Raw genomic sequence first — 72,089 nt, 5'->3', positions numbered from 1 at the left:
TGGATGGTGGAATAGCGATAAACTTCAAAATTTGCTGCTGGTTCCAAACTTGGAGGTGCAGTGGTGGAACAGACCTAGAGATATTATCACTAGACTATTAATCCAGAGAAAGTGAGGACTGCAGATGCTGGAGATTAGAGTCTAGAGTGTGGTGCAGGAAAGCACAGCAAGTCAGGCAGCATCCAAGGAGCAGGAGAATCAAGGTTTCAGGCAAAAGCTTGATGAAAGGCATTTGCCCAAAATGTCGATTCTCCTGCTCCTCAGATGCTGCCTGACCTGCTGTGCTTTTCCAGCACCACATTGTCAACTATTAATCCAGAGACCCAGGTATTTTTTTTGGGTTAATTCCCACTATAGCAGATATTAGAATTTGAATCCAATAAAAATTCCCAATCCTTTGATCGACCACTAGTTTTTTTGAATCTGCATACTTTAGATTTTTATTGGATACTCTCCTTGACAGCCTTTGTTAACCACAGTTAGTTTATCCTTTTCATTGAGTCCTTTTTGACCAGGTTAAACTTTTATTGGACATTTTGATTTATCTGCTTGAATGTCTTCCCCTGCTCAACCACTAACCTTCCCTTCAGTCTAGTTTCCTAGCTGTTTAAGATAACTCTTAATTTATACCTCTCTAATTGCCCTTATTTAAGTTGAGGACACGGGTTGAGACTTGAGTTGTACTCCTTCAAACTGACTTGGAAATTCTATCATGCTGTGATTGCTACACCTCCAAGAGAGTCCTTAAATATGAGATCTCTTTTTCATCCTAACTAATTCGACATTACTAGATCTAAGATGGCCTGTTCCTGGGTATGTACTGCAATGTACTGCTCTAAGAAACAATCCCTGATGTACTTTATGAATTTGTCTTCTATATTTTCCATACCCATCTGATTTTTCCAGTCAGTATGTAGATTAAAATCACTCATCACAGTTGTAGGGCCCTTTTAACCTGCTTCTATTATTTCCCATTTTATACTTTGTCCTGTAGTGAAGTGAACCTTCATGATCCTGGAGATAACTCCTAGCTGGGACCTCTTTCTCTGCCATTCCTTACTTCCAGCTGAACTAATTCCACATCGCAACCTACTAAAATTGATGTTGTTCTTTACCACCACCCTTATATCTTCCTTGATTAGCATAGCTATCCCACCTCCTTTCCATTTTGCCTATGCTTCTGGTACATCAAAAACCCTTGAATATTGAATTCCCAGTCTTGGTCACCCTGTACCTACATCTTCAAGATACCTATCAAAGCATTTTTGTTTATTTCTATTTGCATCATCAACTCATTTATCTTATTCCAAATGCAGTTTACATTCAGATAAAGAGCCTGAAGCTTTCTGAGATTTTGCTATAATTGCTTACTCTAGGTTTAATTTCCGCTGCACTTACATTGTGTACATTGCCTGCCCCTTCCTGTCACTCTTTGACTCATCTCCACTACTCTGCACCCTTTTGTTTTAATGATCCCTTGCACCACCAACTTCCATCCCTATCCCCCATTAATTAAAGCTTCATATGCAATTCAGCTGATCACTGGTCTTTTCTCCCACACCAATCTTTAAGCCACCTATTGCCCTATCTATTTGCCCTACATTAATTTGCACATGGCTCAGGTAATAAACAGGAAATTGTTACTTTTGTGGTCTTGCTTTTTAATTTAGTCCCTGTTGCTCCTGATCCCTCAGCAGAATCTCTTTCCTCATTCTATCTATATCATTGGTACCGGTATGGATCACAACAGCTAGATCCTTCCCTCACATTCTGAGTTCCCTTTCAGACTATCATAGATATCATGAGACACCTTGGCAGATGGGTAACACAGGCTTTGGAATACTCTGTCTTTGCTACGGGGAGCGTAGCTATTTTCCTAATCATGTCACTGCTATTACTACTGCATTTCTCTTATTCACCCCAGTCGAATGGCACTCTGTACCACGGTGTCTGTGCAGTCTTGCACATGTCAACACAGGGAGAAAGAAACTTGACTCTATTGGACAAGATTGGGTGAAGCTAAAGCTAAAGTCTGGATCCTCACATGTAACCTCACTCACAGTCATACATCTCTTATACCTAACAATGGACCAAATTTGATGTAATTAATCTCAGGGATGTGACTACTTCCTGAAAGAGTGTTCAGGAATCTCTCCCACTCCCTGATGTATCATACTGCCTTCAACTCAGACTCTAGCTCATCAACTCAGTGCACAAGTTCCTTCAGCAGCCAAAACCTGCGGCAAATTGGCCAACATGAATTACGTCAGTGTCCTTCAAGTTCCACATAGTGCAGCTGCAACACATTGCCTGCCCAGCTATCAATTTTATTTAATTAACTAGATCATGTAAATGTTACGTATTTTATGAGTGAATTTCTTTACTGTACTCTCCTATTGTAATAACATCTCCTGATTTAAACTATAGTATCTATTGAATCAGATACAGAAGTAGTACCACCAATCGCCTACCTGTTGTCTTGTGATATCACATTTGGTTCTCACAGGTAGAAACAGGTTTAAAGGGCTCTCTACCACCAGCTTTTAATTCCATCCAATACTGTACCTCTCACACAGGTCAGTTCTCTTCATAGAGCTGTTGTGACCCTGTGTGCACTCTCTCTCAGTTTTAGGTGCTGTTTTCCCCTCCTTCCTTTTGGCACTGTTTTAAGAAGCAATGGATGGCCAATAAATACTTTCCCACTCTATGATTCCCACATTCTGTGAATGAATATAAGATAAGTTAATGCCTTCACACCTCTTGGCCATCCTTTTGACATTAAACTGGATAATCCTTTCATTCTTCTACAGAAATTGAGGAACCCTTTACAACTCAATACATTAATAACATAAACATTATGTGGTGCTACGCTCATCAATATTACATGTTTTCCTATATAGCATATAGAAGCTCATCAACCATGACAGATTGTAACTTGACTTCACGTTTTATGGTTAACCCTTCAGAAAACTGTATTACTAAAACCTGTCACTAAATTTTGCAGGGAGAAAGTAAGGATTGTAGATGCTGGGGGTCAGAGTCGAGAATGTGGTGCTGGAAAAACACAGCAGGTCAAGCAGCATCTGAGGAGTAAGGAAATCAACATTTCAAGCAAAAGCCCCTTGCATCACAGTCACGCGATGCCTCTCACTTATACCAATCTTGCTAAAGGCTAATTAGATTGAGAAGTATTTCCATAAGCATTTAATTCAAAATTGCTATGAAGCTGTTTTGTGGTCATTTGTTTTAATAGATGCCATTGCTGAACACATAAAGGTTGCAAAACAATGAATGAGACAAATGTTGCCATTTTATGAAAAATTGATTCCAAATTAATTTGCCATGTAAGACAATAAGACATTTTCTTCAAAACATATGAAGATGAAAATTGATTCAAAGCTTACTTGAAGAATGATGCTCCCTGTGTTGTCCTGCTCGACAACTCACAGAACTGAGAGAGTTAAGGACAGTATCACTATCCCAGGATGGAGAGAATGCTTATAAAATTTGTCAGCCTCAATCCTATGAACAAATTGATTGACCCTTTGGTGTCATAACTACACTGTAACTTATTTTGATAACCAGTGTTGCATATTTGCCTACTTTTGAATCATCCACATGGTTCCAGTACTTTGGCCTTTGAATCACGCATGATGAGTTGAGATATAGCTGCAAGGAGGAGGTAAGAAACTTGTAAGTAAGTTTCATTTTTGTGGAGCATAAGAATCCAAATGCAAACAAGTAATATTCAAGTAATATCGAAATGCAAACAAGCAATTTACATCTTCCTCTTCAGAGCTGTCCTAAGAGGTTAACATACCTTATAATGGTTAGAGAACTAATGGACACCATTCAGTCTGTCATGTCAGTTTGACTCTCTGTAGGACTAGCTCCCTTAGCCCCATTCCCCTGTCTATTTCTCAGAAGCCTGTAAATATTTCTCTTCAGATTTTCTTTTCTTGCAATATGGGTGCCACTGCCAATGTCAGCGTTTAAAGAGTTACAGTTTTCTTTAAATCCCTATGGTGTGGAAACAGACTGTTCAGCCCAACAAGTCCACACCAAGAGTATCCCACCCAGACCCATTCCCCTACATTTATCCCTGACTCACGCATCCAACCTACACATCCTTGAACACTATGGACAATTTAGCATGGCCAATTCACTTACCTGCACATCTTTGGAATGTGGGAGGGAACCCACGCAGACATGGGGAGAATGTGCAAACTCCATACTGACAGTCGCCTGAGGTTAGAATCAAACCTGGGAGCCTTGTGCTGTGAGGCAGCAGAGCTAGCCACTGAGCCACTGTGCCACTCCAGCAGTAACCCACCCAGACCCATTCCCCTACCCTATTTCTACCCCTGACTAATGCACCTAACACTATGGGCAATTTAGCATGGCCAATTCACCTAACTTGCAATCTTTGGATTGCGATAGGGAACCAGAACACCCAGAGGAAGCCCACGCAGACACCCACCCTGGAATCAAACACGGGACCCTAGAGCTGTGAGGCAGCTGTGCTAACCACTGAGCAACTGTGCAGTTATACAACACAAAACAGACCCTTTGGTCCAACTCATCTATGCTGACCACCATCCTAATTTGACCTAATCCCATTTGCCAGTATTTGACCCATGTCCCTCTAAACCTTTCCTATTCATATAACCATCCAGATGTATGTTAAATGTTGTAATTGAACCGCCTAAATCACTTCCTCTGTTTGCTTGTTCCATACACACACCACCCTCTGTGTGAAAAGGTAAGCCCTCAGGTCCTTTTTAAATCTTTGCCCTGTCACTGTAAACCTCCGCCCACTAGTTTTGAACTCCCACACCCCAGGAAAAAAAAAACCTTGTCTATTTACCCTATCCATGCCCCTCATGACTTTACAAACCTATATAAGGTCACCAATCAGCCACTGATGCTCCAGGGAAATTGCTGTCCACCTCGAATTGCCTGTGAACTGAGTGGCATTCTGGGCCATATCGGAGGATATTTGAGATTCAACCATATTACTGTTGGCCTGGAATCACATGTAGGCATGATCAGATAAAGATGGCAGATTTCCTTCCCCAAAAACAATTAGTGATCAGATGAGTTTCTATGATTACCAGTGGTCGTTTTGTGGTCATCATTACTGAGATTACCTTTCAATTTCAGGTTTAATTAATTGAATTTAAGTTCCATCATCATATTAGGATTTAAATTAATATTCCAAGTAAATTAGCCTTGGCCTCTGGAAAGCTTGTCTAGTAACACCATCATAATTGAATAATTACCCAATTTTCATATGAAAGCATCATTGAATTTGTCTCTGCCACACTCTCATACAGTGCACAGCAGAGCTTAGCCAGTCATCAGACAAAAACTTTTCTTTACCTTTTTTTGCCAATCACTTTAAATTGGTGTCTTTCGATTCTCAGTCTTTCTTTCTGTCCCCTCTGTTCAGATCCTTCATGATTTTGAACACCTCTATCAAAACTCTTCTTAATCATCACCTTTTCCAGGACAACCAACTTTGCCAATCTATCCATATATAATTCTCAACCCTAAAATCATAATGGTCAACCATTTCCACACATTCTCTCATGCTTTTATATTTTGGCCAAAGTGTGGTACCCAGAAATGGATGTCATACTCCAGATCAGTCCTGTTTTACACAGACTTGTTGTAACTTGATTTCTTTTACTCTCTGCCTCTATTTTTAAAGCTGTATTTACTCCTCCCTCAACATTTTCTGCATCTTGAACAATTTTTGTAAATATGTCTTCTGCACCTGAATCTCTTTGCAAATATATCTTTTATTTTACATCGTCTCTCCTTGTTCTTAGAAAATGAATTTGCCTCACAATACTCTGCAAAAATATTAATTTGTTGTTTATCCTCCCATTCCACCAGAACATATCAAGAAATTACAGAGAGTTGCGAATGCAGTCCCGTCCATCACACAAACCAGCCTTCCATCCATTGATTCTTTCTATACTTCCTGATGCCTCGGGAAAGCAGCCAACAAATCAAAGACCTCTCCCACCCAGGTTATACTCTCTTCCACCTGTTTCCATTGGGTAGAAGACACAAAAATGTGAAACCGCGTACCAACAGATTCAAGAACAGTTTCTTCCCCACTGTTACCAAACTTTTGAATAGATTTCTCATATGTTAGAGTTGATCTTCCTTTGCCCCTTCTCTGTAGGAGTAACACTATATTCTGCATTCTGTTCAATTACCCTGATGTACTTATGCAAGGTATGATTGTCTGGTTAGTACACGAAAGAATATTTTTCACTGTATCTCAGCACATGTAACAACATCAAATCAAGTCAAATAAATGTCTTCACTTCCCTACTCACAGTTACAAAAATTGCATAATCTGCAGCTTTGGAAATTGTTCCCTGTGCACGAGAGTCTAGGGCATTTAATATAGACCAAGAGAAAACTATCCCATAGCTGACCTTAGAAGAACACCACTGTTTACTTCCTCCAGTGCGAAAAAGAGCCAATCACCATAGTAATTCACCTGTTATTAAAAAAACTTCATATCTATGCTTCCACTCCCCCTTTCGTTCAATGGATTACAATTTTGCTGACAAACACACGTGACACAAGGTATGTGGCACTTTATCAATGTCTTTTGGAAGTCCTCATTTATTACTGTATTGCTCTCATCAACCTTCACTGTTACTTGTTCAAATAAATTCAAACAAGTTAGGTGAATGTAATTTACAATCAACAAATCCATGTTGGCTTTTGGATTCCCATGTACGTTATTACCAGTCTCCTCTCATAATCTCTCTTTGTTTCTCTTCTTTATTAAACCCAATTCTAAATTATATTATCCACCTGATATCTGTTATATGCAGACTTTGTTCAGTTTCATCTTATTTTCTATTTCTTATATCATCCAGGGAGTTCTGCATTTGTTTTCCTTACCTTTGCCTTTTCTGTGAATGAATCCTAACTATACACATAACTATACCCATTTCAGAATAAAATATAGCATGAAGATATCAGAATCTAGGAGATAATTTTTTAACATGTCACCCAAGTTTAAAGGCAATGTTGTGGTTCATCCACTCATTACATAAACTGAAATCAATACAAATTAATTTTCTATGACAAGTAGGCAGAGGTGAGTACTGCAGATGCTGGAGATTAGAGTCAAGATGAGAGTGGTGCTGGAAAAGCACAGCAGGTCAGACAGCATCCAGGGAGCAGGAAACTCCAAGATCGAATAGCCTTGTAAAAGACAAAGTAGTCATGACACCAACTATGGAAAGAGACAGAAATAACATTTCAGGTCAACGATCTTTCATTAGATGTTAAATCACGGATCTGCTACAAGATTCATGGTGATTGGGGTGCCACAGTGAATGAGCTGGAGAAGATCCTGGGAATTATAGTTAACGATGATCAGGTATCCCTTCTTTTGGAATTGCTGAATCTGCCCTCTCTCCGTAAGCAGGGGAAGAGGTTATTTAACATTCTTACACACTGTATGAGGAAGAAATTCTAATGAATTGGATATTAGAAAAACCTCCAGATCTTGTGGGGTGGCACAGACTTGTGATGGAGCACGTTCCCCAACATTATCTGATAAGTATGGTGCACCATGGAACAGAGCAATTTTATAAGACATGGCAGCCATTTCTAAATTACATAGACATGGACCTATTGGCAGTACTGATTAGGGCCTTTATATAGCCACAAGGGCCATATATGATGGTCCTGGGACTGTGGGGGTGGGGGGGAGGATGCCGAGTAAATATGGATACAATATTCTTGCTCCCTTGGATGGGAGCTTCAGTGGAGGTCCGGCGAGTGGAGTAATATAATGTAGTGTGATGTAAGGTAATTTAATTTTATTGGATTGTAATTTAATTTAATACTATCTCATTTCATTTGAGTTTATTTTAATTTGGGTTAAGTAAATATGAAACAACTGTATCTCGAAGAGTATTGGTAGTTTATTTTTAACATTATCGTAATATAATAATGTATTATTTCTACTTTTCTGTATTTTTTGTACTTTTATAACTTTTTGTTTCTTTTGTAAAAGAGTAAAAATGTTTCAATAAATATATATAAAAGAAAAATCACTGGTCTGACTGCCGTCTCAAGTGATTGTCAAAGGACCATTACCATGAGTCAAGTAAAACCAACAGGTTCCCAGCAGTGCCTTGTCCAAAATGCATGTATTTCTCAACAAATGCCTCCAAAACATCTTCTGCTCATCAACACATTGCTTTTTGTGGGAACTGGCTGTGCATAAATTGAATGTCATATTTTGTATGTTCTATCATTAACTATATTCCTGAATGCTTCATTGAATTTGACACAAATGACATTATGGAAATTCCAAAACAAATGCAAATCTTTCTTTTGAAACAAAAATAGCATTGTACTTGAAAGCCTATGGATGAAAATGTATTTGAAACTTTTATACTTTTTATTGAACAGCAAGTAGACTAATTGCTTAAGGAGTTATTTTAAAGGCATCATTGACAAAAATGCAATGGAAAACTTATCTGAATGCCATTCTTTTACTGTAAGGTAATGAAACATTCAATCAGTTCCAGCTTGTTTCAAGATATGACACTATACTAAAAGAAATTTAGTTGTGATTTAATGAAAGGTATATTTTGCAGAAATGCAGGTAGAATGACAGGTGTATATGTTTTCATAAATTCCTAGCAAGATACAAAGGCAAACTTGTCATAATAAAACTGGCACAAAACAGCTGTTGGCACCTTGGATTGACAGATGTGAAAAGCTGTAGTTTAATACCACCGCAAAACCCATTTTAACAAAAACATACCCACATGTAAAAACTATGTTCTTAATTGGGGTTTTATATTCATGGAATGAATATTTAATTTCCAGCATGTTTGGGTGATCACAATTTTGAGATACATTGTTCTTTTGAATTTTGTATCCATATAATTTTGGTTTTGGTGCAACTTGTAATATGTTGCAAAATATTGTTTGTATTTTGCATTAAGTGTTGATTTAACTTCAATGCATACACAAACATTTGCTAATCCAAAAATTCATGCTATTCTGCCACCAATTATCCAATACTTCAAATATCCCAATTCCTTGTCCATGATTTCTGATTCCCCATTTACATTTTGTGATATTCGCTGGCCATATTTACACTGTCTTCCTGATTCGGGTTGATGGATTCCTGCTTGCTTGCCACACTTCATTAATAAAAGTGAAATCATTTGGGAGTAAGCTTTAGAATTCTACCCCAAAATCGGGTTGGCTCACTTCTTCCCTAAAAACTACCATACTTTCAATCTCCCCAGCTCTCTTTATTTCGGTGCCTTTGCTTTTCATGCCGCATATCCAAATCTTTGCCTTGTGGAATTGTGCTTTTTGGCACATAGAGTGTCATATAAATGCAAATTGAAGTCAATGAGATGAGCTTTTTCCTTCATACACAGCTGATGAGTGTGATAAAATGAATTCTCTATAGTTTGCTTTTGAAGAGCATGTAGCATGAACAATTCCTTCTCCAAGCAGATTGTGAAATGTTGGTGAAATTGAAAGTATGAAGGAACTTTTATACAGGCAGCATGTGACCTCTGAACATTCTAAAGTATTTGACATCAAAGTAAGGTAACTTTAAAAGTAATCATTCTGATGTAAAAAAAAGTAGCTAGTTTGCAAAAAAAATTATATTCATGTAACACCTTTCATTAACTTTGATGTCCAAAACTCTATTACTGTCAATTATCTGATGCCAAACCAAACTGTTCACAACCTTTGTCTCAGATTTAGCTCCAAAACAGCTTCCGACCACATCATTCATACCATCATCAAAATCACAAAATCCCACCTCACTAGCATCACCTCGATCAGTGCCTGCCTTACTGTATCCACTGCTGAAATCCTCATCCGTGCTTTCCTACCTCATGAAAACTCGAATTTATGCCTTCCTATCCTCCCATCATCCATACTCCATTTATCTAAGCTCATTGCAGACTGTGCTGTTCAAACCTTTACTCATTCCAAGACCTTTCACATATCATCTCATATTCACTGAACTCCATTGACTTCCAATTGAGCAACACCTTGTTTTCAAAATTCTCAGCTCTGACTTCAAATTCCTCCATAACTCTGTCCTTCTCTATTGATGGAAGCTTCTCCAGTTTTAAACTCACCTCTGATTCTGGTTCTTGCAGAACACTGAATTTAATCACTCACACATTAGCATTTCCGCTTTCAATTGCCAAGGGCTTCAGCACAGTAATTCTATCAAATCTGTTATCTGGATAAGTTGAAAGCTGAAAAAATTAGAACTTGAAGTTGAGTAACATACAGGAAGAAACTCAATCTGATTGCACTTCTTATTGCCAGACAAGGTAATATTAAGCTGTATAGTGTTTGCGTAAAGGGTACAAGTTGTGGTGGTCCCACCTCTGGGTTTAAGACCCACCTTCCACAGAGATGTGTCAAAATATATCCAAACAGTCAATTAAAAAGAACTTTTAAATATTTTAATATTCATGAAAATATATGGAGCCAGACTTTCCTGGCCCTAATGAAACAGGACTGTCGAAGAAATAATGACCTATGAATGGAGCTGGCATTCTATCCTTGTTTCCAATTTTTAGCACAGGCTGTGGAATTGGTTGGCCCCATCAATGAAGCATCTAGCATTGTTGTGTGCTCATTCTGTACTCACCCCATCCCCATTTCTGTCCGTCCGTTTTTCTCTCTCTCTCTCTGTCGCCCTATCCTATTGCTGTTTCAGAATCTGTGAAGTTTTCAAGAGACTTGCATTGTTCCAATGGTGGCATCCTCACAACTGCACTCAAGTGATGTTTCCAACTAATGAAGACAACAGCAGGACTAAGACTGCAAGCCAAGACAACCGGATAATGCACGTGCACAAAGCATGTGTGTGAACACCACATCTCACAAAATGCAAGCAACAGTGCTCTGCAGCTAGATTGCTAATTTCAGAAGATTCCTACCCAAAGCAGGACAATTGGAGACCCTAGTCCTTGGATGTTTTGAACCAGAGCCTTCTCAGAGGTAAAGGTAATAACATTAAGCTGCACTAACCAATTGCAGTATGCCAGGTTTTCTTTCTCTCTTGCTATGCAAAAGTATCCATTCTCAGTGAATATTCTCAAAAGATCTTATATTGAGATTTGAAGTATAAACAGAGATAAATGATTTTTCCCATCAACCTAAAAGCTCCTTTCCTTCATTTCTGAAATAATCATATCTGTCTTGATAATACTGAATCTATTACAGTGCTTTTATGATGAGAATTCTGTATGTTAGCTAAAACAAAATTGTTCCTTTGTGAAAATAAACAATGTTTTCAGCAGGAAAAGAGCTACACTTGATACATACATGATAGTACATCTAGAAAATACATCAGTCCTGTAAATTTATGAAAGGATGTAGCACCAGTAAAATATAAAATAATTTTATAGTGTCATCACTATTAGAGTTTTATTCAGCATAACACTTGAAATTAAATGCCGAGGGTGCAATTCATTCTTTTTTCCAATTTCCTATAATTTAATATTTGAGCTAACTTTATATATTTATTGTACTCAAACATTAGTTTTAGTTTGATAGATTCAATTATTTGTTTCTGAGCTATACTAACAGTGCTTCATATTGCAATCAAGTAACAGTTGCAAGATTGACAAGTTACATAGAAAAAGCTTTCTGTCAACAAACAGACTAAAAGCCATTATTGTAAAGTGTACATTGTGTCCCAGGCCTGGTAAACACATCTTCATTGATCACACAGAACGATAGAAAGATCTTCTCTTGTATAGCTCAATCAAGAACCTTTTACAAAGGCGAAGTGCAAACAATACTGAAAACAAAATGAGACTGACATTACATCAAACACTAAATAATAGTTTGGTTTAGCCAAGCCATCTGTAACCTTTTAAAATGGTGCCAAAAAAGATTAAATGCAAAAACCTGACTATTACAACCTTCTGAAAGATCGAAGAGTGACACTGCATTGTAAGATTTATTGGGACTGGTGAAAGCAGGAGCTTTTAAGCAGAGAATTGCCAATGGAAAATAGTATTTTTCAAAGACTATTAAACAGCCGCAACAAATATTCAGGGGGAAAACACTGATAAATACTTTACAGGTTGCTTCTTTGAGAGCCATGTAATTCTAATTAAAACTGTAAGTAATACGCACATGAAGACATAGTCAATTATGCTGACAAAGACAGGAATAATCTAAAGTTACTATTACCTTGTATATAAATGAACCGTTGACTAGATTTCATTTTTGTTAATTGCGGCTTTCTTTGCTTGCATTTTTTTTTCAATTTAATGTGTGATTTTTGCCTTCTGATTTGGAACATGATCATCTCAAATGACAGGGTAAAAATGGCCAAAATTGAGATAGTGTAGTTTGTTCTAATCAGAGTCAATTTGAGGGAAAATCGATATGTTCAATTTCTGTACAGGTGAGACTGCGTACTTTGCCAAGGTTAGTTTTTCTGTCTCATCCTCCTAGCTAGAGGAGACAACAATCTCTGGATCCGCTTACGTATTACATAATCCTATAGCCTGAATAATCCCACATAAGCAACATTTTGTATGGCATTACCCCATCAGCATAACTCAGTGTTTAAACACATGCCTGCTTTCTCCTTGGTGACATGGAAGAATTATATCAGACAACAGAACACATTAATAAAGTAATTCCTTTTAATTATTAAATTGTTTGAGATTTTTCATAATTAGGATTTTTGTAGATACAATACAGAGGTAAAGGATACTATTTAGAGGTGTTGAAATTCAAAGGATATTTTATTAATTTTTTGGTAATGAAAGATATTGCATGATTGTGCATGTCACTATATTCTAATGAACTTTAACTTAAAATTGTGTCATTCCATTCATGTATTTTAATAATGGCACTGCAGATCAGTACCTTGTATTATCTGATTTTAATATGCAATCTCATGGACTAAAAATGATTTTTGAAAATGACAAATAATGAGGTAAAATGCCTGCTGAAATCATCTGACCATTATTTGAGGTGATTCTATGGAACTGATATGGAACAAATGAAATTGGATACATCAATATTACCATGCTATCTTAAAACTGAAAGCAGACAATTGAGTTAGGGTCAAGAAAATCCACATCCCTTGGTTAATTCATACTGGAATAATAAAGTGCATACATGAGCACCAAACTTGCAACTTTCAACAAGGAAGAACAATAGAATGACTTATGAATACACAAATGTACTTGCATCAATAGCTGCATTGAGCATCAAAAGGCAAAGAGGATAAAAAATATTAACTGCCAACAGCAAAGAGACTGCACTTCTTTGTCCCTGTCCTCCTCAACCTTGAATTCAGTGCCCAATAAAAAGACAATTTGGGACAACCATTCATCAAGTACTCAAGATCTACAATCTTCGCTGCTGAAGGATGAGTCAACAAATATACAGTAGTTCAGGTTTAAAATCTAACTCCTCTAAGATTCTAAAGACTTTGTTTTAAAACTGCATAGCCTATCCTTCCTGTCCATTACAGATGCATTGTCCTTTCATAAATGTTTTTACTTGCGTTTGTATCTGTGTTTGATATTGTATTGTTTATTATCTTTACAGGGTACTTGGTAATAAAGTTTCTTTTATTTCACTCAAGAAAACCTTACAATTGGATTTCTTAATTTTGATCTGGATAATCCTGTTTTTACTGGAGTGTAATAAATGTGTGCCAACAAAAAAAAATGTTTGTTTTGACCACTTGAGAGTGGTTAATAAGAGAGAGGTTGATACCCACTTCTTAGCTGGTTGCAAAAATAGTCAGATAAATTTATGATTTGGAGACACCGGTGTTGGACTGAGGTGTACAAAGTTAAAACTCACACAGCACCCAATTATAGTCCAACAGTTTTATTTGGAAGCACTAACTTTCGGAGCAGTGCTCCAAAAACTAGTGCTTCCAAATAAACCTGTTGGACTATAATCTGGTGTTGTGTGATTTTTAATCAGATAATGTTGGTAATGGAGTAGCATCAGGCATCCTCATCTTGTAAGTACTGGAAGATCAACAAGTTGTGTGGCATACTGAGAAGATACAATGTCAAGTTGACTACTCTTGAAGTGGCGATAAACAGATTTCAACTGCATCTACATTGGGAGACAACAAGCAGATATCAGGCAAGGGCTATCTTATACACAGTTCTTACTGGCTAATTAACATTAACATATAGGATTCTAGGATGGATGTGAGAAATCTCTGAGGCTAAGGATATATTGACTGTATGTTTTCTGTGTGATTACTGGAATAATCTTGTATAGCTTCCAGGACTAAGGAACAAGGCAGATGGGGGAAAGTCAGTTACTCAAAAGGCCAAAAGTCATTTGCCATTGGTAAGATGAAAGTTTGTAATTAAGTTTTCTGAACTTTAAAAATAGGTCAAGCTTCCCAACAGCTGGCATGAGGAACACCTTTGCATGTAACCCTCATCTCCAACTTAAACAGCATAATCCTTATTTTTCAATTGAATCCCTTATCTCTAGGCTGTCCTACAATTGGAAATATCCTTTCAGCATCCACCTTTTCAAGTATTCTCAGGATTTTTTATGACTCAATAATATTTTCCTATTCTTCTAAACTCCAATGGATACTGGCTCTGGCCTGTCTCATCTTTCCTTATAAGATGTCTGCCCTGTCCTGTGAATCTGTCAAGTGAACCTCTCAGCACTCTTCTAACATATTTAAATAAGGGAACTAAAACTGTGCACAGTATTTAACATGTGGTCTCCCCAATACCTGTACACCTGTAGGAAAACATCCCTGCCTTTATGTTCTATTCCTTTTGACAATTATCAACAGCATTTCATTTGTCTTTTTGGGTCAGAGGAGGTCCGGGTGTACTTAGCAGGAAGACAAGAGAGACTTTGATAAATATCAATGAACTGGATGGGACCTATGTTCAGGTATGTTCTACCTTCTCCATATAATCAATCTCTGAAGACAGTAGCATTGATCCCTGACTCAGGGATCTCATGTCAACAAAATCCCAGCAAGGTCGGGAGTTGGAATAAATTAGGCACAAAAGGCCAGCTCCTGTTTGTCTGAAGCAGGGAGGGAGTTAGGAACATGACAGCTCCATGAGCCTGGTGTGTTGGTAGTGGTGGTGGGTTTTGTCTGAGGAAGGATATTTGACCATCTAGGATATGTACAGTATGACCAAGATTCTGAGACTCATGGTCAACAATTGGAGCGTCAAGGGATGATGGCTGTCCACTTCTGGCAAAAGGAGCTGGGCACCAAAGTGCTCCATTGGAACCTTGAGGCTCACAGATTGCTGGTCATGGCTGATAAAGGGCAGGTGGAAAGCTACTGAGAACGGGGGAACAGTCACTTTAATGCATCTCCAATGTGATAGAAGGAAACTCGGTCCTGAACAAGGAGGGTTTACACATCTTGTCTTCCATCTCTCAAGTTGATGCTCCAATCTTTATGACTATATGAACAAGAACAACACCAGATGACAACAATACCATGCACGTAGGTAGAGACAAGACTTTACTAGGTGCAATACTTCCCATTGACGCAAACACCCTGGGCACCACAAAGAGGTGCTGAGGTATGCTGAGCAGATCAACCCCTGAAATTTGTTCACATCATTTCATGTGGAAGCATGGTGTTCCTGGTTTGCAGATAATGAACATCTGCCTGGTGACCTTTATGTAAAGCTGACCCACTCTTCAAGCAAGTAACACTCACTTACATGGCTGCTACCCAACCACTGTCCAAAACAATGGATTCCATTCAATTGTTGTGCTGGGGCTGAGGTAAGGAAAATAGCAATGTAAAATATTTAAAAGCTGTCAATCTTGAAAACCACAGTAACAATCTATTGCAAATCTATCATCATATGGGTTAAAGCATGTTCATCCTGCCTTATGCAATTCGTAAGATCCTGTTTCTAAGAGACCTCAGAGAAATGTGAGCTCTCCTCACAAACTAACAATGTTGTGATGATTAGAATGCTGAGCCCAGACTTGTGAAGGCAGAGTTGGCTAAAGTAGACAGTGAAAACAGATCAAAAGATAGAGAAACAGCGGGAAATGTTTAAGGAGATATTTCATAACTTTCAAAGATATAATTCGATTGAGCAAGAATGGCTCTAAAAGGCATTCCCTCTGCAGCTAATCACGGATGTTAAAGATAATTTGAAGTTTTTTAAAAAACTATATTGTGAAAATTAGTGGTAGACTAGAAGGTTGGGAACTTGAAAAGTCTGATTGAAAGAAAACAGAAAAAAAATCATCTGAGATTAAATTGACAAAATAAAAGACAGTAAAGATTCTATAATATATATGAAAGAGTTGATAAAATAAGTATGGTCTCTTTACAGAATGAGACTGATGAATTATCAAAGGGAAACAAAGGGAATGATATAGATTTGCTAAAGCATTTTGTATCTGTTTTCATGCTAGAAGGTACTGAATGCATCCCATAAATAGCAGAAAGTAGAGGAGCAAATGGGAGGGAGAAACTGGAGAAAAGGTTTTCGGAAAACCAATGGGACTAAAGGCTGACATGTCTCTGTATCCTCAGATCATAAAAGCCTAAAGAGATCATGGTGCATTGGTTGTTATATTCCAAAAATCTGACGGTTCTAAAAAAGGCTCTGACAGATTGAAAAAACCACAAAAGTATTGCCCCTCCTGAAGAATGGAGAGTGACAAATACCAGAAAAATGCATATCATTTAGTTTAACAATTTATCATTAGAAAATTGTTGGAATTAATTCAGGAACAAATAGTAGGAATTTGGAGTCCACATGGTTTAATGAAAGGGGAATTGTATTTGCGAACTTACTGGACAGCTTTGAGCTTGAACTGAGCAAAATGGATGTAGGGGGATCGCCAAAAAGTATGACATAAAAAGTTACCTCAATGATGTCCTGTGCAGTAATATGCTAACACGGAGAAAGGATTGGCTAACAGAAAACAGCCGGGATAAATATTTCATTTCCAGGTTGACAAAATACAATTTACTGGGGTGCCATTGGGGTCAGTGTTGAAATGGGAACTATTTACCAGCGAAATTAATGACTTGAATTAAAGGATTGAATGTATTGAAGTCACATTTTTGATGCTACAAAGTCATTTGGGAAATAAATTTTTACAGAGGATGCAACAAACAGCAAGAGTTTGCCTCTGGGGGTGGGAAATAGAAGTTGGGACTGATTCTGGGACCTGAACTCACACATGTGTGAAAGCAGTCATTGACCCAGAATTTCACAGAATGGGATGAGATGTCCCTTAGTTGAGATAGGTTTGGCAGTCACCTAATGATCATGGGTACAGGAAGAGAGAGAGAGGGGACTGTTCCCTGTGTTGGGTGGATTTAAATAGATCGTGGCACCTCTTACTGCAGCTGTTGTCAGTGGTCTGTCTTCAGATTGGAAGACATTCAATTGAGAGGAGATCTCCAGGGAGCTGGAGGCCAAAGGTAATACACCCCGCAATTCATTGGTTTAGACCTAAAGAATCCCCTGGAATAGTGGAGGGAGCTGCTCCCCCTAATGGTGACAGAAGGACTTGAGTGCGACAGCTGACCTTAGCAGGAGTAGAAAAGCAGGCTGCGACAGGAATACAAGCAATTTACAGAAAGCTATTGATAGTTTAAGTAAGTGGGGAAAACTTTGGAAAATTAAGTATAATGAGGAAAATGTAAAGTTTGTCATTTTGAAAGAGAGGGCAAAAGAACAGATTTTTTTTATTTGAAAAAAATCTGTAAAAAACAGCAACACAAAGGGACTTGAGGATACTTTTAGAGTCATAGAGATGTACAGCATGGAAACAAACCCTTCGGTCCAACCCATCCATGTCGACCAGATATCCTAACCCAATCTAGTCCCACCTGCTAGTACCCGGCCTATATCCCTCCAAACCCTTCCTATTCATATACACATCCAAATGCCTCTTAAATGTTGCAATTGTACCAGCCTCCACCACATCCTCTGGTAGCTCATTCCATACACGTACTACCCTCTCCGTGAAAAAGTTGCCCCTTAGGTCTCTTTTATAACTTTCCCCTCTCACCCTAAACCTATGCCCTCTAATTGTGTACTCCCCGACCCCAGGGAAAAGTCTATTTATCCTATCCATGCCCCTCATAATTTTGTAAACCTCTATACGGTCACCCCTCAGCCTCTGACACTCCAGGGAAAACAGCCACAGCCTGTTCAGCCTCTCCCTGGAGCTCAGATCCTCCAACCCTGGCAACATTCTTGTGAATCTTTTCTGAACCCTTTCAAGTTTCACAATATCTTTCCGATAGGAAGGAGGCAAGAAATGCACGCAATATCCCAACAGTGGTCTAACCAATGTCCTGTACAGCCGCAACATGACCTCCCAACTCCTGTACTCAATACTCTGACCAATAAAAGAAAGCATACCAAATGCTTTCTTCACTATCCTATCAACCTTCGACTCTACTTTCAAGGAGCTATGAACCTGCATTCCAAGGTCTCTTTGTTCAGCAACACTCCCTAGGACCTTACCATTAAGTGTATAAGTCCTGCTAAAATTTGCTTTCCCAAAATGCAGCACCTCGCATTTATCTGAATTAAACTCCATCTGTCACTTCTCAGCCCATTGGCCCATCTGGTCCAGATCTTGTTGTAATCTGAGGTAACCCTCTTCGCTGTCCACTACACCTCCAATTTTGGTGTCATGTGCAAACTTACTAAGTGTACCTCTTGTGCTCCCATCCAAATAATTTATGTAAATGACAAAAAGTAGAGGGCCTAGCACCGATCCTAGTGGCACTCCACAGGTCACAGGCCTCCAGACTGAAAAACAACCCTCCACCACCACTCTCTGTCTTCTACCTTCGAGCCAGTTCTGTATCCAAATGGCTAGTTCTCCCTGTATTCTAACCTTGCTAATCAGTCTCCCATGGGGAATTTTGTCGGACACCTTACTGAAATCCATGTAGATCACATCTACTGCTCTGCCCTCATCAATATTCTTTGTTACTTCTTCAAAACAACTCAATCAAGTTTGTGAGACATGGTTTCCCATGCACAAAGCCATGTTGACTATCCGGAATCAGTCCTTGCCTTTCCAAATACATGTACATCCTGACCCTCAGGATTCCCTCCCAACTTGCCCACCACTGATATCAGGCTCACCGGTCCATAGTTCGCTGGCCTGTCTTTACCACCCTTCTTAAACAGTGGCACCACGTTCGCCAACCTCCAGTCTTCCGGCATGTCACCTGTGACTATCGATGATACAAATATCTCAGCAAGAGGCCCATCAATCACTTCTCTAGCTTCCTACAGAGTTCTCAGGTACACCTGATCAGGTCCTGGGGATTTATCCACTTTTAACCATTTCAAGACATCCAGCACTTCCTCCTCTGTAATCTGGACATTTTGCAAGATGTCACCATCTATTTCCCTACAGTCTATATCTTTCATATCCTTTTTCACAGTAAATACTGATGCAAAATATTCATTTAGTATCTCCCCCATTTTCTGTGGCTCCACACAAAGGCCGCCTTGCTGATCTTTGAAGGGCCCTATTCTCTTCCTACTTACCCTTTTGTCGTTAATATATTTATAAAAACCCTTTGGATTCTCCTTAATTCTATTTGCCAAAGCTATCTCATGTCCCCATTTTGCCCTCCTGATTTCCTTCTTAAGTATACTCCTACTTTCTTTATACTCTTCTAAGGATTCATTCATTCTATCCTGTCTATACCTGACATATGCTTCTTTCTTTTTCTTAACCAAACCCTCAATTTCTTTAGTCATCCAGCATTCCCTATACCTACCAGCCTTCCCTTTCATCTGACAGGAATATACTTTCTCTGGATTCTTGTTATCTCATTTCTGAAGGCTTCCCATTTTCCAGCCATCCCTTTACCGGCGAACATCTGCCCCCATCAGCTTTCGCGGGATCTTGCCTAATACCGTCAAAATTGGCCTTTCTCCAATTTAGAACTTCAACTTTTAGATCTGGTCTATCCTTTTCCATCACTATTTTAAAACGAATAGAGTTATAGTCACTGGCCCCAAAGGGCTCCCCCACTGACACCTCAGTCACCTGCCCTGCCTTATTTCTCAAGAGTAGGTCAAGTTTTGCACCTTCTCTAGTAGGTACATCCACTTACTGAATCTTGTGCATGAAACATAGAAAGCTAGCATACAGGTTCAGCAGATAATCAGGAAGGCTGATGGAATTGTCGAGAATATCAAAGAAGTTCCAGTAGGATGATCCCTGATATTGAGGTTATTTTTATTTGCTTGTGAGATGCGGGTGTTGCTGGCTTGCCAGCATTTATTGCCCATCCCCAGCTGCCCTTGAGAAGGTGGTGGTGAGCTGCCTTCTTGAACTGCTGCAGTCCATGTGCTGCAGGAAGGGAATTCAAGGATTTTGACCTTGCAACAGTGCAGGAACGGCAATCTATTTCCAAGTCAGAATGGTGAGTGGTTTGGAGGGCAACATGCAAGTGTTGGTGTTCCATGTATCTACTGTCCTTGTCCTTTTAGATGGAAGTGGTTTTGCATTTGGAAGGTGTTGTCTAAGGATCACTGGTGAATTTCTGCTGCACATCTTGTAGACAGTGCACACTACTGTGCATTGGTAATGAAGTGAATGGATGACTATGGTGATGCCAATCAAGCAGGTTGCTTTGATCGTGTCAAGCTTCTTGAGTGTTGTTGAACCTGCGCCTACCTAGGCAAGTGGGAAACATTCCATCACACTTCTGACATGCACCTTGTAGATAGTGGTCAGGCTTTGGCGGTCAGGAGGTGAGTTACTCACTGTAGTATTCGTAGCTTCTGTCTTACGAGAAAGGTTCAACAGGTGACACCCTACTCACTGGAATTTAGAATAAGAAGTGATCTCTTTTAAGCATATAAGACTCTTCAGGGGCTTGACAGGGTAAATGCTGAGAGGATGTTTCCCCTCATGGGAGAGTCTAGGGTGAGAGGGCATAATCTCAGAATAAAGGGGTACCAACTTTGGACTGAGGTAAGGAGGCATTTATTCTCTTAAAAGAAACTCTGGAGCTCCTTGTCAAACAGAGCTGTGAGGCCAAGAGTCCTTGTGTATATGGAAGGCTGAGATTTACAAGAAACAGGCAGGAAAATGAACAATGTCTGATCAGCCATGATCCTATTGAATGGCCGAGCAGGCTCAAGGTGCCAAATGGCCTATTCCTGTTCCTATTGCTCAAGGTCTCATGGAGTATAGTTCATATTATTTGGATAAAGTTTTGGAAGAGATTTAACTACTTGTTCTATTCGGATAAGCATGACTGCTACCACTGACCCTCAGGATAGGACTATGGGCATTCGGCTTCCAGCAGACACTTCTGCTCTGGAACATATGAAGGTTCTATGCCCAGGCCACTAATGAGACCTCAAAATGATACAGAGCAATCATGCTACCAAGAAGCAACAGCGCCAAAATATGCAATTTACAATGGTGGAGCAGCTGCCGTTGGAGATAGAGGATAGCAGAGTTTTATTGCAATCAGTTACTATCTGCAATAAGTTCTGGAAAGAACTGTCTCTGCTTGAGACCGTAGTGGAGGCAGGCATGCCTGACACAATAAAAGTATCTTTAAGTGCAAAATGAAGGGCTCTTATGGTGTGGTGGTAGTGTCCCTACCGTAGGGACAGAAGGCTTGTGTTCAAGTTCCACCTGCTCCTGAGGTGTGTCATAACATGTTTGAACAGGCTAATTAAAACATCTATAAATGAAAAATGTCCCCTATTGTGGATACTTTTCTTTATGATCCTCATTTGCTGAGGAAAGAATAGTTTAGCAACATGGTTGGTTGCCTGCATTTCTTAAACTTGGAAACAGAACAATGTGAGAATGACGTTACTCACCAAAACCAAAGGCTAGCCTTATTTCCTTTGCTGTTAACTTTATTTGCATAAAAAACATGGTAGCTCAGTGGTTAGCACTGCTGCCTCACGGCACCAAGGACCTGAGTTAAATTCCATCTCTAGGCAAATGTCTGTGTCAAGTTTGCACATTCTCTCCATGTCTGTGTGGGTTTCCTTTGGGTGCTCCAGAGTCTAAAGATGTGCAGATTATTTGGATTGGCCATGATAACATTCTCCCCATGTCTGTGTGGGTTTCCTCTGGGTGCTCCACAGTCTAAAGATGTGCAGATTATTTGGATTGGCCATGATAAATTGCCCATAGTGTCCTGGGTTGTACAGATTATGTGGATTAGCCATGGAAAAATGCAGGGTTACAGGGATGGAGGTGAGATGCTCTTTAGAGGGGCAGTGTGGACTTGATGGGCTGAATGGCCTGTTCCACACTGTAGGGGTTCTCTGAAAATTGGAGCTCTCCTGGCAAACCAGGAGCTATATCTTTATCCAGGAGGTTTGGCTGCAATTTTGCAGCTGTCTTAGCACAAAATAAATGAATGGCAAAATGTGCTTAGGTTTTAAACAGAAGGACATAGGCTGTTTTTATTGGCATGGTTTTATCATAGTCACTCGCAGAGGGGAAAGGTAAGTAAAAACACTAATTAGAGATGTGAACGTCTCAATAACTGATAAGTGTCCTTGTGTTTTTTCTCTCTGGGCAATGGATGCAATTTCTTCCCAATGTTTGATATGGTTAGTAATGTTGATTTGTCCAGCCAAATCTCCAGCATGGGATTTATTAGTTGCTTTGTCCAAAGCTTTTGCTCTGTTTTCCAATGCAGTAAATGCATAGGTATTAGTGAATAAAAATAAACTCCAGATTATATCACCAAGTGAATAGACATCATCTTTGAATCAATGGACAGCTGAAAATATATCTTCTAACAATAGTTTCCATCTTAAGGTATTTTAAACTATCTGTTGTACTGTACATTTCTAACCCAAATTTTAATGGTTTCTTTTAAATATGGTATACACTTATAATTAAGATTGGGAACTGTTTTGGAAAAGTTGTTGAACATTGCCTCAAGCCATTGACCAATGTGACTGTATCAATGAAGGCAACATTTGGTTACTTTTGAATGTTGATAATAGTCAAAGATCCTCTAAACAGTTGAGCCAGACAAGGCACTTCATCATTCATGATACAGGCGCAAAATTTAAAATCAACGACACTAGAAAAATAAGAACCAATAAGGTGGCAAATATAAAATAGGCGAACATGCATACACATAACACAGTGCCATAATTACTGAAAAGCTTCCTGTAATGCTTTAATAAAATCAAACCTTTTAGTAGTTCTACATACCATGCTTATAAGGAAAGGAAAGTAACATTTGTTGTATATCTCACATAAATAGATAACTAAGTGGTCTTTTTCTCACAAAAGAATTTTCAGCTGCTCTGTGATGACTGGTTCTAAAGCAAAAACCATATAATTGGTAACAGCTGAGATGAGCTTCATTTAGATGCAGCTGAAAGATCTGTTGCAGGTTGTACAGGAGTGTGAATTACTATTCTGACAATGTCAAGCAGTTCATTCAGTATGTTTTTTTTTACATATGTGAAGATTTTAGAGAATTTTGGGGGTTTCTTGTTCTATTATTTAATTTCAACCATAGTTGTAAGTCATTTTCATCTCTGAATGGGTGGTAACAACAAGCCCAGCAGGTAATTCACACCACATTAAAAACTGTTGGTGCAATAAGAAGATTAATCATGGTAAGCTTCTAGTGACAAATTACCAACTGCAAATTAAAGCTGTTCCGACTGTCGATAGTAATGATGTGGTTATGTAATACAATGTTCATAATGAAGTAATTTTAAAATTTTAAAGTCACAAGACCCCATGTTTCTAAGACACAGGAGCACAAGTAGGATTTATTGTACAGCGACTGGTGCTTGCTCCTGGGATAAGTGCAAAGATGTTGGTATCCAAGCAGAATTTTTACTCACTTTATCCATCTTCCCTGTTTGCTTTGCCAGTGGGAAATGAGTATTGCTCCTGTAGAACTAAAGTGTGCACTGGTTAAGGGTTGAAATGTTGCATTATCCAACTCTTAAATGATGGTCCTGATGCAATTTAATCTGTGAACTGTGAGGAAAAGAGAGGTGAAGGGATACGAAGGCAGTTTCTATAACAAATGAGAACATTCAGTAGTTTAGTAAATTTGTAAAACAGAATTTTTTCTTAAATTACTTCTACAATTACATCATAGTTGAGCATCATTACTTTATGTATCCTGACACTTCAAAGGTTTGTAGGAAAACATTTAGTGTAATTAGGTCACACACTGTCCACTGTCTTGTCATGAACTACTCACTGGTTTGATTTTTCAATCCCTGTTTTTTCCATGCTGATCAAATAATGTTCACATTTAATCTCCTACTTTGGCCTACATTCATTTTTAAACACAGTTTTTTTTTCATGAATACAGGCACTAATATTTCTTTTGTCTCTTAAATTGTTTGTTATTCATTTGTGGAACGTGGACATTGCTGACTGGCCAGTGTTTATTGGCCGTCCATAGCCAGCACTTGAGCTGCCTTCTGAATCGCTGTCCTCTAACTGCTGGAAATTATTGTAAATCAAGTAGAAGAACTGTTGTTTTAATTCAATCCATTGTATAAGTAGCAAAATCCAGTAAAGAGGATTTGGAAACCTATGAGTATTTTAATCATGTAAATAATACATAAATTGCCATTAAACCAACTCTTGGTAGAGATGCACTGAAGTCAGCTCTTCAATATTTTGCTTTAAATTCAGTATTTTTGAGATATATTCTATTAATTGATTTGTAGTTCATGTTGACTATTCAGAAACAAATTTGTCTTTCTTTAGCACCTTATGCCTTAGTCAGGTTCACAAATTGTATTGTTTACTCTAAGAAGGCTTTCTTCTTTAAATTGATGGCCATATCAAAATGTTTGGATACCTATAATGAAAGACACTGCAGAAATGTCAATTGATTATTACATAGTGATATTTTTAAGCACCAAAGCTTTGAAGTTTTATTTTCGCTGTTGCACTGAGTTCAAAACAAGTGTCTTGCATACTCATCAAAAAGAAAATTCAATCAAAATGAGTGACGTGGAAAGAATAGTTCAGAGGCTGATAGGTTGCAGTAATGTGTCACTAGACAATGACAGGGTGTTTTCTTCCAAAAAGAATGAAATGCTTGAATTAGGTTTTCTTTGAAAATGCTGGAATTCAAATTTTGGTGGAATATTTTATTTATTTAAGTCAGCATTAATTATTTTTTATTTGTTTCTGTGTGTATATATTAGCCATATACATATAAATTAGATATAAATCATCCTGTAAAATTTTGTATATTGAAGTTATTTATATTACATTTGCAAACCTGCATTCCAGTTTCAAGATCATTATTATAAATCAGTCAGGACTTTTCAAAATTAAGTTGCAAATCCATTCTCACATGCATCTAAAGGCATCAATTTAATTGTCTTTTAGGATATAGAGGGAAAATAGCTATGCAGTAGGAAGGGAGAATGCTCGACATCAAACCTCAAAATGATGTATTAGATGTTTAGAATGGCTAAAATCCACAGTGTGAATATTGATGCTTATGGGACTCATATAACTGAATTACTTGGCACATGATCGCAAGGTCCTTCCATAAGATGACGCTCAGACTGACATCCTGAAACAGTATATAATAGAGGTGATTTTATGATATGCTTTTCCTGAAATGAAGAAATGCTTACAGTGAGCACATCTTGGAAAATTGCAGTGATGTATCTTGTGATTTTCCACCTATTAGTCACAATGGATGAAAATGTGCAGTAGTACACCTGTGTTTTTTTTAACCTGACGCAAGGTTTTACAAACATCCTGATGCAAGCCCCTGTGTGTTTTTTGTGAAGTAACATCTGTGCTTCATACTAAAGATGCTGCGTCATGGAATCACTCCCACTGTTCCTATAGATATTTGTGTCTCAGGAGTATGCAGAGCTGGGAAAGGTCTAACAATCCACCTGAATGCTTTCCAACTGCTCACTCTCTAAGATGCCTATCTGATTGGGAAAATGTTGCCACATGATCTGCCTTTTCTCCAGGTCACATGTTACAAATGATCAGAGGTGGCATCATGGTGCTACTATCACTGGTCTAGTAATTCAGAGGAGAAAGTGAAGACTGCAGATACTAGAGATCACAGTTGAGAGTGTGGCTCTGGAAAGGCACAGAAGGTCAGGCAGCATCCGAGGAGCAGGAGAATCAACATTTCGGGCACAAACCCTTCCTGATGAAGGGAATACAGGTTAAAACCCTACCATATGAGCTCATGAATTTTAAGTTTAATTTGCAAATCTGGAACAAAAAGTTAATCTTATATCAGTGACTATGAAACTCTCAGTTGTAGTAAATCCTGTCTAGTTCACCAATGTACTTTAGGGAAGGAACCCTACTGTCTTTCCTAGTCTGGCCTACATGTGACTCTCAAGCCAGAGCAATGTAGTTTAATCATAAATACCCACTTAAATGCCCAAGAAGCCTGCTTGGTTATGTCCAACCACATTAGGAAAGTCTGAAAGAAATAGAACTGGATGCATCATCTGGCATCAACTCAACACTGAAGATGGCAAAGATATATGGAACCTGCAAAGTCCTCCTCACTCACGTCTTTTAGTTTGTGCTAAAATTAGGAGAGCATTCCCACTGATTAGTTCAGATGTCCCAGGCACCCCCACCATCCCTGGGTATGTCCTTCCCATAAACAGGAATGGCCCACCAATGAAGACAGCGTTGCAGAGAGATAGTTGTCCTCACAGCCTTAACATTGACTCTGACTCTGCACTGCAATAAATTTCATGGTGCTAAGTCAAACGTAGGTAAAGAAACCTCCTACTGATTACCATGTGGCACCCTGCTCTTGCCCATCCCCAGTGATGTATCTGTACTCCTTCACTTTGAATACTACCTGGAAAAAGTGCTGAGGGTGGCAGAGGAACAGTATGTACTCTGGATGGGGAATTTCAATATCTGTTGTCAAATGTGACTACATAGCACCACTACTGGTGGATTTGACTGTGCGATGGGCCTGCTGGGGGTGGTGAGGAAAACATCTATTTGACATTGTCCTCCCTAAGCTACCAATCACAAATTCACCAGTCTAATTTTAGCAGGAATGACCACAGCATGATGCTTGTGGAGATTAAGTTCCAGCTTCACATTAAGAATAGCTTCCATTATGTTATGTGGCACTCCCTCCTTGCTAAATGGGATAAATTTCAATTACGTTACCTATCCTGGTTGCTTCCTTGGTCCAATGAATCTTAGATGCCAGTCTTCAGTCAGGTTGATTCAGTCCTTAGACCTCAGAGGAGGCTGGTTTGAACCCTTTACTTGGCCAAAAATGGTTAAATATGTTTCAGATGGATGTAGTTGTCAGGGATCAATTGTCTAAGTGCCAAAATATTTTTGCTGAGGTTCCACAATATTGTATTCTTGGCTCACCCATCGTCACCAATTCATCAATGAACATCCCTCCGGCACAAGGTGCAGAATTCGAAATGTTTACTAATCTTTACAATGCTCAGCAGAAATTGCAACTGTTCAGACACTGAAGATGTTCATATTTATATGCATGAAGTCCTGAAAAACAAGCAGCCTTGTTGATAAGTGCCACATAACATTTAATGACACAAATACGAGGCAATGGCCATCTCTAACGAGAGAGAATTCAACCATCTCCCCTTGACTTGCAATGACATTACTGACACTGAAATTCCAACTATCAACATGCTAGGTTAATCATTAATCATAAACCAAATTGGACCAGCCACACAAATGTTTTGGCTCCAAGAGCAAGTCAGAGCTGGGAATTCTGCAACAAGTACTTTATCTTCTGATTTCCCCAAATCCTGTCCAACATCCACAAGACCAGTCGGGAGTGTGATGGAATTGTCTCCATCTGCCTGGATGAGTGCATCTCCAACAAAGAAAAGTTCTGTACCATACAGAAATAAAAACCCTACATGTTTGGAATCCCATTCACTGCTATTTGCAATCAACATGTTAATTCATTAAATTTACTTGCAAAGTAATTTAACACTGATGTGCTCAGTAAACTTTAGAAATGAATACTTGACAAAGTGTTCCTGAAGATGAATCTGAATTCATCGCACTTGAAGTCTCAATGGACATGGCTATGGGCCTAGTGTGGGAAAATGGGAAGAGTACAGATAGTAGAATGTATTTGGTGGTACAGACCCGATGGGCCAAAGGGTCTCTTCCCTACTCTGTGATTCTCTGATTTGTTGGAACCGCTTATAGATACAGATAGACAATCCTTTATCCGTAACCCTCGGGACCAGCTGTCTTTCAGATTTTGGAATTTTTTTGGATAAAGGATTAAACGATATTTTCATAATAGTGTACAAAAAAATTACCAAACAGCAGACCCGCTGTAATTACTACGAGCACTAAGACAAAATTGACACCTGCCGGTGTTGGGCCAAGCCGCTATCTCACATCCGAGTGAAGTGGGTCGAGTGGGTGTGGAATTGTGTTAATTGTTTGCACGTCAAAGAACTTTGTTCATGAGAAAAAAACTTCAGATTTCGGAGCTTTTCAGATTTTGGAATTTCGGATAAAGGATTATCTACCTGTATTTCATTTGACTCATTTACATTTGCTGAAAAGGATTAATGATTTCAGAGCTTTGCTTAATCCAGACGCAAATTTTAAATCTCAGATGGAATTTTAACACAATTAACTTGTTGGACGTATACAGGGTTGGTTAAAATGCTTCTTTTACCCACACCTGTTATTATTGTCTACTTATTGTTCCATCTAACCCAAATACAATCAAAGTCTAATCCAAGGTTTTCTATTTCCAGTTTGAATTCTAGAATGTTTAAGCTTGACCCTCAATTATCTTTATCCAATTTGCATGTCTTTCTGATACTTAACAAGGTACGTTAAGTCCTGAGGAAGGGTTCTGATGTCACCCCACCTGAAACGTTAACTCTGATTTCTCTTCACAGATGCTGCCAGACTTGTTGAGCTTTTCCAGTAACTTCTGTTTTTGTTTCTGATTTACAGCATCTGCAGTTCTTTCAGTTTTTACATTAAGTCCTTATTCACAACGCGCTGATTTCAAAATCTTCATTCAAAACTGTAAGTTACTCCAAGATGTACCTTTTGTGTAAGCATCATTGTTATGTCTTGCTATGATCTTTTTGTTTCTCTCACTCTAGCTTTACCTTCTCCTTTATGTTCCACCATTGATGTCATAGGTTTCAATTGTCACAACCTTTAACTCTGAAAATGCTTCTAGTTCCTTCTCCTCTCCTAATTTTCAAGTAACTTCTCAGAATCTGCCTATTTAACCATGCCTTTGATCACCTCTTTTACCTCCCCTACTTATTCGTTGTGTTCAAGTTTTGTCGCTGCTGTGATCGATAATAAATGGAAAGCATGTGGCATAATTGGATGCAACTCTCAATGGAAAACATGTAAAATTGTAGTTGTCTGACTATCCAAGGTTTGTCATGACATGAAGCATACCATAAAGGCGCAGCAGATAATTTGCTCAAGGTTTGCCAATATAATTGGTATGTAGCTTGAAGGAAAATGAACTGTAGTCAAGAACCATACAAATGATCTGTGGTAGAAGTACATTTCAGTGACCAATAATTTCAAGGTATGCTTTCAAATGCAGTCAAAAATAAAACATGCAATCAGATACACGCACTAAAATACAAGTCATTAATAATTCAAGTGCTCTTTGTATGACAGAGAGGAGTAAGACCATCTGCAAGCCTTAAACCTGACCATGGGAAATATGAATTGAAGTTTATTGCAAGAAAATCTGTTGAAAAGGATGACTTTATGTCATCTGTATACATAAATTACGCAAAGTATTAATCATAATTTTTGCTTTCCTGAGAAGTGGTGTGAGTCAACAACAAATTTTTAAACTCATTTTTGCAAGTTTTGTAACTAATGTCTATGTGGTGTACAGTTTGCTTTCAGTAATAAGCTTTTCATCTTTACAAGAAGAGAACTGTCACTCAAACCCCAAGGGATTCAGCATCCCTGTGTGAGTCACACCAGTATCTACAGCAGCTATGCTCTGTGGAATGAAGTAAAAAGATAAAGAGGTTTGCATCATTCCAACCCAACTTTGTATGATTTCCATCTTCCTATCATCACAAAGTGAGAGAAAAACAAATACATTGGGAAAAAAAAATCAATATTTGTTTGGTCTTTAAACAACTTAGCACTGAATGTAGTTCCATATATATAACATCATTAGTTGAGTGTTGTGTCCTCCATAACAGTGAATATTCTATAAACCTTGAATCTGAAATATTTACTGCTTTTCGTTTATTCATGAATCTGAGCCCATTTTTTGTTTATGAATTTTATCCATATATTGTTATCAAAGACTTTCATGTTTTGATATTAAATGTCCTCGATATATTTTCTATGTCTTAATCTCAAATGCTAATTATCCCAATGAAATAATCCATTACTTTCTACTCAGAGGGCATAGGACAGAGGGGAAAGATTTAAAAAGAACGTAAGGGGCAATGCTTTTCATGCAGAGGGTGATGCATGTATGGAATGATCTACCAGAGGGAATGGTGGGGGCAGTTACAATTACAACATTTTAAAGACATCTGAATGGGTAGATGAATGAGAAGGCTTTAGATGTATATGGGCCAAATGCTGGCAAATGGGACTAGGTCAGATTGGGATGTCTGATTGGTGCTATATGACTCAATGACTCTATGTTTGTTACAGATTGTTCATTCCTTATTGCTAGCATTGAAATCAAAGTGTCTGATATCAGTGCCTGGAAGGTTTTTGTGTTATGTGTGTGTGCTGAATTATTATTGACTGATTCCATTACTTACAATTATTGCCATTAAGACAAGCAAAGGTGAACAACAACTGATTTACACATGCAGATTAGATGCTAGAAAAGTCATTGATCTTTAAAGTTAAGATAGATCATGGCAAGGGCTCTTGTGAAATGCATGCAAACAGGGAACTGAGTACCACATAACAAGCTGTCAGGCAGCAAGGAAAAAAGATGCCTTACAATTCCAGAAGTGGAGCTCACTGTAGTTAAAATGCTGAGGAATCAAAATGGAATCCTATACAGTAAAAAGACTATGTTCAAAATCTCTCAGAATACAATAAACCTCAGGTAAAAAATATCTCTCGCCATATAAAATGTTCTATTTCCTGTTCGAAAGAATGGCTGTAATTTCCAGCTTTTTGACATTTTAAAAAAAGTGAAATTGAAAATGCTGACCAGTGTCTACTCTGGAAATATCTGAATGTAACATGACACAAAGGGAGAATTTCAGAGTTATTCTGCTATAAATGCCTACACTGTGTCATTCAAAATAACTGTGCAAGCATAGTGAGCATATAAACTGAGTTTAATTATTATTTCGAGATTTTATTCCACCTTTGTCCCTGTCTGGTTTTCAATTTGAGGAAACATGTTTCTAGGGTGGGAAATATCGTAAACAAGAGCTATCTTGTTCATTGAAGCAAATCTAATGAAAGATCTATTAAACAACTAAAGTAATGCCAATTCCATTCAGATGGAAATGTGTTGGTGTTGATGCTCCTTAACTTCTACAAAGTCAATCAGTTTCTCCATCTTTCTAGTTTCTCTACCTGATGTTCTCTTTGATCTTAACTCATCCATTTGATCCCTTGCTGCTCCCTTGACTTCACCCTCAACAACTTCCATCCTATTTACTTAGTCAGCATGTGGCTTAATGGTTAGCACTACTGCCTCACAACATCAGCGACCTAGGTTCAATTCCAACATTGGGTGACTGTGTGGAGTTTGTACTTTCTCCACGTGTCTGTGTGGATTTCCTCCCACAATGCAAAGATTTGCAGGTTAGGTGAATTGGCTATGCTAAATTGCCCATAATGTTCAGGGATGGTGTAGATTAGGGGAATGGGTCTGGGTGGGATATTCTTTGGAAGGTCGGTGTGGATTTATTGGGGCAAATTACCTGTTTTCGCACTGTAGGAATCCTATGATAATCATTGGAGAAAGCTGGTCTGATGCAAAGTGTCAAAGGCTGCAAGATGAGGAAGGAGAAAATTCCACTTTTTTGTTTCTAGAATATTTTGTTTCTAGACTTTGGATAGGGCTACTTTCCTACTGTGGCAAGAGTAGGAAGTCATTTGGAAAGACTCGAGCATGGACTAATCAGAAAGGTGGGTCAGCAAATTTGCAAGAAAAATTTGCTCAAAAATGGGGCAATATTCGACAAGAAAAAAAGGCTTTTTATTTGATAAGTGATATGGTGGTTGTGCATTTTGCAAGGGCGAATGACCTATAAAGGGTGATCCATTCACAAAAGAATAGGTTTGCACAGCCCTCAACAAACACTCAGTAATTTGTTAGACATATCAACCAATCTCAGGTCAACAGCCATCACCTTTAGGAGTAAAAAATACAAATCTAAAATTGCCTTTTTTTTTCAGTTTTTACAGTTACATTTTTCAACTGAATTGAAGATATATATCCCCTTAAAATGTGAACATAGCCATAAAATATCATTATTTGTATCTTTAATGCCATCTTCAACATCCTTCAATTAATGACTTCAAATTACAATCTCCGCCTTTGCACGAGGCAAAAATCTATTTTGTCACTGTAGACTTAAGGTTGACATTGACTTTTTCTGAATCAATGGCAGGGAATAATGCAGGTGACTTTTCTAAAGAGAAATGTATTGTACAATTAAATTGGGTTTTCTGACTTCTGGAAGTTTTGTAAGGAAGGTAAGATAAACATAGACTTAGGTAACCTGATCTTTGTGGAGTCAAACTGACCCCAGAGACCTCTACAGACTTGAGCAGGACTCAGATGTGGAAGCCCTTCCTGAAGAAGGGCTTATGCCCGAAACATCGAATTTCCTGTTCCTTGGATGCTGCCTGACCTGCTGCGCTTTTCCAGCAACACATTTTCAGCTCAGATGTGGAAGCCTCAACTTTATTACTATCAGATCCAGGTTTTTACCGCTGGAGAAGAAGGGGCAGTGTTTAAACAGCAATGAGCAGAGCATATATTCAGCACATAACTTTTGAGCTGTGCTGAGTTCAAATAAACCTCATTTTGGCTGGTACAAGGGCTTTAACCCATAGTGTGAGAGGCGTGAATGGATGGAGTAGACATAAATGCTATTGAAAGATGGATAAGATCTGTTTAAACGTTGCAATTTGAAACTTTTTTTAAAGTGCTTTATAAATGAGAAAAAGCAGGCTGAAGCAGTCAGTGAGTGTGAACAAAAGCCTCCCTCTGGTCTATTACGGTTGACATGCCATCTTAACAAGTTTAGAAAACAAAATTCCATCTGTTCATAAAATCATGTATTTGTTGATATTCTTCCAAGGGCTATTATTATTACTACTAATAGTTATCATTAGTATGAATGCTTGGCAATGTTTCAAAATTACCATTACTCTAGCTAACAATTCCCATCTTGATTGGCATGAAAAAAGGCAATTAGTTGTCTTTGCACCATCTGAATAGATCGCTTTTTATTTTTTTTCCTGGCAGAATAATTATTTGTTAATATTAACATGTTGTTATCGAACGCCAAGCAACAGAATACCCTCAATTTGTTAGCTAATCAGTTGAAACAAGGTCTTTGCTTGAGTTAGAAATTCTTCTTTCGAATCGGAGTGTATCTTTCTGTCACTTACAGAGGATGAGACAGAGAGGCCTGTCTTTGCTTGCAGGATTTCTGGAGTTCAACCACTTCCTCCCACAGTCCAAAGATGTGCAAGTTAGGTGGATTTGCCATGCTAAATTATGCATAGTATCCATGGATGTGCAGGCTATGGGGATCAGCCATGGGATATGCAGGGTTACAGAGATAAAGTAGGAGGGGTTGGGTCTGGGTGAGATCCTCTTCAGAGAGTCAGTGTGGACCCAATGGGCCAAAAGGCTTGTTTTCACAGGGATTCCATGATTCTTTGATTCTCAGGTCTATGACAAATTGCAATTTAAAAATACAAATAATGTTGCTAATCAGTGTTTTAATCCAAAGGCCCCTGGTTCTGGTTTGTTTCAAGTAAGTTACATATGTAGTGTAGTTAACACCACCCACTGGAAACAGTGATTGATGCTTAACATGGTTTTTTTTTGGGCTGGAGGAAGGTTGTGGTAAAGTTCCGCAAGGTTTGGTATTGGGATGTCATAGGTACAGTTGATTTAGATCTTAGTGTGCAGGGGACAAATTGAATGTTTACAAATTACACAAAATCTGGGAGGGTTGTAAATGGTGGGCAGATACGTGGCAGATGAAGTTTAAGACAGAGAAATTTGAGGTGATAATGTTTTGGTACAAAGAACATGGACAGACAGTATAAAATAAAGAGTATTGTCTGAAAATGTGCAGGAGTACAAAGTTACAAAATCATGTGCAGGAGTAGTAAGACTTGCATGTTTAATGTGCATAAGTCATTAAAGATGGCTGTTCAGGTAGAGGGAGCTGTTAATGATAGCAATATTCTAGGTTTCATTAATAGGAGCATAGACAAAAGAGGAAGATTATGCTGAACTTACATAAGACACTAGGTGGCCCTCAGATGGAATATTATATTCAATTTTGGGCCCCACATTTTCGGAAGGATGTGAACTCATTAGAAAGAAGATGGAAAGGTTTTCCAAGAATGGTTCCGGGGTGAGAAACATCAGATATGAGGATAACTTGGCAAAGTTTGGACTGTTGGCTTTGAAAAGGAGAAGACTGAGAAGAGATTTGGTCCAATTTTTAAAAATAATATTGCATCATTACAGGGTAGAGCGTGAGAACCTGTTTCCTCTCATAAAAGGATTGAAAATTAAGGGGCACTTATTTAAAGTGTCTGCAAAAAAAGATAGGCAAGGTGAGCAGTGAAAACTTTTTCACGCAGCAAATGGTGAGGGTCAGGAATTCACTGCTGGGAAATATGGGGAGGAAAGGCAATTGCAAGGGCAGTTAAAGATTAACTGTATTGAAATAATGTACAGGGTTTCAGAGAAAAGGCAAGAGATTGGCATGAAGTCAAAGTGGTCAGAAAACTTGCATTCATCGTAGGCCAAGTGGCTTCCTTCTGCACTATAACTATCCTGTCATTCTGTTCCCAAGCGCATCTTTTGTATTCTTTCAGAAAACAGCTTCCTGTTACTCTCCTGCTGTCTTTCACTGAGTCAGGAATTACAGCCACTTACGTTATCAGCCCAGCTATGTAGAGTGCATGTTTGTTATTTTATGTTACTTTGCATGTTTATTTTTGATTTTTTTTTCAAGACTTCTTCCACAGCCCTTCACCTTGTATTTTGTTTTCTCAGTCCTCCATGTGTCGCTGCCTTGTTGGTGTCAGCATCACAGGATACTTATGTTATAATCAATGTATTTAGCAATATGGCAATGACCAGGTAATTTGTTTTTGCGATGTTGATTGAGGGCTAAATATTGGCCAGGATCTCTTAGTACTATGTTCAACTTACACGCTTGGTTTAATGCATTCAAGCTCTGGCATGTGAACTTGGCACTCGGACCTAGTGGTAAGAGTGCTACCAATTGAGCCAGCGCTGACCTGCTATCCTCTGGTGCCTTGTGCAATGGAACACTATTCAAATGTGAATCTTGACAATGAGTATTGACTGACTACCAATCCCAGAGGATCAGAATCAAGACAAATCTGTTCTAGATGATACCCATACATGCGTTCTTCCAGCAGGAAGTCTGATAAATACCTCCCTCTGCTAAACAATAAGAGTAACATCATCCAAAATGGATCCAGTTATGCTACAAAAGATCGACTGGGACATTCCTGGTCAGTACACTTCAGGCACTTACTGTGTGAGCAGATTGAATCATATGGAGATTTTCTGTCCTTTCTTGGCTGAAATGCTGGCTATACAACTGCTTTAATCTATTGCTCAGGTAGTAATGCAAAGGTACTTTTTGCACACAATTATTTTGGAGCATTTCATAGAATAGAAGCATAGAATCTCTACAGTGTGCAAGCAGGCCATTCAGCCCATCAAGTCCACACTGATGCTCAGAACAGCATCGCATCCACACCCACCCCCATCCCCTACCCTATCCCTGCATTCCCCATTGCTAATCTACACATCTCTAGACACTATGAGCAATTTTGCATAGTCAATCCGCCTAAACTGCACATCTCTGGATGCTGGGAGGAAAATGGAGCACTTGGAGGCAGCCCACAAAGACACAGAGAATGTAAACTTTAACACAGATAGTTGGCTGAGGGTGGAATTGAATCCACTGGCACTGTGAGGCAGCAATGCTAACCACTTGGCCACCATGCCACCCCACAAGTATGATGATGTTGGCTCGAACAACTTTACACCACTTCTCCCCCCTCCCCAAACCTTTCAACTCTGTAATCCTCCAACTCTACATCTGACCTTATGGTGCCCATTAACACTCCAACACCATCCAGCACCTACTCACCCTGTAAACCCTATAAGCCAATGAATCACTGACCCTCTAACCTCCATTTTACCCTCAATCATTCCCAACCCTTCAGCCTCCAATACCCCCACTAAACCCCTGTAGCCCTCTGATAGCCCCAACTCTCCAATCTTCCTTCCTATCCAATTGCCCTAGACCCACTGACTTGTCCTGACCTCCTGGCACCTTTAATCCTCTGAGCCTCACTGTCCTCCCAATAATATTCCTCATCCTTCAACTCTTACTCCCCAACTTCCTGCAACTTCAGTCTCTGAAGTCCCTTACTCTCTGATCCTTGATCTTCAAATTCTCCCTGATCCAGAGAACCCCAATCCTCCATAAGGAACAGGAACAGGAGTAGGCCATTTGGCCCCTCAAGCTTGCTCCATCATTCAAGAGGATCATGGTTGATCAGACATTCCTCATGTCCACTTTCCTGACATTTCTCCATTGCCTTTGATTCCCCTATTGATCAAAAATCCTACTCTTTATTTCACTCTTAAATTGACACTCCTTTATTATGAGACTATGCCCTCTGGTCCTAGACTCTTTCATGAGGGAAAACATCCTCTCAGCATTTACCTTGTCAAACCCGTTAAGAATCCTTTCCATTTTAATGGTATCACCTCTCATGTTTCTAAACTCCAATGAGTAGAGCCAACCTGTTTAGCTTTTGCCTTTTAAGCACTCTCACATATCAGGGATCATCCCAGTGAACCTTTTCTGAACTGCCTCCAGTGAAATGATATCTTTCCTTTAAATAAGGGGACCAAAACTGCTCACAGTTCCCCAGATGTGGTTTCACTTTTTTTAAAAAATTCATTCATTCACTGGAAGAAGGCATGACTGGCTAGGCCATCAGTTGTTGCCCATTGCAGTGGACGGTTAAGAGTCAATAACATTGCTGCAGGTCTGGAGTCATGTGTAGCCCCTGACCAGTTAAGGATGGCAGTTTCTTTCCCAAAAAGACGATAATGAACCAGATGTTTTTTTTCCAACAATCAACAATGGGATTCATTACTCTTTTATTCCAGATTTTTAAAAACTGAATTCAAATTCCACTATCTGCCAGGTGGGATTTGAACCCAGATCCCGAAAACATTACCTGGGTCTCTGCATCAACAGTCTAGTGATAATATCACAAGGCCACCACCTCCCCTGTTTCCTTCCCTAGTCTTATACTCCAACTCCATTGAAATAAGGGTCAACATTCCATTACTTATTCATTGCCCGCCCTTACCTTCCAATTTACCCAACATTTTGATTTTTTGACTCCCCACTTTATTCCTTCTAGCCCTCTGATACCCATGATCCTTTAAGTCCTTCTTATTCCCAATCACCCAGACACGCAGAAATCCCTTGACCCTATGTCATCCATCCATCCACTGACAACTTCAATCCTCCCATATTCTTGACACTCCAACTATTCCCCCTGACCCTCCAGCTCTCACCCTAACTGTACAACTCCCTTCTGTCTGACTTTCCCTGGCAGTCCTGCCTCTCCCTATTTCTCCTAAAACTCCTCACCCTCCAATAGCCCTCTGAACTCACAGGTGATGGTTGGATCATCCACCTATTCCACACTTGACATGACCTCAACATCCTCCATTCCTAATGAAGGGCTTATGCCCAAAACATCGATTCTCCTGCTCCTTGTATGCTGCCTGACCGGCTGTGCTTTTCCAGCACCACACTCTTCGACTCTGATCTCCAGCATCTGAAGTCACCACTTTCTCCTCACCATCCTCCAGTCCTGCCACCTAACTTACTCAGTATGGCTTTAAGCATTCCCCATCTTACTGGGGATAATTTGAAGCATAACACATTATTAAAAGCGTATTGATATTAACAACCGACTCGCTTAATAAGTGCCCAGACACTTAGATGTGACTCTTTATATAGATTAGTATAATAATAAACACATGTTGGATCCTTCAACACCACATTATCCACACCTTGTTTCTTATATTATGAAGAATAAAATGCCATCATACCACTGCAAAGGCAACAAAGGAGACATGAGCCGACTATGATAAATTGGAGAATGTTATTTAAATGGATGATGGTGGATGGACAATGGTAAGTATTTGAAGAGTACAAGGAGGAACTGCAACTACTATTCATTCTGTCAGGCACAAATAAAAACAAAATGCTAAAATTGGTCTGACCACAGTTTACAAGGTAAATTAAAGATAGTATTTGATCCAAGGAAAAGGCATATAAATTGGTCAAAAAATGCAGCACCCCTGACGATTGGGAACAAAGGAGGACAAAGGAATTGATCAATAGGGTAAAACCAGAGTACAAGAGTAAGCTTGCAGGGAACAAACAAACTAATTGCCAAAGCTTCTGCAGATATTTGAAGAGAAAAAAAAGTGAAGACAAATACAGGTCCCTTACAAACAACAGGGGAAATTAAAAAGGATGGCAAAGAGATAGTAAACCAATTAAATCCATACTTTGGTTCTATCTTCACAAAGGAGGACATGAATAACATCACAGAAGTTTTTGGGAACTCAGATTCTCGTGAGAGGGAGCAACTGAAGGAAATCAGTATTAGGAAAATAGTGTTGGGAAAATTGATCCCTTGGTCCCAAAAATCTGCATCCCAGAGTACTTACGGAAGTGGCCCCAGAAATAATGGTGATCATCTTTCAAGACCCTATAGACTCAAGAACAATTTCTATGAATTTAAGGGAGCTCATGTAACCCCATTATTTAAAAAAGGTGGTAGAGAGAAAACAGGGAATTATAGACCAGTCAACCTGACAAATGTAGTGGGCAAAATGCCACATTCAGCATTAACAGATCTAACAGCAGAGCACTTTGGAAAATAGTGACAGGATTGGACAGGATTGCTTAACATACATATTGGAACGTTTCAAGTTTTCATGTGACTGGTAGAGTTATAAGGGGGAGTCAGTGGATGTGGTTTGCCTGTATTTTCAGAAAGCTTTTGATAAGGTCATCCATAAGACATTAGCATGTAAAATCAAAGCGTGTGAATTAAGGGTAGTGTACTGACATAGAGAACTGGATGGCAGACATGAAATGAAAGGTAAACAGGTCATTTTCTGAGTTCCAGTCAGTGACTAATGGAGTACCACTGGGTTCAGTTCTTGAACCCAACTATTCATAACATATATCAATTATTTAGATGAGGGAAATAAATTTAACATCTCTAAGTTTGCAGATAACTCAGATATAGGAAGGGGATTTCTGAGGAGGATGCTAAAATGCTTTAGTGTGATTTTTGACAAGTTGAGTGAGTGGGAAAATGAATTTCACAAGAAGTACAATGTGGATAAATGTGAGGTTATCCCTTTTGGTATAATAATTTGTCTTGCTGATTTTACTTTCAATGGTGATAGATCTAGAAAGGGTGTAGTGCAACAAGATCTGAGTGTTCTCACACACCAGTTGCTGAAAGTAAGTGTGCAGATACAGCGGGCAGTGAAGAATGCAAATGATATGTTGACCTTCATTGTGGGAAGGTTCAAATTCAGGAGCAGAAATGTCTTGCAGAAGATGTACATGACATTGGTGAGATCATATCTGGAGTATCATGCACAGTTTTGGTCTCCTTATCTGAGAGAAGATATTTTGGCTAAGGAGGGAGTGCAATGAAGGTTTATCAGACTGATTTCTGTGCCGGCAGAACTAATATATAAATGGAGATTGGATTAGTTTGGACAATATTCACTTGAATTTAAAAGAATGGGACATTAATCTCATATAAACCTATAAAAGTGGGATCACTGTGGAAAGGTATGGGGAAGGCTGATGAGGACTGAACTGAGGAGAAATTTCTTCATTCAGCCAGTGGTGAGCTGGTGGAATTCTCAGCTACAGAAAGTAGTTGAGGCAAAAACACCAAATGTTTTCAAGGAGAAATTAAACATAGTGCTTGGTGCTAAAGGCATCAAAGAGTATTGGGAGAAAGCAGGAATAGAGCACTGAGTTGGATGAGCAGCTATGATCATAATGGTGAAGCAGGCTCGAAAGAGCCAAATGGCTGACTCCTGCTCCTATATTCTATGTTTCTGTGTACATTACTGCACCACATAACATACTTACTGGAGGAATAACCAGCAGCATTAATTGAAACTCCCTGCAAAACATTACCTAGGAGTATTGTAAAGCAAAATTTAACATCTGAAGCGGCAAATATTATAACAGAGACCAAAAGCTTGATTAAAAAGAGTCTTCAAGGAGTTAATAGGGTGTAAAAAAACTTGGAACAATTCCAGTTAGGAAACACCAGTGAATAGGACCCAGGAAATGGAAAGCATGGGTGCCAATCATGGAGGGAAAAAACATTAGAGATGCCCAAGAGGCTAGAACATTAAGATCTTGGAGGTTTGTGAGATTTGAGGAGACTAAAGAGGTGGAGGGAGGGAGTGGTTAAGGCCTTTATGAATTGGAATGAAAATTTAAAAATTGTGTGTCATTGATGCTATTAGTTGGAGTATCTATTTGAATAATGGCAATTTCAAGAAGTAAATAGAGGGTATAAAATGGTTTGGAATAAAATGGCTTGCAAGAGGGAGTAAAAAATATAGGTTGGCTGCCAAATATTAGAACGCAAAAATATCTTTGCACCTTCTGCCTGCATATGTAACTAAATATATCTAATTACAAATATGGCTAAGTCATTGCACAAATTATTTTCTTTTGAAGTGCTGCAATTTGGATCAGAAAACAAAAACATAAACAGTTTTTTGAATGCGTTAGTTTTCCTGAGAAAAGTTTGAACTTCCTTTTGTGGTAAATTGATATGACAATTCTTTGTTGCAGTTTCCTGGATGCCAGAGAAATGGCTTGTGGGATTGATTAAGCTAAAAGTCCCTTGGCCAATACTTCCTGTTCCAATCCTTATCTGTCATATACAGCTGTTCTCTTTTCCATATAATCTTGAGCTTTCCTCAAAAATCTCATCTGTATGGCTCATGCTCGAAGACAGAATAAAACCACTACACCCACTTTCAGGAAATTTGTGATACACCCATTAAAACAATGCTGGGCTCCTCTAACCACTAGCTCCAGCACTAACTGTTTGCTTGGAGAAAACAGGAAATGAATCAGCACTCTGTCTATTTGTGACGTCCTTATTCTGCAGGTGTTCAGAAATGGCCTTTGGCGATGAGGACTCTTATCAAGTAGCAGCACGGATGTGAAGCTCAACCCTTTGTTCTAATTTGGACTGCCCAGTATCGGAAATAAGTCTAAAACACATATTAAAAACTTCAGTTGAAGGCTATTATGCTTTTGTGCACAAACACTGAGACGAAAAGTAGTTTTCTGTTCAACAGAACACCATTTATAAAATCTGTTTTACAAGCTGTCCCATTTTGAGACCGAAATATGTTCTGATTCGTACTTTTCTTTGACAGGGGATGACTTAAAGTTGTCGAAAAGCTTGACAAATGACAGGTGGAACATACAATTTGAAATTGGAGTGAAGTTGAGGAATTTCTGATTTGGTGAAAAGTTTTGATGAATAGTTTGAATTCAAGTACTAATGGAGTAATATTGATGGCATAAAACACTCCTGGTTATGTTAGATATGTCAGTACTTATTTGGATTTGGAGAAAGCAAGGACTGCAGATGCCAGACATCAGAGTCGAAGAGTGTGGGCTGGAAAAGCACAGCCAGTCAGGCAGCATCTGAGGAGCAGGCAAATCGATGTTTCGAGCATAAGCCCTGCATCAGAGTTTATGCTCAAAATGTCGATTCTCCTGCTCCTTGGATGCTGCCTGACTGGCTGTGCTTTGCCAGCACCACTCTCTTCAACTTCTTTGGACTTGTCTTATTCCACCTGGTGTCACTATTTTACACTTCTCTCATTGACATGTTTATTTCAGTTCTTTCGTTGGTCTATTTATGCTTTCCTTCAATTTTCTGCATGCCTCTTTTTCTATCTCTCTCGTCTATTGATTTCATTAGAATTACCTATGGTACCTGGACACAAAGCTATTATGAAACCTCAAGGCAAATCCATTTTAATATATTTAAGAAGGCAAATAAGAAATGCCTTAACCCTGATTTTGCCAAGATGTGTTTGTGGTACAAAGCTGGACTAGGAGAAGGAATAGGATACAGACTCATTTGAACTCATACTTTCTGTTAACATTTTCTCCATGCAAGATTTTGCTACATATTCTTATTCCTTACTTGGGATGATCTTCTTTTCAGGCTTTCTTTTTCATAGACTTTGCCAGCTCTGCTCTATCAACATTCTATAAGAAGTAACTGAGTGTCCCAGGATAATTTGTCCACTTATAAAACTTTGTGCAGTAAAACTACAGACTAAAGCCTGTGCCAATGAATTAAATTGAATTTGTATTTTTTTCTTGAATATTCATGAAGAAATGTAAGATTATATTATAGACAAGGATGAGCAAGAACTAAAATCCTAATTTCCTTCCCTTACAGTTTCTATTCACTTTTGTTTTAAAGGAAGATGTGTATTTCTCAGTCTATAACGGGAAGACTAGTTGGAATAACTAGCGCTAAGTGAGTTTAAGTAAAGACAGCTATTTATTTACAAATTGCAAAAATCTAACTCTTCTTTATTCACACACATACAAAACTACATTCACTCAAGATAGTGTACTGTTACCAATTACAAACAATAAAACAGTTCTTGGTTCACCATTTCCCTTGTGTTAGGAAAGCTGAAATTGTTGGGGCAACTGAAGAAGGCAATTTTGTTCTTGAGTTAGTCTAACTCAAAGTCAAGCAGCCAGAGTCCAATCTCAGAGTTGTTTCAGCATTTCCTCAAAGACATGGATTTTTCAGTAGGTCTTGAAGGTGAAGTGTTTGTTTTATTGAGAAGTCAATTGTTGGACTTGAAAATTAACAGGCTGAGTGTCATTAAAGTGTAACAGTCTGCAGGTATTTTTTCACTAAGCTTTTCAATGTGCTTCGGTACATGTGACAATACAATTCAATTCAATTCAATTAAAGATGAAGATGTTACAGTATTTTCTGCTGTTGTTGTTCTGCAGTTGGTGCTTTGGGTTTACTGACTTAACAGCCTTTTTTGAAACAGTGACCAAAATGGCTGTCCACCATGTGGTCTTTTACAGTTCTATACCAAATAAAATGTGGAATTTAAATTAATTACCCACATCCTGGGTGTTTGTGTTTGCAGATACTCCTCTTCTTGAGAAAATTATTATCTTAATTTCAGAATGGCCATTCAAATTAGAAATTGGATGGTTGGGATACTCTCATAGTATTTTACACGACTTTATTCTGATATATCCTTTGCAGACAGTGTTTTCTTTCAAAATCCACAAAGTGAGAGTCAGGTGACCTTCTTGGCAGTGATCTTTTGTGGCCCATCATTCTCCATTTAAGAAGGGAGTTAGTTTTGGAAGACTCCAAACCAATTACCATAACATTCCACCTCACAGACTGGGCATGTCTTTGTGGGGCATGGCAGTCACATTTCCATTTTGACATATTACTTATGAGCAGTCTGGTTAGCAATTGTTTGGAGACTTTCCTGTGGCAGAAATTAGAAATGGGACAGGGACCAGTCACACCGTCTTTCAACTCTTAATTGTGGCTCACTCAATATCACATTTCTTTCTGAAACTCCAGGCGCTATTCCTAAAATGGGTGGGAGAGCTTATTGAAGAAATATAGACACATGAGTTATTTCCTACCATTAGTGCATCATTAGGATTGAGTGTACATCATGTCTGACTACATAGAAAGAGTTTGATCATATTTTTGTAATGTTGACAACTATTTCACTATCTGCCCACACACTTTCAGCTACAAGAATCATACTTCCACATGACTCGAGTTTCTAAACAAGCCACTGTGTGTTTCCTACAGTGGAATACTTCAATATCCTGGTTTTTGGAGGAAGAGAAATTAGAGGAAAACAAATTTTCAGGCATTACATGGCATCTACCCATGATAACACCTATTCCAGAAGAATTAGATCAAGATCCATGTTTCTTCAACTGACACTGCTTAAAGAGCTGGTGGTGTAGACTGAAAGCCCAAAGCAGTTAATCCAATTGCTATAAACTCCATCCTCCACACAAAAGAAAATGCTGCATCTCTTGTGAAGTGGCTGCTCACTGCTTGAGTTATAATTTGATTGGGAGGGTACACAGAAAATCAAGATCTATTACTCCCTGACCCATACCAATGGTATAAACATCCCCTTAATCACCAAAATTGGTCAATTTGCTTCTCTTTAGTATTGTTGATTAGAAGAGAAGAGACCTTCACCAGGCCTTTCCAAAAACTCAAAAATGACATTTATTACAGGTAAATTTATTCTTCAAACAACTGACAAGATGATTATCAATTAAATTATGTGAATTAAACTAAATCTCTCTTGATCTCAGAAACAGCAGTTCAGGCAGCATCTGAGGAGCAGGAGAGTCAACATTTCAGGCATAAGCCGTTCATCAGGCTCATGCCTGAAACATCAAATCTCTTGCTCTTTGGATGCTGCCTGACCTGCGGTGCTTTTCCAGTACCACACTTTTCGAATCTGACTCTCCAGTATCTGCAGTCCTCACTTTCTCTTAATCTCAAATATATAAGCATGATGAAGACTTACTGGTAGTTATTCTATAACGCGTTGATTGCATTCTTAGGCAACCTCTTGTAGAAAAATCGTGCTTTAGAAATAATGCTTAAAGAGTTGATGATAATAATCACATTACAATCAATACACATGTTTTTAAAAGTTTCCATTTTAGTAGCAGTGGCCCCAATTCGCCAATTGTGTTACAGCGAATTTACGTTAATGAAATGCGCATTATAACAGAACAATCTGTATAGGATTTGATTTGATTTGTAGGTCAAGGGTTGAATTCAGATGACAAATTCCTATCAATGAAATCCAATAGCTAGCATTTGCAACGTAATGAAAATGTTCAGACTAGATTACAAATTCAGCTGAGAAGGTGTTGGGAGGTCTAATATTTTAAACCATACTAGTTTCTTCCCCAAGAGAGACAGACAGAACAATGCTTTCAAGTTCATGCTTTGACTCTTACTGATAGTAAGAGAGTAAAGGTTGCTCTCTCTTGCAACTTCTCCAGCAATTGCCCACAGCTTCTCAATGTGTACTGAGAAAATGCCTGTTTCCTCAGTCCAAAGTCTATTGTTAGGTGTTTGCAGCAGAAATCTGGAAAGGTTTCCAGCTGAGTTGGCAGAGTAGCTGAATGGTTAGCATTGCTGCCTCTCCGCACCAGGGACCTGGATTCAATTCTAGTCTTGAGTCACAGTCTATGTGGAATTTGCACATCCTCCCTGTGTTCACATGGGTTTCCTTCCACAGTCCAAAGATGTGCAGGTTAGGTGGATTGATCAGGTTAAATTGCTCATGATATGCAGGCTAGGTGGATGAGCCATGGGAAATACAGATATACAGGGATGGGTGGTGGGTCTGGGTGGGATGCTCTTCAAAGGGTTGGTGTGAACTCGGTGGGCCAAATGACCAGCCTCCACACTATAGGGATCCTATCTGTTCCTTCATCACTAAAACTCCATCTTTACTCCTCTCTCAAAACCTTTGCTGGACACTGCTTTCCAAAGCCACTATTTATTTTTGTAAACACCAAATAGACCACCGTTTTCTTTAACCTTTTGACTTTTCAGTTTCAAGCAGGCCAATGATTAATCCTTTGCAACCCAGAAATGTCCAAACATGTCTATATTTCAATTCTCATTAACAATAAATATATACATTCCCAACACTTAGTGCGAAATGGGTGGAGCATGTGCACCCACCTGGCTGAAACTTGCAACATGTTTCTACAACCAGCCTATGTAAACAGCCTTTTATCTGTTTCAGTTGGGACATGTTGTACTCCTAGTTGCATGCTTGCATGAAAATTATGCTGGGCAGGTCTTGGGGCATTTAATATCGACAGAGGTGCCACCCAGACATTGACAAACCATCCAGTCAAACTTTTTTCATGAGAACTAAGCTGGAAAGAATTGAAAAACAACCCCTCCCTATCTCTTTTCACCTGTTATGACTTCCTCCTCGTAGAGATTGTGAGTGAGCCATGAGGCCTATCTTCCTCTGGTACTGTTCTTTTGCTTTGTTCTAGAAGCAAAGTGCAAATGTCTGAATGTTCCCTCAAATTGTCAAAAATGCAGTCAAACACTGCTTTCAGTAGAATAGAATAGTCTTTCTTGTCAGTAGATTGATTACAATGAGGATGAAGACTAATGCATGATGGCAGCAAGGGTTTAAGAGCTATAGTCGTCTACAACTGAAGTCTCTAATATAAAGAATGATCTCATTTAATGCTAAGATTTTGAAATATTTTACTACTATAGTAGTGTTTCTTAGCTTGTAACAATATTGGAAGATATAATTTGGTTTTTATTTTCCTGAACTGGCAACCTCAGTAAACATCCTTTCAATGTTTGGGATTTGGAATGGCCTGTAATCTTTCCAACTACCTCTTTCTGCTGGGCTTTCATGAGCACTTCATTTCAGATCCTTCCCTCATCTCAAAAGAACCTTCCCTTCAAGGTCACATGGTCTCTGAGTATCTGATGGTAGGATTTTGCCTGCTATAGATCTGACATATTCTCCAAAGTTTTGAGTCCTAATTTCAAACAAATAAGAAAATTGTTGATAACCGGCATTAGAATTGCTGCAGACTTGCAATAGCCAAAGCATTAGCCAGCCCCAAATTGACAAGCTCTGAATCTGAGCCACTGATATCTGTGCAAGCTCATGTTAAATACTCAACTTGGGCCAACTCTGAAAAACTTTGGTTTTACTGATGAAGTTCAGATGGATGGTTGAAGTTATAGGTCCATGACACTTTTCAGTAGCAATCCAACCCAAGAGGAAAAGTCCAGCTACAATGTTGATTTATTTTCCCACTCTGTTTATTTTCAAAATGTTTTACAAAAGTGCCAGCACAACATTCAAATTGGATCAGAAACCATGAAGATGCAAATAATGGGTGGCAATGCTGTTCAGACAGGCTGTAGAAGATACTTTGACTCTTTGCCTGATCAGTTCCTCCTTATCTGAGTAAATAAGAAAGTGGTCATTGGTGCATTGTGATATCCAATCACAACATTGCATTTTAGTACTGTTAACGTTGAAGAACATTCTGTATGAAGTTGGAGAGAATAAATAATCAAAGATGCCACAACTAAAAGTTACTTACCATCCAATAAGATAATTCTCCAAAATCAAAAGAAACGGATTAAACCCTTCTGCCTCTTAAAAATCATTTTCATGTATAAAAGTCACAAAGGACATTTTGAATACTCCAAGTCATATGACGATGTTGACATATACTGCATTTTAGACTTTTGCAACTTTTAAGACTTGTTTTATTTCATTTCTTCAAGTTTTTGCTGGATTCCATTCTCTACAGAATTGAGTCCTGTGGTCAACATTCAGCATAGCGCTATTTAATGCAGGGACTTATAACATAAACAAACAGCACCAATGTATCATCATGAAGAAATTCATCTAAATAAAACCAAAAAGCAGAAATTAGTGGACAAGAGATATGCCAGAAACATTATAATTTATGTTTTCAAAAAGATGAGTTTCCACATGATGTGACCAAAGAGGGTATAAACATATGAGCCAGAATTTTTGTCTCCAAATGTAGCAAGAATAATGGCAAACAAGGTTACAAAATAGGAGGAAAAAACACATTCTGAACCTCAAGAAAAATGATCTGATCTTTCTCTCAAGTCTTAAGTGATAGCTGCAGCATCTCACTTTTTGAGTGGTGACAACCTAATTTCAATGCTTTTATGTCTCAGTAAAGTTCCAACTCACCATATTATCATCCCACCTCCAATCCTGCTGAGATCGCCTAAATTCTCAACAGATAAAATACTGCAGCTGCCTGTTTGCTATAGCCTGCCAAATGCTTGTCCTGGAAGGCATCTTCTGAACAATGTTCTTATGTGGTCCAGGGGCACTGTCCTTTTCAACTCGTCATCAACACAACTCCAGATTGGCAACCCGGCAGCCTCACCATATCATTATGCCTGTTCTTACATCAATTCAATCATCACTTCAGGCCTTCAACACACTATTTTGGAGTTGATGAACAATGACAACTTGAAGCTTCTGCAGGTATTACTGTATACAGAGACTCATGTGCATTTACAACAGATGCTCCTGCACTATCATGGGCACAGGCATTATATAGCTTTTAGCTTGGTTTCTTAGCATTAGACTACAAGATGTGGAAGCGGAAGTAGGCCACTTAGCCCCTTGCTTTTGGAATTTAGACAAATAAGAGAGGATCTTATTTTAAACATATAAGCTTCTTCGGTGGCTTAACAGGGTAGATGTAGAAAGATTGTTTTCCCCTTGTGTGAGAGATTAGGAACCATAAGACCATAAGACATAGGAGCAGAAATTAGGTCATTAGGATTATTGAGTCTGCTCTGCCATTCAATCATGGCTGATAACTTTCTCAACCCCATTCTCTTGCCTTCTCCCCATAACCCTTGATCCCCTTGACAATCAAAAACATATTGATCTCAGTCTTAAAAATACCCCACGACCTGCCCTCCACAGCCTTCTGTGGCAGTGAGTTCCATAGATTCACAACTCTCTGGCTGAAGAAGTTTCTCCTTATCTTCATTCTAAAAGGTCTTCCCTTTGCTCTAAGGCTGTGCCCTCAGTCCTATCTTTCCTACAAATAGAAACATCTTCCCATCATCCACTCTATCTAGGCCATTCAGTATTCTGTAAATTTCAATTAGATACCCCCTCATCCTTCTAAACTCCTTCTAGTATAGACCCAGAGTCCTCAAATGTTCCTCGTATGTTAAGCTTTTCATTCCTGGGACCATTCTCGTGAACCTTCTCTGAACACGCTCCAGGCCAATGCATCCTTCCTGAGATATGGGGCCTAAAACTGCACACAATATTCCAAACATGGCCTGACCAGAATCTTGTACAACTTCAGAAATATATCCCTACTTTTATATTCAAGTCCCCATAAACTAAATGCCATCATTGCATTTGCCTTCTGAACTACTGACTCAACCTGCGAGTTCACCTTGAAAGAATCCTGGACTAGAACTCCAAAGCCTCTTTGCACTTCAGATTTCTGAATTTTATCCCCATTTAGAAAATAGTATTCTTCCTACCAAAGTATATGACCTCACACTTTCCCATGTTGTACTCCATTCTCTGAACCTGTCCAAATCCTTCTGCAGCCTCCCCGACACCTCAATGCTACCTGTCCATCTATCTGTCTTGGTATCATCTGCAATCTTAGCCAGAATATCCTCCGATCCTTCATCTAGATTTTTAATGTATAAAGTGAAACATTGTGGTCCCAAAACTAAGCCTTCTGTAACACAACTTGTCACTAGCTGCCATTCTGAGAAGGACCCTTTTATCCCCACCCCCTTCTTTCTACCAGGCAGACTTCAAGCCATACTAGCGCTTGGGCAGAGGGCATAATCAAACTGTAAGAGGTTTGGGGTTGGGGAAGAATTCTTTGCACAAAGTGTAGATCATGTGTAACTGTGATCACTCCTGGAATTTTGGTCTCGCTACCTTTAGAAAGGGCACACTTGCCATAAAGGGATACAGCAGAGGTTCACTTGGCTGACACCAGGGATTGCAGACTCTTCTATGAGAAGATAAGGGTTCAATTAGATTCCCTACAGTATGGAAACAGGCCCTTTGGGCCAACAAGTCTACACTGACGCTCCGAAGAGTAACCCACCCAGACCCATTCCCCATACTTACCCCCTGACTAATGCACCTAACACTATGGGCAATTTAGCATGGCCAATTCACCTAACCTGCACATCTTTGGATGGTGGGAGGAAACCGGAGCACCTGAAGGCAACCCACAAAGACAAGGGGAGAATGTGCAAACTCCACACAGACAGTCACCCAAGGTTGGAATTGAACCCAGGTTCCTGGTGCTGTGAGGCAGCAGTGCTAACCACTGAGCCACCGTGCCACCGTGCCAGCTCACTAGACTTTAAAAGGATGAGAGGGGTCTGATTGAAACTTATGAAATCTTAACAGAGGTGGACATGCTACGAGGACATTCCCCTGGCTGGGAATCTAGAACCAGCATACAGAGTCCTAAGGTATAGAGGAGATGAGGAAAAACGTCTTCACTCAAAGGGTTGTGAACTGTGGAATTGCCCATCATGGAAGGCTGTGAAGACTAAGTCATTGAATATACTCAAGAAAGAAAGAAATACACTTTTAGATTTTAATGACATCATGGTGTATGGGAGGAAAGCAGAAATAGGGCATTGAGGTACATGATCAACGATGTCCATATTGAAAGACGGAGCAGATTCAAAAGGCAAATGGCCAACACCTGCTCCTAGTTCCTATGTTTCTCTGTTTTGAAATAGTTTTTGAAATGGGAGTGCAGCTGATTTCTACATGTGGCATTAGATATGTGGAAGCTAGAAAGTTCTGGTAGTGATGAGCTCTTCCACCATGTTCACTCCTCGATTCCCAGTGAAATGCACCCAATGACACAATAATTAATCAAGTGATTGAAGTGTGTGTGAGAAAATTCATCTCCATGTCATGGCAGACTAAATGTCTTGAAACTTACTTGCCACCACATTTTAACTGCAAATGGGAAAACTCAGTCTGTGGACTTTGTGATCAATTAGCTGAATGGAAAATTTGCTGCCCACAGATAGCAGAAGATGATTATAATCGGAGGCATTGTTCAAACAATGTTCTGCAGTGGTTTATAGATCACTTTTTGCCAAAGTTATTTGTAATATTAGAAAATGTAATATTATGAACAAAACCAGACGAACAAAATAAATGAGGTTCTAAATAAGATCTGGAAGCTATTACATACTAAAGATGAAAGACAAAACCTGGTTGATGAAGTGATATCCATTAGCGAAGATAGAGTTGGATTTGGGTACAATTACTGCACATCTGTAGAAAGCTTCCAAACGATGCCAGGTCATGTCTGAACAGCAGTATGTTTGGATTTAACAATGAGATCTGGAAAATGAACAGATAAGCAATCAAGATTTTTCTCAATTGGACTTTGTAAATCAGAAAATCTGTGTAAAATTTAGTCTCAGTGGATTAAGTATGTGAAGTAAGTTCCATGATGGGGATAGATAAAGACTAGACTGTGGAAGCAATTGACTTGGTAAACTAAATGTAGTGTCTTGTGAATTCAAATAAAAATTTTATAAGAGCCACATTTTAGTACTGATTTATGGAGTGGAATGAACTAATATGGTGGACATATGGTTGGATAGTTGAAATATATGAAAAATATCTTGCCTGATTACTTCCTGTGTCTCTTGTTACCATGATGCCAGCAGTTCTTCATTTCTTTTCTGGAATTGATCTCAGAGTTCTATCACTGAGTCAATGATGAGAAATGGTAATGCTAAGAACTGATGCTGACTCTCTAGTTATCGAGTGGTGTCAGCTGGAGCTAGATGTAATTGAAGGTCCAGAATTCAAATCCTAGTCAAGTGCTCAACGAAGTGATCTGAGCCAGTGACAGACACTGGGGCATGTGTAGCCATGGAGTGAAAGCAGGATTTTCTATGAGTATGGTGTCATCTCCAGCCCAATAGCCTGGTCACTTCAATAACTGGACCCATGTGAAAGAAAGGATTCTTTGAATAGTAACAGACAGCAACGAGTACAATTGAAACTCTTGGAATTTTCAAGCAAGGATGATTGAAAATAAGATGTAAAATATTCAAGTTTCCTTACAATGTTTTAAACTTGAATAGGTTTATTTCTTATTAAATATCATAAAGGAATTCTCCTGTTTTTGTTGAAAAAACTTGTGAAGCCACTCATTAATATTGTTTTGCATAGAGGTACAAAGCTTACAGCATTCAAAGGATAATTAAACCACTCCTGCAATCAGTATGCATTTAAAAGATATTCAAAAAATTAGTGGAATCTAAATTGGATGTTCAGGGCCAAACAAATTTAGTGATTGTATTATTGGCAGATTTTGGCAGACTGAGCAAAAGTTGTCAATTTTTTTTTGTTTTAGTTCTCAAACGTGATGCTTGAGGAAGGAAAGTCAGCTGATGTAAAATGGGGTCCTACGTCATATCAGCCATTGTGTAGTATCTGACAGGGGCAGAAAAGAGTTGCATTTATGCTGATAGTTTGTCACCTTCAGATTTGTTCAACCATCTACCCCCACACCCCTGCTCTTGTTATAATACCTATCCCATCCCCTGTCTGTGCTGTTATATGATCTTAAGAAGCAAGAACAGGAATCAGCAATTCAACCTCTTGAGCCTGCTCCATCCATTGAATGCAATCATGGCTGATCTCATCTCTGCCTCATCTCCATTTTCCTGTTTGCTGTCTAAAAGCCTTCAACCCATTACTAATTAAAAGCCTGTCTATCTCCTCCTTAAATTTACTCAATGTCCCAACATTCACTGCTAGTTGAGGGAGAGAAAGGAGGAGTTATCAATTCTGGCCCTGGCAGTAGCTTTCAAATCCTCTCTGGCCAGAGGTCAGGTGCCAGTGGAGATGGGGACAGCTAGCAATGTCCCATCATTTATAAAAGTTGAGAGGTGTGGCGACGCAAGAAAAGACTAGATAATTGCAGGAGAGTTAGTTTAATGTCTGTGGTGGGGAGATTGAAACAAAGAATTCTCAGGAACAGAATATGTCAGCACTTGGAAAGACATGCATTCATCAGGGATAGTCAGAATGGATTTGTTCAGGAAAGTTTATGCTTGACAATTTTGCTCCAACTTTTTTGAGGAGGTTAGCCAGGAATGTTGATGAAGGTAATATATTTGATGTGGTCTACGTGAGGAGTTTAGCAAAACTTTTACTAATGTCCGCCATGGTAGACTGGTCAATAAGAGTGAATCCATGGGATTCAAAGCAAAGTAATACATCGGATCAAATATTGGCTGAGAGGCATAATGCAGAGGACATTGGTAGATGAATGTCTACATAACTGGAAGTTTGTTGTCTTTTGGGTTGCACAGGGCTTTGTGTTATAGGGGTATGATCAACAAGTTTACTGATATTATGAAAAGTGGTTGTATAAGACTCTGGTGCGGCCTCATCTGGAGTATTGTGTGCAGTTTTGGTCGCCATACTATAGGAAGGATGTGGAAGCTTGAGAACGAGTGCAGAGGAGGTTTACCAGGATGTTGCCTGGAATGGTAGGAAAATCTTATGAGGAAAGGCTGAGGCACTTGGGGCTGTTCTCATTGGAGAAGAGAAGGTTTAGGGGAGATCTGATAGAAGTGTATAAGATGATTAGGGGTTTAGATAGGGTAGATACTAAGAACCTTTTACCGCTAATGGAGTCAGGTGTTACTAGGGGACATAGCTTTAAATTAAGGGGTGGTAGGTATAGGACAGATGTTAGGGGTAGATTCTTCACACAGCGGGTTGTGAGTTCATGGAATGCCCTGCCCGTATCAGTGGTGAACTCTCCTTCTTTATGGTCATTTAAGCGGGCATTGGATAGGCATTTGGAAGTTATTGGGCTAGTATAGGTTAGGTAGGATTCGGTCGGCGCAACATCGAGGGCCGAAGGGCCTGTACTGCGCTGTATCCTTCTATGTTCTATGTTCTATGGTTGGATAGTAACTCTTGAGAACGATAGTCGTAAATCGGAGGAGGATATCAATGGACTGGTCAAGTGGGCTGTGTAGTGGCAAATAGAATTCAATCTGGACAATTATTAGATAATTCACTTCGGGAGTGCTAATGAGGCAAAGCAAGGGCTGATACAATGAATGCGAGGACTCTGGAAAATGGTGAAAACATACTGTGTACAGATTTCTGAATGTAGCTGGCAGGTAGACAAGGTACTTAAGGAGGCATGTGTGATACTTGCCTTTGTTAGCCAAGGCATAAAATGTAAGAGCAATGTCCCATCGTTCATAGAGGTTGTGAACTGTGGTGGCAGAGCGAAAGAATAGATAATTACAGGCTAGTCAGTCTAATCTCTCTGGTGGGGAGTGTGAAACAAAGAATTCTCACGAACAAAATATGTCAGCACATGGAAAGACATGCATTAACCAGGGAGAGTCAGAATGGATTTGTTCAGGAAAGGTTATGATGGAACTGTATAACATGCTGATTAGGTCACAACTAGAGTATAGCAAACAGACTTTGTTATCACATAATGGAAAGGATGCAATTGCACCAGAAAGTATGCAAAGAAGAATTATTTTAAGCTACCTGGGCTAGAGGATCTGAGTGATGAGGAAAGATTGGATGGTTGGCGTTTTTCTTGTAGAAACAAAATTTGCAAGGTGATAGTTAAGGTTATGGTAGGGCTGATAATGAAGACTATTTTTCCATTAGGAAAGAGGTCAATAACCAGGGGCATAGGTTGAAGGTAAGTGGTAGAAGGCCTAGAGGAGAGTTGAGGAGAATGTTTTTTACCCAGACGATGATGAGAGTCTAGAACTCACTGACTGAAAGTTCGATTGAGTCAGAAACTCTCATGACACTTAAATTGTCCTTAGATATTCACTTTTGTGCTATTGTCTTCAGAGCTATGGGCTAAGAACTGGAAAATAGGTTTAGGGTATTCAGACTTTTAACTGACATGGACATCTTAAGTGTTGGCCTGCAACTGTGGCGTTAAACTCATCCAGCCTTTTTGATAGTTCCTCTTTGAAAAATATCATATTCTTGCCCTTTGTTAAGGTATCTTCCAACTGCTGTATGACTTTAGACTCCATAACTCTAAACTGGTCATTGACTCTTGAGATTGCTGTCTGTATGACATGAATTGGAGACTGTTAATCCTGAAGTTAAGTCTATGCTTAAGCTTGCCTGAGGGAACTTATCCAGATCTTTGCTAGATATTTTTAATTCTCCACAGAAAAAAACAGGATGTATGATTTCTACAAGAAACCTCCTCACCAATGGTTGGCAAGATTTTCAAAGCTCTTTTCTTAGAAGTATTAATTGCTTGAGCTGTAAAATAAAACTACATACATTTGTTGAACAGTTGTAATTCAGTAAAAGTGTCTCTGGATGCCCATTCCATAGTTACAGTTTTACTATCCATGATTCATCCTTAATAATGCTGGATTGTAGCTTTAAGTAAATGTAAATTCAGAAAAAAAAACAACTCCTTGGCTTTATGCCAATGGAAATTAAAATTGTTCCTTGTTTAAGAGGCTGTTATGAGAGATTGTTAATTTTGTATCAACTGTCAGGACAGAGCATATTAGTGCCCCAACTCAGAAGTAGACTGCAACTTTACTTTCATTTTTAATTGAGGCAATCTTAGAAATTTCTTTCATCTTGCAACAGCTGCTTACTTTCCAATCAAGAGAAATTAACAATGTCTTTTTGGTAGTCAGTGCCCTCTCTAAACCTCTGGATGTCTGACTGTATGCTTAGAAACTGCTGCTCTTGATTGTCCACATTTTCTAATATCACACAATGTTATCCTATTTGTCTTCAATTAGTTTTCTAAACATTTACCACAATTTTGAAGATTTTTTTCATCAACCACTGCTACTCACCAGGATGTAAATTTGCCTCCAGCCAGGTATTTTTATCTGAAAACTAAGAAACTAGGATAGTATGGCACTGAAGAATCCAAAAGACATTTATTGAAACAGAAACACAAATTGCTGGCAAAAGTCAGTAGGTCTGACAGCATCTGTGGGAAGAAGGAGTTAATTTTCAAATCCTGTAACTAATCAATTGAAGTAATATCTGGTTTTGCTTCAGATCACCAGCATTCACAGTTCTTTGTTTTATTTTAGACATGTATTGAAGGTAGTTATTGTATGCAAACATTGCACTCACAGTCACATAAGTGTCTGGGCTAACATTGAGATACCGGGCTTGCTGTATTCTTCTAGCCTCCTGCTTGTCTACAGAGCAGCATTGAGCAGTATGATAGCAGTAGCATATCATGTGATTTTTGGTTACAATGGCCCATGAGACCTTAATATTCTCAGGTCATATTCCACCCCATCTCCTGCTCTTTCCGTTATATGTATGTGCCATCAAGGCAAATGATGACAACTTCTTACAGAGAGAAAAAAAAATGAGGAGACAAGTGAATCCTAGGATACTAAATCTAAATCTTTAAAGAGAAGATCTGGTGGCTCCTCCTCCTGGCCTCTCAGTCATGCAATGACAGATGCTATTTGAAGGGAGTACCAAGAAGCACAAAAAGAGAAGAGAAAAACTAATTAAACTGTTCTCTACCTAAACAAAATCTATCCACAGCCTGTGATCTGTCATATTTTTGTGATTAAGTTGAGGAAATTTTAGCTCATGACTAATTCAAGGACGTGCTGACAGATGATCTATTTGTTCAGAGTCCTACACCTGCCCAAACACAACCGAAGAGCTTTCAACCTTTATTGAAACAAAGCTACACAAAGAGCAGGAGTAGCTTCTATAAAGATTCCCTTGTTTGATAAGTGTGCAAGTTGATAACAGACAGAGCTGGGATGTACTTATGGTTTGGTTAAACATCTAACTGTTAATGCCAGCTTTTTTTTAAAATGTGAGATTTGCAGTTGAAATGCTTGAGTGGCGAAGAAAGAAAGGCTCACGGATCTATTCGTATCAATGCCTACTGTTGATAATGAGCACAAACATTTTCAATCTCACCAAACCTTCAAGACAGAAATGTGCATTGTGATCTGACAAATAAGGCAGCCTTAACAAATTCAATGAAACATTGTGAGAGCATAAAGGTTAATGGTCAAAAATGATTTGCAATGAGAGCAGGTGAAACAACGTTATAATATTTTACCAATGACATCAACCAGCAGAAATAATGCCATGCTTTTTTGCAATGAGTTCGACCAGTGTCTGTCAAATAGCTTATTTTGTCATGGGCCCATGTGGGTGGAATAGGTTTATTGTGAATGGTGACGCAGAATTCCTACTCTGCTTAAAGTAGGAAGGATGAAATAAATGAGCAGCTCTGGTCCTCACGCTATTTATTTTACTTTTTTAGTTTTTCTGTGGATGAAAAGAGTGACTAGAGATGAGCCATCAGTCCTTCGCTGCTCAAGCAAAATATGACAAAATAACAACTCCTTGTCTTTATGCCAATGGAAATAAAAATTGAATAGCAAGAATATATAAAAATTGGACATATGTTCTGAAAAGTATTGTAGGCAGTGACAATTAATGCTTCTGGTGGGCCTACTGCCCCCATCTTCCATTGTGAAATAATTCTATTGTTTGCATTGCAAGTCTTTTATTAAAATAAGGTTGAAACAATGATCAAAACACTTGAGCACTGTCAGAAATAGACAATTTATTGTAATGCTTTGTACTGCCTCCTGTACTGGCCAGAAATTCTAGGTAGAGAGCATTGCTACATGTGACTAACCTCTTCAGAGTTACTGCATTTCCAAAGGTATATATGAGCTAATTTTAACTATATCTGGTCTAAGCCAGTCTCTAATTCTGCTCACCTAATCATACAAAAATAGTTCAGTGCTGATTTTAGACCCTTCAGCAAGGTTACTTTGATAACCTCATGATCTACAGAAGGAATTTAAAAGTACTGGCTATGCCTTGAAAACAAAACTGCCATTTGACTTTCCGCCATTTGTTCAGATTCAGCAGCAGTGTACTTGATCAAGGAGATTAAATGAATGCACAACAATAAAGGAGTATTTTAAATTTCTGATAACAGTGCAACTTAAGCTGCTCTGAATAAATTTACACTATCTAACCGGCTGTGGATATACAGTGCTCATGTTAGGGAGGTGAAAATGCATTTGTGAATTTCAAATGCTACATGCTTCATAAAAGGAAGTTTTTAAATTTGTATTGTACACAGGTTTCAACAGCCGAATGAGCAGAGGAAGCAAGTTAGACGGTTGTGGAATTATGTACCCAAAGGACGGGCATTTAAGTGGACTGTTCTGCAGAAGATGAATGTAATGTTTTTAATAACCCTTTACTTCAGATTGACTCTCAAATTAAATATCTAATATTGCATGCTGTTGGTGTTTCATTATTTCCACAGAATCAACACAAAGGAGAATACATTACTAGGTTTCTATGGGGATGAAATTCCTCTTGTCGATAATTTTGGTGAAAAATTGTGGTCTGTAGTCACACTGACTTTATCATGAAATCTATCAATAGAGAAACAATTTCGCCTTCAATATCTATTAAGTGAATAGATTTTTTAATTTATTTAATTCTAATTAATAAGTGACATTGCAGAGTGGACATTACATACATGGGGGTCATTCTATCATCATTCACTCCTAGCTAGAAAGCCTCACTCATTATGTATCTTGGTAGGGCTATGCCTTATTGTCCTGAGTCTCTGATTGATATTCACTTCACTTTCAGTGTCTTTGCTCAGTGCATTTATTGAATCATGTGAATGCGAAATTACTTAGATTTATATTTAAAAGAGAAATACTTGCTTGGCTATGGGACAAGATTGAGGATGTTTTTGGAATGAATGAGATCGCTCTTTCAAAGGGCTTGCAGAGTCATGATAAGCTAAATGTCCTCTTTACATTTACTGTATAAATTCTAAGAATACAACTTGAGAAATGATAGTGTGCGTTTCAGCGTTCTGACACGATCTGTTTCCTGGTTTTGGAATACCTCTGATAATTATTGATACTTGAGTAGGTTACAAATCAGTTTCTAATACATAATTTGCTTTATGGTCTTACATGGAATTAAACAGAATATTCAATAAAGAAACTGGCCATTCAGCCCAACAGTCCATGATGGCATTTCTGTACTAGAGCTTCCTCCTAACCTTTCTCAGCCACACTTGAGGCCCAAGCTCTTACTCCAAATCAACAATATCGGGATAGCTCTTTGTTTCCTTCTTTGTCTTACAGGTATCTAGTTTTTCCTTAAATACCATTCATTAAAATTAAATTATTACTAATTATTAAATACTATTCTCCTCAAACATTCCCTGTGATAGGAAGTTCCAAATTCCCACTACTGTTTGTATTCATCTGAATCTCTATTTGACTTCTTGATAGCTATTTCATATTGATTGTTCATTTTACTTTTCCCCTAAGCTGCAGTTTTGGTCTCTATCAGATAAGAAGGACATAAATATTAGCACTTGGTGACAGAAATGCCAGGTAATACCCAACTTTGGACATCTAAGGTGGACATGTCTCTGTTCTCAGTTGAGGAATATCCTAATAGTGATCTTTAAAATTATAACAGACTTTGATTCAGTAAATACATTGAAAGATTATTTTAATAGACTGGCTGCATCATGTGACATGAAATTAGCACAGCTATATGTACCCTTGGTTCTGTATATATTGACCTTTCTCATTAGTCTATCATATTACACTTTATCAAAAGCCTTCTGGAAACCTAGATAAATTGTATTTATTATGATATCCCTGTCTATCTTCAGTGTTAGTTCTTCAATGAAGTTGGTCAAACAAGGTGATGAGTCTTTTTTTGGTTTCTACTTGTTTTTCTATTTTCTCCTTTAATGGGGATTCCACTATCTTCCTGACTACTCATGTTAAGATGACTGGTTTATTGTACCCTAGAACTGTTTCATCTCATTTTTTACATAAAACTGTATTATTGCTTATCCACCAGTCCTCTGGCACTACACATTTTATAATGAATTATTAAATATGTACAATAGTTCCTCTGCTATGTTTTTGCTAAATTCATTGAAAAATGCCTAGACATAATCTAAACAGATTTAGGATTTTGATTTTATTGGAATTTGACTAGATATGTTTTCTGTTTTACCTCTCTATATTTTAATTTTACTTTACAATTTCTTGTCCATCTGATCAGACAATACAGAAGACAAGTGATTATTAGGTATGTTCGCATTGTGGCTGCCTTTTTGCAACCCTCCAAAATGGTCAAACCAGCCATTCAAGTGCACTAAACCACTACAGAAAAGTCAAAAATCAGGACAAGTCACCTGACATTGATGCAATCACCATCTTCACACTGAGGACATCATCTGCCATCTTGCAATTGTACCTCCATAATCCATCAAACTCAGAACTGAGTCTTTACAGTACTTTGCTGGATTACTGGTCACAACTCCGGGCAGTACAGGAGTTGTTACACCATTCCTTACTGTACTCCCGTTCCTTTGTTACTGTCTGAAGGCACTGCTCAGAAACCTTCCTTGCTGCATCGTAAAGTGCATCTTCTTGGAAATCCAGAAGCACTTTTAGTTTACTACCCCAAATATCTTCCAACTCACCAATACCTTTACACCTCAGTAGGTTCAAGTCTCTTTGGAGTTGTTTTTTTTTAAACTGGAACTGTGAATGTGTCTTCATGGAGTTATCACATATTTTAGCTTTTCTGCACTAAACCGAAATAATTATTTGCAGTCCTTAATTGGTCTGGAACGGACACGAACCACTCACTCTCAGAACCTAATTCACTATATCCATCTCTTCTCAAAAAGTGAACTGTTTTATATAGACATCCATTTCCAAGCTCTTCACAGGACTAAAATACTACCCAACGTTAAAAATGAAACTAAAAGTTTCTCTCATTCAGTCAACAATGCCTCCCCCAATCTAGAAAAAGAACTGGATTCCAGAACTCACTGGCATAATTTTGGGGCCCATTAATTGCTATTCTGGATCACAAACAATTTAAAGCAAGCAATTAGTATACAAAATCCATCCACTCTACAGTCAGGTTATAAAAACTGCTCCTAAACCTCACCATGCTTACAAAAATGCATAGAAGTTAATTATTAACTTCATATGCACAGCAAAAACACCAATTAGCTCAGCTGGGAAATCCAAGTTTGCAGCAACAACCAATAAAACTATAGATAGAAATCCTACAGTTTACATCATACCTTGACATCAAGCCAATTTGACCAAGTATGACATCAAGAAGCATTTGAACAATTGGCATAAATTGGTATCAGGGGAAAGTTCTTCACTGTTTAAAGTCATACTGAGGGGAAAGAAAAGTTGTGGTTGTCGTAGACAAATAATTACAGTCCTAGTTTATCATTACATCCTCGGGCTCATCCATCAATATCAATGACCTTCACTCCATATTAAGAAGGTAGGGATGGTCAGAAATGATAACCTAGTGTTCAGTATTGGTTACAGTGCTGATGCTGATACTAATGCAAGATCAGTCAACACTCAGGCGCAGGTTGATAAGCAGCAAGAAATATCACTCCATACGAATGTTATGTCATGACCATTTCAAACAAAAAGGATCCAACCATTACCCCTTGACACATTGCCATCACTGAAACCCCACCATCAATATCCTGTTAACCAGAAACTGAACTGGATCATCCATATAAATACTATGGCCAGAACAGAAGATCAGAGTTTGGGAATTCTGCGCTAAGTATCTCACCTTGTACATTCCCAAACCTTGTTCATTTTCTATAAGGTACAAGTCAAGAATGTGATGGAAATACTTCATCTGTGTAATGAATGCAGCTCCAAAGGCACTCGAGCATCAAAGTTATCCAGGCAAAAGTAATATGCCTGATTAATCCACCACATTAAGTCTTTGCTCCCTTCATAAGAATGCAGTGACAGCAGTTTGTACCATCTGCAAGGTACACTGCAGGATCTTGCTGAACTTTCTGTAATAACACTCTCCAAACCCACAACCTCTGTCACCTAGGAGCAACAGCCATATGGGAACACCACAAGCTGTAAGTTTCCCTCCAAGCACTCCTCATCATTGCCATTCCGTCATGGTCACAAGATCAAAATTCTGCAGCACTGTGAGTATATCTAAACCAGGTGAATTGCAAACATTTAAGAAAGTGACTCCCCACCATTTTCTTGAGGACAATTAGGCATGAGCAATAAATGTGGCCTTGTCAGCAGTTCTCACATCACATGAAAATAAAATGTTTTTGCCATTTTTCAGTTGCTGTCCCTGATAGCATCTTATCCAGCCCTTAGTAGCTTTGTTACAATTGTTATCTTTCCTTCCTTTTATTTCTGTGCCTTTGGAATTTTGCACCTTATGTTAATATTTAGATTTATTTTATTAGCTCTTCTTGTGGACATTTTGGACCTTTTGAGGATTTGGTCACTGTCTATTATAAAAATTGGTTTTGACTTCTATCAGATTAGTGTGATGACAGTGCTTGGCTTTGCCTGCAACAAGACTCCTACATGAAATGAATTTAGTCAGTCAGAGCCAGTTTCTTTGTTTCTATGATGGGGATTGTACAAACTATGCATTGGGCTGGGTTTTCTTTGTTTTTTTTTCATAAAAGTAAGGAGTTCCATATTCCTGACAGAAGAGTCCACTCAGGGCCCCCATGGAAATGTAAACCCTACTTTCATTTGGACTGTTCTTTCTGAGGACACCACTGTCAGTAAAAGGCAAAGCACATCCCCTTTACACAACAGTCAGCTTCGTATTCTGAAATTTAAAGGACCTAACAGCTTCCTTGATAGATGCAGTCAGTATACACAACATAGGATGAAATGAGTATGATGTTAGAGTACTGGGACAGTAGAGTACAGATGGGTAGGGAGGATGCTGCTTAGTCAGGTGTCAGATGTGTAGAGTGCTGGCAGGGTACAGATAGGGTACCAAAGGGTAGGATGCCAGATGTTTAGAGTATAGGGTTTTGGGTGAGTAAGGTGTCAAGGTGCCAGGTAAGAATGATGCCACCTGGATAGGATGCCAGATGAGAAGGGGCAGGGTGCCATGGATAGGATGACAGATGGCTAAGCTGCCAGCTAGGTAGGGTGCCTGAGTGGGATGCCAAGTAGATCTTGTGCAAGGGCTTGCAGTATTTCAGGAATGGGATGAGTGGGAGAAATTGGGTGTCATGTCTGGTTGTTTGGGTGGGATAAGTGTCAGGTCTGGAGGTTTAACTATGATGTTAGGGTGGTCTGAGCCAGAGAGGCAGCAGGGCTCAGCTTCAGAGTGGCTCACCAGTTATTGGGGTTGGGGGTGGCGCTGCACAGCTGAATGGTAGGGAAAGGAGGTCAGGGTGGAGCTGGAAAGGGGGTTTGAGCCCTCTGGTTTTGTGAACTCAGACACCTGGGATTGTAAGGAGTTTAGCAGAGGTGATGTTGGAGGTGTGTGAACTAAGTGGGAGGACAATTAAATTGTTATTGAGGAATTAGGGGATGTATTTGAAACTTTCCTGAATAACTATTTTATTCATTTACTTAATTTCATCAGAACCCTCTGGATGCTCTGAATTAAATGAAGAATTTCAGAGGGTTCCAGGCATTGGATAATTGTCCAACGAAAAGTTAAATTTCTTCACAGTGTGCTTTAATGGGGTTTCCACAGAGTCCCCATGCAGAACTCTTGTACATGCTGGAAAAATGACAATCAGGCCAGCCAACTGCCGCCGTGCTCCGTGCCTACTTTCACAACCAAGACTCCCGCCCACCCTCTGACGACCCCTTCTCCCGCCTCCAACACACCCCATCCACCTGGACACCCCGTGCAGGCCTCCTACCCGCCCTCGACCTCTTTATAGCCAACTGCCGCCGTGACATCAACCGACTCAACCTGTCCACCCCTCTCACCCACTCCAACCTCTCACCCTCAGAACGTGCAGCCCTCCACTCCCTCCGCTCCAATCCCAACCTCACCATCAAACCCGCAGACAAGGGAGGCGCGGTGGTAGTTTGGCGCACTGACCTGTACACCGCTGAAGCCAAACGCCAGCTCGCGGACGCCTCTTCTTATCGCCCCCTTGACCACGACCCCACCTCCCACCACCAAACCATCATCTCCCAGACCATCCAGGACCTCATCACCTCAGGGGATCTCCCATCCACCGCCTCCAACCTCATAGTCCCACAACCCCGCACCGCCCGTTTCTACCTCCTGCCCAAAATCCACAAACCTGCCTGCCCCGGCCGACCCATTGTCTCAGCCTGCTCCTGCCCCACCGAACTCATCTCCCAATACCTCGACACGGTCCTGTCCCCTTTAGTCCAAGAACTCCCCACCTACGTTCGGGACACCACCCACGCCCTCCACCTCCTCCAGGATTTTCGCTTCCCCGGTCCCCAATGCCTTATTTTCACTATGGACATCCAGTCCCTGTACACCTCCATCCCCCATCACGAAGGACTCAAAGCCCTCCGCTTCTTCCTTTCCCGCCGCACTAACCAGTACCCTTCCACTGACACCCTCCTTCGACTGACTGAACTGGTCCTCACCCTGAATAACTTCTCTTTTCAATCCTCCCACTTCCTCCAAACTAAAGGAGTTGCCATGGGCACCCGCATGGGCCCCAGCTATGCCTGCCTCTTCGTAGGATATGTGGAACAGTCCATCTTCCGCAACTACACTGGCACCACCCCCCACCTTTTCCTCCGCTACATCGATGACTGTATCGGCGCTGCCTCGTGCTCCCACGAGGAGGTTGAACAGTTCATCAACTTTACTAACACCTTCCATCCCGACCTGAAATTCACCTGGACTGTCTCAGACTCCTCCCTCCCCTTCCTAGACCTTTCCATTTCTATCTCGGGCGACCGACTCAACACAGACATCTATTATAAACCGACTGACTCCCACAGCTACCTGGACTACACCTCCTCCCACCCTGCCCCCTGTAAAAACGCCATCCCATATTCCCAATTCCTTCGTCTCCGCCGCATCTGCTCCCAGGAGGACCAATTCCAACACCGCACAACCCAGATGGCCTCCTTCTTCAAGGACCGCAGATTCCCCCCAGACGTGATCGACGATGCCCTCCACCGCATCTCCTCCACTTCCCGCTCCTCCGCCCTTGAGCCCCGCTCCTCCAACCGCCACCAAGACAGAACCCCACTGGTTCTCACCTACCACCCCACCAACCTGCGCATACAACGTATTATCCGCCGCCATTTCCGCCACCTCCAAACGGACCCCACCACCAAGGATATATTTCCCTCCCCTCCCCTATCAGCGTTCCGCAAGGACCACTCCCTTCGTGACTCCCTTGTCAGATCCACACCCCCCACCAACCCAACCTCCACCCCCGGCACCTTCCCCTGCAACCGCAGGAAATGTAAAACTTGCGCCCACACCTCCACACTCACTTCCCTCCAAGGCCCCAAGGGATCCTTCCATATCCGCCACAAGTTCACCTGTACCTCCACACACATCATCTATTGCATCCGCTGCACCCGATGTGGCCTCCTCTATATTGGTGAGACAGGCCGCTTACTTGCGGAACGCTTCAGAGAACACCTCTGGGCCGCCCGAACCAACCAACCCAATCACCCCGTGGCTCAACACTTTAACTCCCCCTCCCACTCCACCGAGGACATGCAGGTCCTTGGACTCCTCCACCGGCAGAACACAACTACACGACGGCTGGAGGAGGAGCGCCTCATCTTCCGCCTGGGAACCCTCCAACCACAAGGTATGAATTCAGATTTCTCCAGCTTCCTCATTTCCCCTCCCCCCACCTTGTCTCAGTCAGTTCCCTCAACTCAGCACCGCCCTCCTAACCTGCAATCCTCTTCCTGACCTCTCCGCCCCCACCCCACTCCGGCCTATCACCCTCACCTTGACCTCCTTCCACCTATCCCACCTCCATCGCCCCTCCCCCTAGTCCCTCCTCCCTACCTTTTATCTCAGCCGGCTTGGCTCTCTCTCTCTTATTCCTGATGAAGGGCTTATGCTCGAAACGTCGAATTCTCTATTCCTGAGATGCTGCCTAACCTGCTGTGCTTTGACCAGCAACACATTTGCAGCTGTGATCTCCAGCATCTGCAGACCTCATTTTTTACTACTTTATAGGAAAATTTGGCCAATCGACTGCAATAAATTGGGAGTCTCATGCAATGATTGCTTGCCTGCCATTTTTAATTAACCAAACCATTATCTTTCTATCATGCAATATCCTCCTCACAGAAGCTGAACCAGTTGGTTGTTGGCTCTTTTTTTAAACTCTTAGAATTTCTATTTTCTTTTGCAAAGGCACGTGGTATGAAACATACTTTGTTTCATATTGAGACAGTAAGGAATTACTTTCCGATGTCAGATTTTGTGGGGCTCCAGTTCAATTTATTAATTTCGAATTGACGTCTCCACTGCATTGTGTTTCGTGATCAATGCGATCTGTTAGAAGCAGTGTTAGGTGTGTGTTAGGGACCTTGGGAAAGAAGTGGCTAAACGTTGATTAATGTCTGGTCTCTGCCCTTCCTGTTCGTGCTTTTGTGGTGTTTTGATCTAAGGTCTAGAACAGGCTGCAACCAATAATTAGCTGACAGAAAGCAATATAAATTCATTTCCAAATGTTCAGATTTAAGTGTAGATAAGAAGGTAGGTTTTAGGACCTATCAGAATGTAAGTCTTCAATGCTTTTGCATTTCTGGAGGCCACTTGCTTTATATTAGAAAGTGTCATTGACAGTGGAGTGTTGTGATTTTATGGTTGATGGCACTCCCTCAGTGTAAAAGTGTTTTAACAGATTGGAATAGAAAGGAGCAGGGAGTCAGGCTTGAGTCAAAAATATGATTCAGAAAGATAGTGCAGTGAGTAGCACTAATAATCTATTTGCACTGACTTGAATAGTAACGGGCATGTTTTTTTCACTTCAGATTAAAACATATTGTTGAGATCTAGGAAGAATGTTTTGCTTTATGCTAGCTAAATCTAAGCAATAATCTTTTTTGTTAATACTAATTAGCAAAACTAGAAATCTTAATTTCCTGAGCAAGAACAATACTGATCTAGGTAAGCATCAAAAATACAAGAAAGAAACAAAAGGGTTAGTTAGTCCTAAGGCTATTCTGATGAAGTATAACATAGGGAGAAAATAACTGAGTGAAGCAACATTTTGAGCAGTGGTGCCGAAAGATTAAAACTGGAGCAAGGCTTGTTTTAACACCAAGCTTGAGGTGTTTGTGGCAGAGGTCACGAAGAACAAAAACAATCTATGTGCTGTTGGCAGCTTGAAAATGAAAGTTTCTTTGGAAATTTGGACAGAATGCTGTCAAAATGAGTCATTAATCTACTGAGTAGAGATCATCAACTGTTTTTGCGTACGCTCTGAGGAGTCTGAGGAATCATCTGACGGAGAACATCAAGTAGCAACTGGTAAGGATTAAAAGTAACAGACACAACCAGGACAGACTCAGGGGTGCAATCCAAACCTAGTTCACAGTAGAGACGGAATGAGCTTTACTGGAGGGAAGGTCCTTTGGGCATCTTACAGCTTCTGAATGGCCATGCAATTGCTGTGTGACAACTATTATCTCCACGCTGGCACTCCACATCCAATATCTTTTAAGAGCAAGTGGTTTTCAATAAGCCACAACCAAGACAGTTCCCAGTCAAACGAAGCATACAACAAAGCAGCCTGAATTTTTATCCCTCCAACACTGATGTTACTGAACAGACTGAGCCATAGGATCACAAATAAATTACACCATTCACTATTCAATTCAGGATAGTTGAGCCATATATGAACAGGTTCATTTTAATAATACTCAAGTAATGGAAATATGTTAACTGATGCATTTCTTTTGATTTGTGCCAAGGTATACTGAATGCAAGTGCTTTTTATGCCCTAGTGTACAATATTACAATGGACAGAAATAAGAAGAGGCTAAGGTTAAATCCCTGGGTCACCAGGGGTTGCAATGCAGGAATAGGATATAAGTCATTGCAGATGGATATCTAGCTATAACTGAATTTCAATGAATAAGACCTAAAGTTAAAATTATTGTTCTTCATGCAATCTCTCATCAGTTTACCTGGGCATATAAACTAGATCAGCGGAGTTTTCAGGGATCAGCTTTTCATGGAACTGCAATTAATAAGCCTCCATGAAAACTGCAATTTTATTTGTTTTTTCTTCTTTGAATTTAGTTGTTGTGGCAGCTTTTTGATAACTGTCAATATTGCCTAAGCCTAGTAAAAGTAATTAATTCCTGAATACTTGCATTTTATGGTGGAAGGGGAGGTCCTTTGAAGGTGCGATGCAGGTCAGGTTTAGAATCAGCAGTGGCCTTGCATTTAAATTTATAGAGTGAGGCATGTGCACCTCAATATGTCAGAGAAGCCATGCTTGCTAAGCCTATCATTCACAAGGGAGGTGGTAACTGTGTTGACCTGAAGTCAAACTCATCCATAGGCATGTAATAAGTGCGGCATTAATCAACCAGCAGCGTAAAGACATATGTAGTTCGATTGTGCAAGCAAGAAACTTTCTGCTTTGCTTTTTTATAACCATCATCACAGAATTATGTAAGTCACTGCTGTTTCCCCAAGCAATTAATTCAATGCCCTTATTTTCAGGCAACTCACCGTCTCACCAATATTGGATGCATTGACGTACTTGGTTTCCCCTGTGCAACGATTGTCCTATTGATCATATAAGGAGCAAACTCAATCAGCGAACATTTGCTTCATCATCTTTATCAATCATAGCATGTTGCTGCAGACATATGTTGGCAGTATCAAAACTGTCTTGCAGAAAACAATCAGATTTAACTGGATAAAGATATATCCAGATACCACATGACCTATCCATGTGCATCACCTTGGATATTCCCCTGTAACACTTACCATTAGTTCTTTTAGTGATAGCAAGAATATGAAACATTCCGTGTTGTGTGACATGCAACAGCAAACAAAATATTCACAAGCTTTTCTGGGACTTAGTGTGATCTGCCCCCTAAGAGATCTAAACAGCTGAATCACATTTTGAAAGTGCCAAATGTGCATTCTGTGACTATCTCTGCAACAGTATGAGAGCCATTATAACTCCCTTGTGGCCAGTTTGAGATTTGGCACAGGAGTCATAAGCCATCATTTCAGACCATCCTCCCTTTTGCTTGCCAAACACAGAATTACTATCATTGAAAAATACCCAACACAGTACGCAGACACTGACATCTGTAGGTTGATGTCTAACCTAGCAGCTGGTCACTTTACTAAAGATAGGACATAATTGCATGAGAAGCAGTTCAGAGAAGGTTCACTCCACTGATTCCTGTGATGAAGCAGTGATTAATTGAGAAAAGGTTGAACACATTGAGCTTATAGTTGGAATTGAAGAATGAGAGGTGAACTTTTTGAAACCTATAGGATCCTGGAGGGGAGTGACTGAGTTACTGCTGAAAAGATGTTGTTCTTGTGGGGGTGTCTGGAATTAAGGGGCACAGTTTCATATTTTGGGATTTCTCATTTATACTGCATTGAGGAGAAACTCAGAGGGTTGTTAGACTGTGAAATTCACTTAATCAGAAAGCAGTGGAGGCTGTGTCACTGAATATTCAGGGCTGAGTGAGACAGATTTATGATTGACAAGGGAACCAAGGGTAATGGGGTATGGATAGGAGAATGGAGTTGACACCATCTCATCGAATGGTGCAGAAGACTTGTGGAGCTTACTCTTGCAATTGATTCTTGTAATTTTGTGTTCAATTAGTTCTTTCTGAAATCTCATTCCTGACTGAAGTAAAGAAATCTTTGTTTCCAGACAAATTGGTACACACATCTGTGCTGATCAGACTCATATTTCGTACCTTAATGGAAAAGATTAGTTTGATAATATAGGTGCAAGAGATTCTTTTGAACTTGTTAGTATATAGGTTATTATCACCAAAGATTCTTCTTCGGTTTCGGTTGATCTTTGTGCAGAGTCAAGAGGAGCTGAACTGACAATCAGAATAACAGTAGTAAATAAAATCTTTACTGACAGAAGTAGGGCTTGTTTGAAGTTAACCTCATGGTCCAGACTATTTTATAATGAGTCACTTAGCTCATAAGCATATGGTTCAAGTCTGAATTACCTAAAGGATCACTTTTCTAATTAATTAATTGCTTTAGCAGTAAATAATGAGCGATTGTGTTTCTCTAAGTTTGTATCATTGTGCCTCAAATAAATATTAATTACTTAAAATTGTAAAAGAAATAAGGTTCTATTATATAGTACCATTTATACCTTGTATCATCATTGGCTTCATTCTATATTAACAGTCCGGCAGAAACACATAAACCAATAAAACTCTATTTTTTATGAAGATGGTTATTGCGCAAAGATGATTGGCAGGTCAAAAGATTGGACAGAATATTAAAAAATCTGCAAATATTGACTATAAGATCAATAAGAGATGAAGTACAAATAAAAGTTGGCTGGAAATACAAAATAAGATAGTAAGAGTTCCTAATGATGTTTAAAAAGGAAAAGAGTTGACAAAACGAACATTGGTCTGGTAAAATCAAAGTGAGTTAGGGGATTTAATAATGGAAAATAATGAACAGCAAATGGATTGAGCAGGGAGTTTGAATCGATCCATTCTATAGAGAATGCAAATACATCCCAGAATTAATTGTAAATCTGGAAATGGGAGGAAGGGAGGAACTCAAGAAAATTACAATCGGGGAGTTGTTACTGAGCAGCACGGTGGCAAGACCCTAGGTTCTGATCGACTTCATAATAAGATCTTAAAAGAAGTAACTAGTAAGATAGGTAATTTTAAATTTCCAAAATTTATTTGATTTGGGAAACGTTCCATTAAATTATGAAATAGTAAATGTAATTCCTTTATTGAATAAAGGAGGGAAACAGAAAAGCTTAACATCTATCAGAGGGAAGATATCAGAAGCTGTTATTAAAGTCATTATAGCATGACAAAAGTTCAATATAATCAGGCAGAGTCAACTTGATTTTGTGGAAGAGAAATCACATTTAGTCAATTTGTTGGAATTCGTTGACAAAGTAATATGAACTTTGAATTAAAAGGATTCAGTGGATATCCTGTATTAGAATTTACAGAAGGCATTCAACAAGGTACCTCATGAAATGTTATAACTGAAACTAATATGGGGCAACATATCAGCATTAAGAGAAGATTGGTTAGCTAATAGGAAACAGAGACTATGCATAAATGGGTCATTTTATGGTTGGCAAGGTGTAATGCATGGTGTGTCATGGTGATCAGAGTTGGGTCCTCAACTGTTTACAATTTATATAAATGACTTGGATGAAGAGACTGAAGTTATGCTAGCTAAATTTGCCAATGATACAGAGGAAGGTAGGAAAGTAAGTTATGAAGAGGATATAAAGAAGCCCTAAATGGATATAGATTGGTTGAGTGAGTATACTGATCTGGTATGTAAAGTATAATGTAGGAAAGTATAAAACTATCCAATTTGGCATGAAGAATAAAAACAAAATATAATATAAAATTAACAATGTATTTCAGAGCTATCAATGTCATGGGATATCTGTATCCTAATGCATGAATTGCAAAAGTTTAAAATGTAGGTACAACATATAATTGAGAAAGCTATAAGAATGTTAGCATTCATTGTGTGGAGAATTTAATACAAAAGTAGGGAGGTGATACTAGACATTGGTGAGAGCACAAGTTGAACTCTATGTGAAATATTTATTTAAGGAAGGATGTAAGTGTATTTGAAGTTGTTTAGTCAAAGTCTATTAGATTGATATTTTGAATTGATGGGTAGGCGAGACTAGAATTGTTTCTGCTGGAGTTTAGGTGACTTGACTGAAACATATAAGATTCTGAGGGGTTGTGAAAGGATGGAAGAGAAAAAGATGTTTTCACTTGTGGAAAACCTCTAATGAGGGATCATTTTTTTCAAAAGAATTGACCAATTGAGGCAAGGATTATGACAATTTATTTCTCTGAAAGAGTTGAGTCTTTTGACTTTCTTCCTCAAAAGGTAATGAGAGAAGAGTCTTTGACTATTTTTA

This window comes from Hemiscyllium ocellatum, chromosome 8 (genome assembly GCF_020745735.1).
Source record: "Hemiscyllium ocellatum isolate sHemOce1 chromosome 8, sHemOce1.pat.X.cur, whole genome shotgun sequence".
Lineage (NCBI taxonomy): Eukaryota > Metazoa > Chordata > Chondrichthyes > Orectolobiformes > Hemiscylliidae > Hemiscyllium > Hemiscyllium ocellatum.
This window is presented reverse-complemented; position numbering follows the sequence as displayed.